Source organism: Lactuca virosa, chromosome 5 (genome assembly GCF_052849685.1).
Source record: "Lactuca virosa cultivar CGN04683 chromosome 5, Lactuca_virosa_CGN04683_v6, whole genome shotgun sequence".
NCBI lineage: Eukaryota > Viridiplantae > Streptophyta > Magnoliopsida > Asterales > Asteraceae > Lactuca > Lactuca virosa.
Genome location: NC_136430.1, coordinates 288,751,762 through 288,823,850, shown reverse-complemented (window position 1 = coordinate 288,823,850; position 72,089 = coordinate 288,751,762). Strand labels below are relative to the sequence as shown.

The 72,089-nt window shown below is 35.4% G+C and overlaps 5 protein-coding genes across 5 annotated transcripts; 1 reads left to right on the top strand and 4 right to left on the bottom strand.

Annotated features, from left to right (window-relative positions):
• Positions 1-31,514: 31,514 nt before the first annotated feature.
• On the bottom strand, positions 31,515-33,428 carry LOC145117147 (uncharacterized). Its single transcript, XM_079053456.1, has 4 exons — positions 32,826-33,428; positions 32,619-32,733; positions 32,434-32,548; positions 31,515-32,333 (listed from the first exon to the last, which is right to left on the bottom strand). Exons 1-4 carry the CDS (start codon positions 32,924-32,926, stop codon positions 31,597-31,599), a joined length of 1,068 nt encoding a protein of 355 aa, XP_078909582.1. The 5' UTR covers positions 32,927-33,428; the 3' UTR covers positions 31,515-31,596.
• Positions 33,429-40,591: 7,163 nt separating this feature from the next.
• Positions 40,592-42,416, top strand: LOC145112880 (uncharacterized). The gene is made up of 3 exons (XM_079048997.1): positions 40,592-41,156; positions 41,255-41,419; positions 42,133-42,416. Exons 1-3 carry the CDS (start codon positions 40,592-40,594, stop codon positions 42,414-42,416), a joined length of 1,014 nt encoding a protein of 337 aa, XP_078905123.1.
• Positions 42,417-42,681: 265 nt separating this feature from the next.
• On the bottom strand, positions 42,682-43,971 carry LOC145112879 (uncharacterized). Its single transcript, XM_079048996.1, has 2 exons — positions 43,428-43,971; positions 42,682-43,361 (listed from the first exon to the last, which is right to left on the bottom strand). The coding sequence occupies exons 1-2, from the start codon at positions 43,969-43,971 to the stop codon at positions 42,682-42,684; spliced, it is 1,224 nt and encodes a 407-aa protein (XP_078905122.1).
• Positions 43,972-46,112: 2,141 nt separating this feature from the next.
• On the bottom strand, positions 46,113-48,784 carry ARP6 (actin-related protein 6). The gene is made up of 7 exons (XM_079053714.1): positions 48,022-48,784; positions 47,733-47,946; positions 47,582-47,645; positions 47,416-47,500; positions 46,936-46,986; positions 46,760-46,822; positions 46,113-46,435 (listed from the first exon to the last, which is right to left on the bottom strand). The coding sequence occupies exons 1-7, from the start codon at positions 48,717-48,719 to the stop codon at positions 46,306-46,308; spliced, it is 1,305 nt and encodes a 434-aa protein (XP_078909840.1). The 5' UTR covers positions 48,720-48,784; the 3' UTR covers positions 46,113-46,305.
• A 1,387-nt stretch (positions 48,785-50,171) lies between these two features.
• Positions 50,172-52,814, bottom strand: LOC145112877 (uncharacterized). Its single transcript, XM_079048994.1, has 5 exons — positions 52,694-52,814; positions 51,894-52,593; positions 51,493-51,823; positions 50,280-50,313; positions 50,172-50,176 (listed from the first exon to the last, which is right to left on the bottom strand). Exons 1-5 carry the CDS (start codon positions 52,812-52,814, stop codon positions 50,172-50,174), a joined length of 1,191 nt encoding a protein of 396 aa, XP_078905120.1.
• Positions 52,815-72,089: the final 19,275 nt, after the last annotated feature.

Sequence of the window (72,089 nt, the reverse complement as noted above, 5' to 3'; positions counted from 1 at the left end):
ATCTATCTAACTTCTTCGATAGGTCAGCTTCATGTTTCTACTAACTCATTCAAATCAAAGGTGATCTTGATTTTCTTTTGAGGAGGACCAGTAACAGAGGAACTTCCAGCGTCAGCGTCATGAGCTCCCCCTAAGAAGGAAACCTTCCTTTTTTGAGGATTAAGCTGGACACCATCATCAGAATCAATGTCACTATTTGTTCCTTGAGGAACCTCTTGAGAAAAATCCACCTCAAAACAAGAACCAGGATAAACAACATTTAATGGAACATTAGAAACAGTAGCTTTTGCATGAAACCAAGATCCAGAAACCCTTCATAGTCATCAGTTTTTGATTGGTCACCGATGTCTAGAATGGGTTGATCAGTTGTAGCATCAGCAACAACAATCAGCTTTAGAGGATCAGCTTCATCTTCACTCCTTTTAGTCATCTCAGGCTGAGATGCAATCACCACCTGCATGTGCATTTGCTGTGGATCCCCTTGATTATTCTCCCCCTTTTTGACAGCATCATATTGGGTAGGAGAGTTAGGAGGAGCAGAAGGAGTTCTTGGAGGAGGATGAAATGGTGGGGGAGGTGGTAGAGGAAGATTTGATGATTTAGGTGGAGGTGGAGGAGGGTTATCACCTGGAGAGTTTGGTGGAGTGTCATCAACAACCATATCATCATCATCATCATCACCTTAGGCCATAAGCATTTTCATTGTAGCCACATCCCTTTCAACTTTAGCCAACCTTTTGTTCATTAACTGAGTTAGTTGTACAATTAGCGAGAGTTGAGAAAGCACAACAGTTTCAAAGTTGGAGTTGGATTCTCCCTGATCACCCTAATGAAGAGCAGCAGTAGTAATGGGTGATGGAAAAGGGGAATAGTATCAACTTGAGGAGGAGGAGATGGTGTTGGAGAAGGTTCATCTTGGATCATTGGCTTTGTAGTATCTCCAACGGGAGGGGTTGATCCACGATGTTCAGTGTCATCAGCAGAGGAAGGGGATGAAGTAGTTTTAAAATGTATGTGCTTGTTCATCCTTGGACGAGAGTTTATTTTTTGAGTGAAGTCATTTCCCATATAAGCTGTTGAGTACTTTTCTCCTTTATCAGTGTTTTCGCCCTCATCAGCCCCTTCTTTATTACCAACTTCTGAATCATCATCATCATTATCTTCTTCATCACCAGCATCATCATTATCATTATCCTCTTTAGAGTTTGAGGATTCAACCACATAGGGATTTTCAATCCACTTTCGTATCCTTGCAGTAATAGGCAACTCATCCTTAGATGGGACAGCATTGATGATTTTCGAGGAAAGAGCAGGAATAGGAATGATAATCCTATGACTTTCAACATAGCCTTCTTCACAAGACAAGATCAACCCAAGCCAGCGTGGGTAGCGAACATGCATTGGTCTCTTGATTCCAGAAATACATTCAATCATTTTATCAATAAAGATTTGAGCAAAATCTAGTTTCTTGTTGTAAAAAATGAAGTACAAGATCCTTTGCTCAAAGAGATTTAGTTGATCCAAGCTTCCAATCTTGTGACCAAGACATTTTCCAATCACACCTGTTAAGTATTTTCATCCTACATTAAAACACTGACGAAGGGTGTTCCTATAGGGATCACGAGTGAGGCCCTTGAGTTTGAAGTTATACCCTAGTTTTTCACGAACAGTCTTGCAAATTTCTTCAGAAGGAGTTTTAGAGTAACTATCATATCAAGGAAGAAGAAGAGCAGTTTGAATGGATTCCACATCAATAGTAACCCTATATTGACCATCTCCAATGGTTCGTGCAACTATATCAACAGAACATGTGCAGTAGAATTCACATACTTGCTTAGGGTAGAAAGTGTCCGGAAAGTCGCAGAATGCATACCGAAGCGGACCGCTTTTGACAAATTCGACAAATTCTTTGATTCCAGAATTCACGAACTGCTTTGGGATTTCGTATGAGATTGCCACATTTTTTGATTGGATGATGATGGTAGCATCAGAAGCATGAGGACCTTTAATGATGTTAGCACTGGGAGCAAACTCGTACAAGGGCTTTGACATGGTGAAAGCTGTGAGGAAGATGATGATTTGGAGACTTTTTTTAGAGAGAAAACCAATTGCTTTTGAATCGCTTGTAAAATTGACCTAGAATGGTGAATTCCCAATTTATACCCAAGAAGTTTCTTCTTTTTTACGTAATCATGAGAAAAGAGATATGTTCAGTAAAAATCGTGTATCTCAAGATAACGAGGAACCTTTTAACGTCATTTAAAAAGTTATCGTTTGGATAAGATAGATACTTTAGACACGTCATTAGCATCAGCATAATCAATCGGTGAGATTATTGATGATAATCTAGTTGGTTTGTGATGTCTCCTGATAGTGTGGGTTTAAACTACCATTCACTGACATAGTATTGCAAAACCTCATCAGCGTGTGATGCCATACGTTGGATCATAAATCTCTTTTATTAGAAGAAAAATGGCAAGAGTGGATAGGTGCGTGTAATATATCACAGACAATGATATACCCATCGGCACAGATTTGCCAAGCTCTCATCAGCATATGGTACAATACGTTGAATCATAAAGCTTTAAAGAAGAATATAAGGGCAAGAATAGATTGATGCGTGTGACAGCCTACGATACATAGACTAACCATCGGCATAGACTTTCGAACTTTTATCAATGTGTGGTTTTACACAGTGAATCATCAAGCTCTATTAAGAATAAAAAAAAGGAGAGAATGGATTGTTTCAGTTACGCTGAGGTGAAATCAGTGTGAATCATTGACAATTTAACTTATCAATAGGAAGTGGTTTAAAATTTTGTATCAAAGAGTAAGTTGCAATCAAGAATCAAGGATTCGCCGTTAATTCAAAATGGTACCATGTCTACCTCAAACTAGGAGGTCAGGGACATGGACAACCCTTTGTCGTTTAAGGACCTGAAAAGTATTTCTTACGCTGATGACTATGCAATCAGGGTACGCCATTGAGTTTTGCTCAATGCTTCAGCAGAACATGAGACTTGATGCATACGGCAAGCATGCTTCCAGGGACAGGGGCAGGTAAAGATAATTAGTTTTAAAGAAATAAACACCCTAGCCTTTTCTTAATATTTTTTATTTGAACCAAGCTATCTCACTTTGAGAGTTTAGACAATGCTAACCAATCAGCGTGAGAGGGTGACTCAATGTTCTCAGCAGATGGTCTCGCTGATGAGAAACTTAGAGAGATTTTGTCACATACAACAGCATGCTTCTAGGGACAATGATGTGTCAAAAGTTGCATACTAGGCTCAAAATTGTCACCATCGGATTTCTTTGCAAAAGAATAAACACCATAAGAATACAAACAAAAGAATTAGTCAAACAAGAAAATAGTTTAAATAGAAAAATATACAACCTTTTTCAGAAAGGTGATAAAGAGTTGATCCATCAAATCTTTGGAATTGAATATTCATTAATACACTTCCATTTTCTGAGATATCTACCACTTGAAATTTCAGCTATAAAAGAGAACAAACAAGATCAAACATATCACATACAAATAATACAAATCATAGAAAACAAAGAGAGAGAATGTCTTTAGTCGTTGAGGTTCTACAGATTGATTCCAAGCTTCATGTTCACCATGAACAAAAGAAGAACATGAACCAATCTTTGTAACCAACGAGTTAGAAGGATCTATTATTTGTAACCTTCGATTTATAAGAGTCACCAAGACAAAACTCGAAGGTTCCATTCATTGATATCCATGAAGGAAGATAAGGTGGGATGTTTGTCTCCTTGAAGGCGCCTTTGGATCTTTGAGGTGATGAAGTTGTAGTGACAGTGTCTATGGAAATTAGTCACACCATGTCAGCTAACTTCACTTCATCCCATTTCAACTAAATTAGACGGTTCAAGACAGAAGAGATATGTGCCAAAAAGAACACTTGGTGACACAGTTATCCCCCATATGTTCTCATCAGCATAAGGCAATATGCCACTTAGCATGTGCATCAGTGTTAGTGAGAGGGCAGTTGGTGCTGAAGAAAAGATGCAGAGTCAGCGTCAACTGGATTCATAAGGAGAGTGACGCATTCAGGGAATGACATGTCGATCCCTTCAAAGAAGATTAGTCAAAAGATATCACTATTAAAGGAGAAGATCATGTAGGAAATGTTAGTTAGAGAAAGAAAATGTATTCACAATGTATACTTCTTTGGTAAAAAAAAAATAAATGCAAACAAACCAAAAAATAAATTAAAAGTGTAGCAGCTTATGTTCAAAATTTTAAAAGTAGCAAAGCATAAAACAAAAAACATAAAGTATCAGTGTCAAAACCAACAAATCAAACCATATAAATATAGTTCTCCCTGAGAGCAGAAAGCATAATTTTGTTTTCGCAATCAAACACTTTTCCCTCATGATGGTTGAAAAGAACTTTCTAGCCAACATCACAAAGTTGACTGATGGAGATGAAGTTGCATTTCAAACCTTCCACATAAAATACGTCCTCCATCTTAATCGTTATGCATTCAAACGTTCCAACACCTGAAATAGCTCTTCCACTATTGTCACCAAAGGTTACCATTGGACCATCGTTCTCTGCGAAATTTGTTAAAAGGGACTTGTAACCGGTCAAGTGTCTAGAGCTTCCACTGTCTAGGTACCAATTTTGACCTAGATTTGGACTTGATCCTTTATCAGCGTACGAACCATCATCATCACAAATGACATCTGGTGAATCATTTACAAGAGCCATGAGACCTTTAACATTCAGCGCCACATCTTTAGATGTCTCCTCTTCTTCCACCCATTCTTCATGGTTCTCTTGTTTTGCAATGAAAGCTTTTGGCAGAGATATGTTTTCCTTGTTCATATGATCCACCAGCTTCTTGTACAATGCTTCATAGTTCTCAAGACTTTGGGCTTCTTTCTTCCCCTTGCAATCCATGGAAAAATGATCAGGGCTCCCACAATTAAAGCAATTACATGAGATTTTCTTCTTTAAAGTTGATCTTTTCGCTAAGATACTTCCCTTGAATTGAGCTCTTCTAACCTTGTTTGCTATGATTTCTTCATAACGCTTGACGATAAGTGCAGTGTTGGAAACAAGCTCATCGGTGAGATATTCATCAATTTGTTCACCCTAGTCTGAATTTCCTGAGTTGCTGATGGTCTTCCTTGTTTTCTTTTGAGACATCAGGGCAACAAATTTTTCTTTGCTCGATTCCTTCATGATTTCCTTACGAAGAGCTTTGGTATCTTCAAAATTTCGTAGATTGCTGAACAACGAATTCAGATCCGTGGAATTGATATTCTCACTATTCTTAAAAACATTAGTGTGAAGTTCCCAAATCTTCCCAAGAGAATCGAGAAACTTCAGAACCAACTGGGATGAGTGCCTAACGATTCCCAGTCTGCGCATATCATTAACCAAACAATTAAACCTATTGAATGTTTGAGTAAGAGTCTCACCTTGTTGAGCAAAGAAATGCTCGTATCTGCAATTAAGATTGTTGATGATCGTAGCATGGACTTCCAACGTGCCTTCATAAGCTACAGTCAGCGTGTCCATCATATCTTGTGCTGATTCAAAATTATGTACGAGATGATACACGTGGTATAGAAGAGAGTTTCCAATAGCAGCATTGGCTTTCACATCAATACTGAGCAGTCTTTTTTCATCGCCATCATACCATGTTATAGGATTTTGCTTCAGAGAGCCAATGGGAGCGTTTTTTACCATGGTTTGGTACATAGGGACATGGGGACCTTTTTCAACAATATTTTTCATCTCATTGTCAATGGTTTCAAGAACCATCATGGCCTTGGTTTTCCACATAGCGAAGTTGTATTCATCGAAGGGATGAATTTTGTTGAGACCAAAGGATTTGGAATTGCTTGAAATCGACATGATAACTTGAGTGTATCACAAACCTACTCTGATACCAATTAAAGGCTTGTATTTGATCGGATACACTTCAAGTATGAACAAGAAAAGCAAAACTAATCTAAGCAAAATAATCAACGGAAAGTAAATAACACAGAAGTTCTCAAATTGTTTCTTTCACCTAGCAAAGAGGTTTTGTCTTCACTAAGAATACGGGTTTGTCACAAAGACAATTTGACACAAAGCCACGATATAACCACCACATTAGGGTTTACCCTAATGTTGTATATATACTAATCTATACATGTATATCCCTTGATTGAAGGGATTGCGTCTAATTTATACTAATGATCAGATCCTTATCACCAAGATTACAAATCTGATATCTACTCTATATTTATCTATAATAACTACCTAATATACAAAAGATTACAATCGGACAACTATACTAAAGCTGACGCTGTTGAACTTGAGATGCTGACGCTAATGACTTGTAGACACTGACGTTGATAGATCAGCATATCATGTGTTTGACTCATCAGATCATAAGGTGTGACCTTACATAAATGAACACTTATTTCCTTCAATGTGCTCCTTAAAGGACCCTCTTCAATCACCCCTATAAGATATAGGGTAAACTACTAAGAATAAGCAAAATAGCTATAGGGTTATAAAACTCCCAAACTCTTAATATGTTCCTTATTAACCTATTTAGAAAATATGGTAGTCAATTTAGGTAAACTGGATAAGTTAAACCTTGAGAAATATGAAATATTGCATCATCACGTAAAGCATTATGTGTTTGGGTATGCATAGTGTTCTTTATTATGTGTCATGATATGCATCATGTTTTACAAGTGAATGTGTCATGTTTTCGGTAGCTTTTTGGGAAACACACTTTATAGTACGTGTTGTGTTCAACTAGTATCTCCCTTGGGTTATATTATAAAAATTAGGCTTACCATTTCACTATATTTAATGCCCTGTTAATATATTCCACCTCCAAATATTTCCAATTTCACACTTCATGGGGTACTCTTTAGGTTTGAATACCCTTCCATTCCATACTCACGATAAGTTCTCACCGTGCTCTCATGGTTTAAAGTTGAAGAATGTCATAGCCTTATTTGTAAGAGTTCTTCAATCCTGGGTAGGGATACTTGTTCATGTGGTCTCTTTACACTTCAAACTCTGAAAGAAATTATCCTTTCAAACTATTTTTTTTCAAGATAACTTGCATAATTGTTCAACACCCTTCCTTCAAGTCATACCAATATGCTTTCACCTTATTCTCAATAATCAAGCTCCCTTTATTATTTACAGTCTACATCAGATTTTTCTTGATTTTTAACGACATTATGATGAATTCCATTATGATTTTGTCTTGAACTTGTAAAGTGGTTTCAAATTAAATCTCAAACTATAGTTATGGACTTTCCTAAGTTTGATATATTCCCATCTTTATTTGAAATCCAGTATCTTTCCTATACCAAAATTTTATCATTTAGGATTAGGGAAATGAAAGATCTATATGTCCAAGAGTCATTATATAATGATATTGGTAGATAATATATTATCCTAAATGGTCACACTAACAACAACTTGATGCAAATATATTATTTATAAGAATTTTATTCTTGATATATATATATATATATATATATATATATATATATATATATATATATATATATATATATATATATTATGTAATTAGTTGTAACTTATTTATTTCATCGAAATATTAATTTTCAATTTTAAGTATCAAAATATATCATAATATATCATAAAGTATGATTTATTATGTCATGTACATCTTTTTGGACCAAAATGTTTTTTTTGTCTTATATGGATTTATATGTTTTATAAGATATAAAAATTAAAAGAGATTTTATAGAAAAACTAGCTTCTTCTTTTTATAAAATATTCGAGGATACCATAAATAAGAAAGAAGACTTGCTTTTGATTAATTTATTCAACACATAATGCTCTCAGAAAGCATGGCTAGTTGATTTGATGAAGCATGGGTCTTGCAAAATGATCTTTTGGTGGGAACAAAACTAGTTTTATTTTGTTCAAAATCAATGTCTTCCATCGCCATGCCTATGTTTTTGAAACAATTTTTCAATAAAAACTCGACAATTGGTATCAGAGCTATTTTTGCAAGCATTGTTTGATTTTATGGTAAGTTGATGAAATCTTCGTTTTGGGGAAAACATGGATGGTTTTTTTTCTTTGCAAGAAAAATTCATACATATTTTTTATGACAACTTTACATGTTTATAATTGTTATTTTTGTTTAAAATTGTATAAGTTTAAAAATAAAGATTTGTAAATTTATCAAACTCCAAACCTTATTTTATAAAAGGAAGTTTTATTAAAAGGTTTATAAATGTTCCAAAGCGCTCAAACGTCGAACTTAATACTAGCTATTAAAATTTGATCGCGTCAATTTTATAAAACCGGGTTTTATAAAAGATAATTGTTAAAATGTGATTTTTTTTTTCATAAAATAAGATTTTTTTTTAAAGTATATCATGGTTTATTGGATGCATTCAATAACCATGACATAATATGTTTTTTAAACTAGAATTATAAAAACATCAAAGACCCCTTACAAACCTCAAATTCATGCAATCCTTTTTTGAAGAACACTCGCACATCTCTTGTATGCACTAGCGGAATAAATGATACCTAACCGCTTAATATTATCTTTTGATGGACAAGGTGTTTTCACGATTTCTATAACCAATTTATAGGCCGATTACACAAGTTTTTCAAATTGGATGATTTGATCGGAAATCTTTTGTGATAAATAATACCTAAGCAAGTGAGTTATGAGGCATAGATGGGATCAAACATGTCTAATTAAATTTGTTATTAGCAATACCATAAATCTAAGAATTATATAGAAAGATATAATTGATAATCGATATCTACCGGTTGAATTCAAATGGATATGATAAATGATACCTAACCATTTATTTATTTTGAAACTTGGATCCTAGACTTTGATAATTACTGTTTCTGAAAACTAAAAATGTATTAATTATTAAAGATTAAATATTGAAAATACTAAATGAATTTTGTTAAAAAATTTGTAGATAGAAATAATCCACTTTCATTACCATGAATAATCATTTTCTTTCAATGACTTGATAAAACAATAACATTCAATAGATACAAATTCAATGAATGGATGCATAGCTTGAGAGACAATCTCGTGAGAGGTGTGAAATTGTATACACTTAAAGGTCATAGTCTTAAACAATTTTCCTTGACCAATAGACCTGGACATGATACCTAGTAAAGGCATCACTGTGATGCTCAAGATGCTTCTAACATCATACTAGGAATAGTTATTTCTGACTTCCAGGAAATCTTGAATAATTTAGATATATATCGGATACTGGAAGAAAAACTTATTCTCTTATCTGAAAAAGAAAAAAAAGTTTGGAAGAGACTAGTACTTCATGTATCTACAAGATAGAACTCGTACTTTTCTTATAACACTCAAGTATTTAGTACTTAAATGTTAATCTAATATTTGTAACTTGTTTGCAGATATTTATAGAAGAGTAACCAGCTGAGCACAGACAATTTGGAACTACACTGTTGAAGTTTAGTTCATTATTTATGCTTGGAACATAAATTACTTGTAATATAAAACAATGTTTGTTTTGAAACAATGTATGTTTTAAATTTAGCATGTCTAAATATATATGTCTCAGTTATTTTATTTTAATGTTTGATTATCTACTTAATCGTTTTTAATAACGATAATATTCATATTCTGAAATGATTAACTTCTATTTATGAGACAGGATCTCTTAATATAATTAAAAAAAGTAAATATCAATATTTTATTAAATAAAATTAAGTTCTATATGCAAGCATTGTTGATTTAAAAATTCATATCTTTCGTATACGAGCTCCATTTCGACGTTCTTTATATCGTTGGTCTCGTATCAAAGAGTACTAGAACTTTCCTTTAGAATCAATTAGTTAATTCCTCTTCTATTTTTAATTTATATTTTTGTGAGGGATGTACCGGAAAGATTTTACAAAAATCATAACTCTCTCATACAAATTTGTAACGTCCGTGTTTTTAGGCTAGGCATTAATATTGGCATAATGGTCTAGGTTAACCTTTATAACTTATTTAGAAGAAATGAAAAGGAATTATGTGAATATTATGTGTTTTATGTGTTTTATGCTTAATTATTAGGGTTTAATAAATTAAGAATAAAAATGAGCGTCAAAAATTAAATTTTAGATAAAGCCGATATCTATTAAGAAACTTGTAGTGGACGTGACAAGGATTACGGATATATAAAGAATGCCGAAATCCGAGTTATAACGAAGAAGTTATGACCTGTCGAAGTTTCGCGATAAACCGGCACGGTGCTGAATGTCGTAAAAAGTGAGTTTTCGATAAACTACTTTTTAGCCTTAGTGATCTAAACAAAACTCGTAGTATTCGTTAAACCGAGAAGTTCGATAAAAAGAACGCCCAAATCTGACTCCGTATGAGGAAGTTATGATTTTTCGAAGTTTCAGCTTAGCAGTAGACAGCTAAAAACTCGAATTTTAGATCGAGTGATTTTTAGCTGACACGACCTAAACGAGAATCGAAGGTCTCGTAAATAGTAGCACAACGGTAAAAAGTCTGACGAAAACGGACGTCGGATGAAGAAGTTATGAATTTTTAACGGATTTCCTGTCCCGGTCTGTTAAAAATAATAATATAAAAAGTAAATTCAAAATTAGCCGACGAAGTCTAAACGGACGTTGTAGAGCGTAATTTTACCTACGCGTGCATATAAAGAACGTCAAAAACGGAGCTCGTATGCGAAAGTTATGGATTTTAGAAGTTTTTGCACAAAAACCGAGAAAATTCGCATAGTCACGAGTTGCCACGTCACCCTCGCTTAGAACGTGCCACGTGTCCGAGATTGGTGAGTCAGGTGAGCCACGTGTCCGAACTGTTGAGTCATCCGAGCACCTGGCCTTATCCGAAGCGGTCCAATCAGGAGAGGACAGTGAGGCCTTCGCACGTGCAGCCACCTACGCACCCTCGCCAGCGGACCCCACCACCAGAACCGACTTCGGACCGAGGCTTCGGTCCAATCACAAGAAGCCAGCAGCCACTTCGCACGTGCAGCCTCGTACAAGCCATCCCCTGCGAGTCCTCGGATCAGCACACCTGGAGGCTTCTCAGCCGTCGGATCAGGAGCTTCGGCCTCTATAAATAGGAGGGTGCGAGACCTCCCGGGTATACTTTGAAAATTTGTCATTTTTAGCCCTTTTTTCAATATTTCTTTCATTTCAACTTCCCTCGAAGCCCCGGTATCAATTATAACCCCCGAATACGCCACGAAGTGCCCGAGAAGCCCGAAAAATTTATCTTTTCGGTTTTGAAGCCCGACCCTTCGTAGAGCCCGGTTTCTCAATAAAACTCCCGGTTTTATTAAAAACGATCGTTTTAGGAAACGAATTGCTGCCCGATTTTCATTAAATCAGGTGAGTGTATAGTTACTTTCACCTTACACATAGATATGAAGTATTTTATATAAAATACGTGCTGTGTGAATATTTATTGTTTGTTTATTTGAGTTGGATGTTGAAGGTGTGATTTATACATGTTTTTAAATAATTTAAACTGTATATATATTTTTATCTACAAAAATGTTGGGTAAAACATGGATAGATGAAATAATGGGTGTGTGATGAAAGGTGAGTTGGATAAATGAAATGATCAGTGATATAGATCATAAGTTGAGGGTGAGTGGTGAAAGGAGATCATAAGTTGAGGGTGAGTGGTGAAATATGAGATAAGCCCTTACCCAAACGGTGACCCCCGTCATTCAGCAGAGTAGGGATGACAACCATGGACTATTCTAGATGGTATGTGGAACACTAGCAGGTCCGCAACCTGTAGGTGTAATGAACTATATGTTCATTTGGGGTACTCTAAAAACCCATTGACATGTATGACAGGGGTGAATACTGTCAATAATACTGTCAATAAATAAGAGCTATGAATTTAGCCCCTGATGTATAAACCTTGGTGATGGTGTGACCTTGTGCCTATTCCTTAGTATGAATCCTTAGGAAGGAGTGATAGTTGAATCTTAGGGTAAACCCTTAAGAAATTAATAAGATAATGGGGTTGGGGTAATTTGGTTGATTGATTGATGTTTAAGTACAATAAATTTATTTATTGTGGGTTGAAAACCCTATATGCTCACCAAGCTTCCAAGCCTGACCCACTCAGCTTTTTATGATTACAGGTAGTGGACCCCGAGCCTAGTCGGATGATGATGATGAGTGATTTATGGATTATAGGCCAGTAGTTATAAATAACTGTTGTAAGGCTTATAATGTCTTGTTTATGCTTTTGATCTGTATCAGAACATGACATCCCGAGGTTTTAATATAAAAAGAAATTTATATATTTCTTAAAGAAAGGTTTTGATAAACTTTTATCATATGTTGTTTTGGGGACCAATTCCGCAATATCTTTTGAAAATATTTCTCTGATTTTATTTTAAAAAGCATAAATTAAATCGGTCTTTTCTGGCCGAGAAATTAGGGGATGTCATAGTTGGTATCAGAGCATTAGTTTAAGCGAACTGGGAAATTTGTAGGATTTCTAGACTTAAACTTAGAATGCTAAGTGATGATTGTGAGATGAGTGTCTACCATAATTTAGACACGAGCACTAGTTTATTTTAGAAAAGATGCCTAAAATGTTTTTATGTGCTAAATGCTATATGTTTGTCATATATGCCATTATTTGTTCGGATCTATGGTCTGTTGCCGACCGGATCTGGAAACCTTATGTGTGTAGGATTCTAAACGTATGACTACGATATTAGAACTAACATATAAACGTTTCGGAGTAATAACGAAGATTTAACGCCTATCGAAAATAAAGATCTAAATTCACCTACGAATGGTGTATAGATCGAAATGGCGAGTACTCAAAGTGGATTCGGAAACGATAATCCACAGCCTGAGCCAATCACGATGGCTGGGGTGCAGGCAATGGTGCGTACGATGTTGGATGAACAGATGGAAGAAACAAAACGTTTACTTCAACAAAGTAAGGATGAACTTACTGTGCCAGTACGTCAGGCATCTGTTCTTGAGGCAACTATCTGGGTTGCTAAGTCTATTGAAGAAATGATCAATGACAGGACCGCCAACAAGATTGAAGTTGGCAAGAAGAGGAAATTTGAGGGGTCTTCAAGGCCCAACAAGAGCAACATAACCTCAAAGTCTGGCAAAAGAAGAGGTAGAGGAAAATGGTGCGGAAAGTGCAAAAATAAACACTCTGGGAATTGTGACGGGAAGGTGAGGTGCTTTAGGTGTGGAGAAATAGGGCATTACGCCAATCACTATACGATTCCCAAGAGGGTGTGTTATGTATGTAAGGAAGAAGGCCATATTTCTAAGGACTGTCCGAAGAAAAATGAAGTAACAAGGCCAAGTGCACCATCAACGCCAAAGGAATTTCAGGATATCCTTGACGAAGCGATTAATAACGCTAGGAAGTAGAAGTAAAGACTTGATACCCGAAGATCAAGTTACGAAGTAATAATGTGAATAGTAACAAGTGGTTTAGCCTATTAGAGGCATAGTATAGGCTAAACTTGAACCTTTGTGTAATCGTTTCAAGGAAATAATATATACCCTGGTTTTGTTATCTGATGAATGGAATGGTTGGTGTAATTCTTGAAGTTGTCCTAATCGTCTGGAATTTCCATCACCAACCAAGTTGAAGTAGAATTGATGATTGAAGATACACATGGAAGAAGTCCTAGTAGACTCTAGGAAAATTATATGATTAATTGGACACATTCGTATGTGTTAAATTGTTTTGTGATTTTAGGACTTGGGGACTGCGAGACCGTACTTGGGACGAGTATGAGTAGGTGTGAATATAGTAGAGATCTATACTATTGGAAGCACAGGACTCACACTTGGATCAGGGAAAGTCACAAGGTTACCAAGGAGCTATCTATTATTTGATTCCGTCTTATTCTAGTCTGTCGTTACCATCGTTTCGGTAATGACTAAGAAGATGATTGTTATTCCGACCTTAGAGGTCATATCGAATCGAGTCCAACTAAGATGAGTTTATTATGTGGTTCAGAGAACCAAGTTCGATGTAGTATTTGACTTAAGCAAGAAGATTGAAGTGAGAAATAATCAAAGCGATCGATAGAAGTATCGCACTCATTGTTAAAGAAGTTGGTAGTTAGATATGATACATGTTGAAATGTGATTGTATCACATTAGAACATGAAGGAAGGTATAATTTGTTCCGAAATTTGTCCCTAGGAGATCTGAGTCTAAGTAGTGCAGTATACAATGAGAGATCATTAGAACATGACCTATCGGTCTGTTACAATAAATGAAGGAAAATACTTATTCTAAGAAGAAGAAGGAGTCCTCAATAAGTATTTATTTTGTAACTCGAAGGTTACGATTGAAAGTCCTATGGAGATCTGAAGCTTTTTAGGATTAGTTGGATATTATCGTTGATTTATCCAAGGCTTTTCTTCGATCGCGACTCCATTGACAGCTTTGACCCATAAAGGAGCTGTCTATACTTGGAATGAGAAGCATAGGAAGCTTTAAGAAGTTAAAGAAGACGTTGTGTGAAGCACCGATTCTTTCGTTACCTGAAGGAGTTGATGACTTCACAGTTTATAGTGATGCCTCTGGAGTTGGGTTAGGTTGTGTTCTGACCCAAAGGGATAAAGTGATAGCGAATGCATCGAGGCAATTGAAGGAGCATGAAAAGAACTACCCCACTCATGGTCTGGAGTTGGCAGCGGTAGTATTCGCCTTAAAGGTGTGGAGAAGGAATTGAACATGAGGCAACGGCGCTGGCTAGAGTTACTCAAGGACTACGACTGTGAGATACTTTACCACCCTGGTAAAGCAAATGTTGTTGCTAATGCTCTCAGTCGGAAGGTAAATCTTGAAAAGAAAAGGCCAAGAGCGTTGAGAATTGAAGTTGTCTCGACAATTGTGAAAGCTCAAGAGGAAGCTTTAGAAAGAAATGACCGAAAGGAGGAACGTTTGGGCAAAACGTTGGTGTTTGATACAAACGGTCAAGGACTGAAGGTATTCAAAGATAGGATTTGGGTACCTAATGCGGGAGGAGTAAGAGGTCTTCTGATGGAAGAAGCTCACAAAACCATGTACTTGATTCATCCCGGTAGTACGAAAATGTATAGGGATCTAAAACCCTATTACTGGTGGCCGACGATGAAGCTCGATGTTGCAAATTATGTGGACGAGTGTGTAACTTGTGCTAGGGTTAAGGCACAACATCAGAAACCGTATGGGAGTTTAGAACCTTTGCCTATACCCATGGGCAAATGGGAAGACATCACTATGGATTTTGTGACTAAACTGCCCAGAACAAGGAACGGTCACGACATGATTTAGGTGGTCGTTGATCGCTTCACTAAGAGTGCGCATTTCATAGCAGCCAACGAGAAATGGTCTATGGATAAACTTGCGAATTCTTACGTGAAGGAAATTGTGAGGCTACACGGTGTTCCGTTAACGATTGTATCCGATCGTGACAGCCGTTTTACCTCAAGGTGTTGGAGGAGTCTGTAAGAGGAATTGGGTACCAAGTTGTGTTTGAATACAACTTACAATCCGCAAAGTGATGGTCAAAGCGAACGAACGATTCAAACGTTGAAGGACATGCTGAGAACCTGTACCCTGGAATTCCAAGGTAACTGGGATGAACATTTGCCTTTAGTAAAATTTTTCTAGGGTAATATTTTCCACTCAAGCCTCAAGATGGCACCTTATCACGCTTTGTATGGGGAAAAGTGTTGAATGCCGTCATGGTGACTGGAAGCTGGGGAAAAGCAGCTTATGGGACTTGAAATAGTCCATCAGACTGCTGGAAAGTTGAAAGTGATTAGGGAAAGGATGTTAGCTGCTCAAAAGAGCTATGCTGACAAGAAAAGACAACCGATATCATTCGAAGTTGGAGATTCGGTTTTACTTAAAGTCTCGTCGTGGAAGGGACTTATAAGGTTTGGTAGAAGGGGAAAGTTGAGTCCAAGGTTTATTGGACCATTTAAAGTTCTTCGGAGGATCGGGAATCAAGCTTACAAGCTAGAATTACCGGAAGAACTGGAGGGTATTCATAACACATTTCATGTTTGTTATTTGAGGAAGTTCACGGGAGGTGTGCCCGATATAATTCCCATTTCTGAATTAAGGTTGGATGAGAGCAAGAGGTTAATTGGAGAACCTGAGGCAATCGTTGACCGTAAGACTAAGAAGTTGTAACGTAATATAGTCGATTTAGTGCTTGTGCGTTGGAAACATATAAATGGGCCAAATCCCACCTGGGAAACGGAGAGTGACATGGTGAGTCGCTACCCGTAGTTGTTTGTCGTTGTGTGATTCCGAGGACGGAATCATCCAAATGGGGAGAGAGATGTAACGCCCGTGTTTCTAGGCTAGGAATTAATATTGACATAATGGTCTAGGTTAACCTTTGTAACTTATTTAGAAGAAATGAAAAGGGATTATGTGAATATTATGTGTTTTATGTGTTTTATGCTTAATTATTAGGGTTTAATAAATTAAGAATAAAAATGAGCGTCAAAAATTCAATTTTAGATAAAGCCAATATCTATTAAGAAACATGTAGTGGACGTGACAAGGATTACGGATATATAAAGAATGCCAAAATCTGAGTTATAACGAAGAAGTTATGACTTGTCGAAGTTTCGCGATAAACCGGCACGGTGCTGAATGTCGTAAAAAGTGAGTTTTCGATAAACTACTTTTTAGCCTTAGTGATCTAAACAAAACTTATAGTATTCGTTAAACCGAGAAGTTCGATAAAAAGAACGCCCAAATCTGACTTCGTATGAGGAAGTTATGATTTTTCGAAGTTTCAGCTTAGCAGTAGACAGCTAAAAACTCGAATTTTAGATCGGGTGATTTTTATCCGACACGACCTAAACGAGAATCGAAGGTCTCGTAAATAGTAGCACAACGGTAAAAAGTCTGACGAAAACGGACGTCGGATGAAGAAGTTATGAATTTTTAACGGATTTCCTGTCCCGGTCTGTTAAAAATAATAATATAAAAATTAAAATCAAAATTAGCCGACGAAGTCTAAATGGAAGTTGTAGAGCGTAATTTTACCTACGCGTGCATATAAAGAACGTCAAAAACGGAGCTCGTATGCGAAAGTTATGGATTTTAGAAGTTTTTGCACAAAAACCGAGAAAATTCGCATAGTCACGATTTGCCACGTCACCCTCGCTTAGAACGTGCCACGTGTCCGAGATTGGTGAGTCAGGCGAGCCACGTGTCCGAGTTGCTGAGTCATCCGAGCACTTGGCCTTATCCGAAGCGGTCCAATCAGGAGAGGACAGCGAGGCCTTCGTACGTGCAGCCACCTGCGCACCCTCGCCTGCGGACCCCACCACCAGAACCGACTTCGGACCGAGGCTTCGGTCCAATCACAAGAAGCCAGCAGCCACTTCGCACGTGCAGCCTCGTGCGAGCCATCCCCTGTGAGTCCTCGGATCAGCACACCTGGAGGCTTCTCAACCGTCGGATCAGGAGCTTCGACCCCTATAAATAGGAGGGTGCAAGACCTCCCTGGTATACTTTGAAAATTTGTCATTTTTAGCCCTTTTTTCAATATTTCTTTCATTTCAACTTCCCTCGAAGCCCCGGTATCAATTATAACCCCCGAATACGCCACGAAGTGCCCGAGAAGCCCGGAAAATCTATCTTTTCGGTTTTGAAGCCCGACCCTTCGTAGAGCCCGGTTTCTCAATAAAACTCCTGGTTTTATTAGAAACGATCGTTTTAGGAAACGAATTGCTGTCCGATTTTCATTAAATCAGGTGAGTGTATAGTTACTTTCACCTTACACATAGATATGAAGTATTTTATATAAAATACGTGTTGTGTGAATATTTATTGTTTGTTTATTTGAGTTGGATGTTGAAGGTGTGATTTATACATGTTTTTAAATAATTTAAACTGTATATGTATTTTTATCTACAAAAATGTTGGGTAAAACATGGGTAGATGAAATAATGGGTGTGTGATGAAAGGTGAGTTGGATAAATGAAATGATCAGTGATATAGATCATAAGTTGAGGGTGAGTGGTGAAAGGAGATCATAAGTTGAGGGTGAGTGGTGAAAGGAGATCATAAGTTGAGGGTAAGTGGTGAAATATGAGATAAGCCCTTACCCAAACGGTGACCCCCGTCATTCAGCAGAGTAGGGATGACAACCATGGACTATTCTAGATGGTCTGTGGAACACTAGCAGGTCCGCAACCTGTAGGTGTAATGAACTATATGTTCATTTGGAGTACTCTAAAAACCCATTGACATGTATGAAATGGGTGAATACTGTCAATAATATTGTCAATAAATAAGAGCTATGAATTTAGCCCCTGTTGTATAAACCTTGGTGATGGTGTGACCTTGTGTCTATTCCTTAGGATGAATCCTTAGGAAGGAGTGATAGTTGAATCTTAGGGTAAACCCTTAAGAAATTAATAAGATAATGGGGTTGGGGTAATTTGGTTGATTGATTGATGTTTAAGTACAATAAATTTATTTATTGTTGGTTGAAAACCCTATATTCTCACCAGGCTTCCAAGCCTGACCCACTCAGCTTTTTATGATTACAGGTAGTGGACCCCGAGCATAGTCGGATGATGATGATGAGTGATTTATGGATTATAGGCCAGTAGTTATAAATAACTGTTGCAAGGCTTATAATGTCTTGTTTATGCTTTTGATCTGTATCAGAACATGACATCCCGAGGTTTTAATATAAAAAGAAAATTATATATTTCTTAAAGAAAGGTTTTGATAAACTTTTATCATATGTTGTTTTGGGGACCAATTCTGCAATATCTTTTGAAACGATTTCTCTGATTTTATTTTAAAAAGCATAAATTAAATCGGTCTTTTCTGGCCGAGAAATTAGGGGATGTCACAAAATTTCATTTTCGGCATTCTTTATATCGCCGGTTTCGTATTGAGGAGTACTTAAATTCTCTTTTTCATTGTTTTGGTTAAAACTCAACCAATTCCCCTCTAACTTTTTATGACGAACAGGTTGAATATAAAACTTAGAAAAATCAAAATTTCTTCATACGAAGTCATATTTTTGTGTTCTTTATATTTCTGGAATCATGTCGACGTGTACTTTTGGAATATGGTATTATTTATACGTATTAACACAGAATTTTGCACGCCTATATTTTTAGTTTTCGGAAAATATGACTGATTTTCCTTAAATATTAAAATGTGTAATATTGTATTTTCATTACAAATAGAAAAGTATTATAAATTAAGCCTATTACATTTGAAGTTTGTAAGGTTTGCAAGTGACGATCGTTGACGAATTTGATGGTTGTCACAATATCTTTTATCTCCTCTTTTATTTCATCATTTCTCTATTCCAACTTTAATCTTTCCGGACCTAGTTGTATGCTTACCTTTTTCAAACTCCTCATTCTTCTTAATTCACCCTTCTGTGGAAATATTTCCAACCCTTGAGGAGGTGTCACTTTGATTTTCATTTACATTGTCTTTTTTAATAGCTTTTGGAGTCCTTTGCAATTCCTATTTTGTGTCCTTCTTGTATTATTTCACCAAGGTCTTAAGTCATCCCATATTTTGATAATACTGCACTTCCTGTTGTAACACCATAGTATTGAAATTCTCTTCTTGTTGAGTGAACATGGCTCCCATAGCGCCCTTGAAATTTTTTTAACACGGTTAGTGCTGCGTGTGCTTCCTTTCCACTAGACTTGATTAAAGTGTTAAGAAAATGTCCATATACCACCTTCATCTCTTTCTTGAGTTTCACCTCTTGTTTATTTAGCATCTCCTGAAACATTTTGATTAGCTTTTTTCTTGCCGCTTCATTTATTTTTTCATCATAAGTTTGAATTTCTCCAATGTGATTGGCATTGCTTGATCCTCATTACCATCCGCAATCATCTTCTTTCCCATCGTTGGACAGCAAGTTTTAGTTATCAGCATCCTTAGAAATCAAAATTGTTAGTTCCAAAATATTAATTAAACGAATAGAATCATGCACATAGATCTTCATTCATAGCCATAGGTTAAATTCATATTTCTTAAATTTCACAAATACCCTCAAGGTACACAATAAAAATTCTAAGCCCGTGATTTTGTCATTGTCCTTTATTTGTAAGGTTCTTACAAAAATTCTTGCCACCTAAAGCATAACCCGGTTAATGTCGGATTTCGCCATCTGAGATATTTACATGCTAGCTCTAAGATAATAATTAAATAACTGGAGGTCTATACACATAAACTCCCATTTTTCTCAAAATTCAACTATGATACCTAAAGACATATCTAGAGCAAACCTAGTTTAAGTCCAAGTACTAATCCGAGTACCTAGTTCACTTAAACTATTGCTCTGATACCAAATTGTAACACCCACGTTAGGGTCTAGTTATAAACATGCTTAAGAAAAAAAAATTATGGAAATTTCCTAAAAATTCAGAGTTGATGTTTGCAGGAAAAACATTTTGGTCCTCAAATAATAAACTTAATCAAGTAAAAATTAGTGAGGTTATTAACAATTAACATATCAAACAGGGTTGAAGTTCCCCACAAGTTGGGGTCATCTAAATTTCCCCGCACATCTAGTCCTTCATTCTTCAAATAAGTTAAGCAATATTTTTTCCCAATGAGTTAAACTAGTTTGGCATATTTAGAGTTTGTGGATATCAAACTAACTTACTCGAACCAGCCTAAAAATAGTTCAAAACACATAGAAAACTTGGCGATTAATAACCCAAATCAAATCAAAGGTCTTATATGGTGGGAATTGAGGCAATCTATACACACTAGTTTGCGCAACGAAATATACAATTTAAACCCTATGTGTACATGCATCCTAAGGATGTAGGTTTTATTATAATAGCAATCTACTTTAAGTTGGTTTGATATCCACATACTCTAAATATGTATAATACCCAAATCAAACCCTTATATATTCTAGAAGGTTCTGGAATATTTCAATTAACTACTAATGAATTAATCAATATTCAACCTATTTAATTAATTCCAAAATAATTTCTAATTAATTTATTAATTCATAATAAATTAACAACTTATTTTTTCCTAATTCCTCATTGCTTAATGGGTTATGAAGGAAACCCAAAAGGACCATAGTATTATTAGAAATATTACCAATTAGTTAATGGCCTTAGACACTCAATCCAACAAAGAATCCCGAATTCGTGGGATTAGAAGTATACCTCTCGAGTTTGTCTAAATCTAAACCAATCTTTTGGGACAAGGCGGATGAAGACCAGAGCAGTCCATTTTGAGACATTGGTTTCATCTATGATATGGAACCCATCTACAACACCAAAGATGAAGGCGTAACCTTTGTAAAAGAAGTTGGTGTTGAAATTCAAATATCATCACCAAAATTTGTGATTACAAAAACCGGTGACTATAATGTCCACAAAGAGTTTACATACTTTTATATTCTTTATAAACATGATATTCCCCTTATGGATTGTAACGTCCCCAAAATGCCAATAAATTTTTTTATTTTAAACCATCAATTCATACAACCAACTGTTCCAAAACCAAACAAAGTAAAATGTATTTTTAAAATCATAGTATATAAAAAATAATCAATGCGGAAAAATCCATCAGGGGATGGTGCAGTCAATTCGGGCCCTTCCCTTTAGAACTGGAAGTACCTGAAAATGTTTAAACCACAAAACCGTAAGCACAAAGCTTAGTGAGTTCCACAAAATACCACATTCCATACATAAGATAAGGAATGATATGGTCCATCCATAGTCTTACTATCACTATCATCCATGAGCTAATCATGGTATTTCCTTGCCAAACCAAGAGCCAAATCTTGGTCTTATGTACAAGTGTCAAGAGCCACCTCCTCGTCTTTCATGTAAGTATCACAAAGACAACTAGCAACATACATATAATTGCCGGGGCCAGACCCTGGTCTTGCATATAATTGCTAAGAGCCACCACATGGTCTTTCATACATATGCTAGGGGCCACCACCTGATCTTCAATGCAAGTATCACTAGGACGAATAGAATCCAACATAATATATTGAGAAGACTTACCTAAATCTAGAAGTCAACTAAACCATAACTCAATTCCACACAACAGATGCTACAACACTCCTATCAAAACATACAAGGTCCAACCTTAGTCTATACACTAAATCCAACAATCTTGACCAAAAGTCAACACAGGTTAACAAGTCAACGGTCAAGGTCGCAGTCAATGGTCAACAACATCAACACCTGACCCTCACGTCATGACCAGTCCATAGTCACGTCGTGAAAATACACCCGTCCTGATTCCAACGCGGTCACGCTCTAACTCAGCTAACTCAGATATAGATTCTTACTTGGCAGCCATCACGACGTGAACCCTCCTTGGTCACGTCGTGAACACAACAGACAAGATAATCGCGAATCACCCATCGTCACATCGTGACCCTCTCCATGTCATGACGTGACAACTATCTGAGGCAAAATCTTAATGTTTTGATTCCTTAATCTATTAAGTCTTCAACTCAAATTTTCCAGAAAGCTTTAAGGGACTCCTAATGTTCATAAAAATTACAACTTTATGGACATGCATGCTCCATGCATTTCCTTTACCCAAACTAGGTCAAAAGGCAATAAAATGACATAAAACTCAAGCAAGATTCATAATCCACAACCAATCCTTAGATCCATAAGATAAAATGCTCTAGGGACTATGGAGGAGCATAAACTTGCCAAATTTATTCCATTAATTCACTCAAATCGAAACCAAGGACCAAAAAGGACTAAAACAATTTAGATCTAAGAGAATAAACCATAAAGGTAGAAACTTGAATCCTTACAAATAGTCCAGAAGGTAATATCAAAGATGAGAAGTTGTTGTTTGCTTGACCTTTGCACTAAATCTCCTTTTTCTTTCTTCAAAGAGCATCAAAACCACAAAAATGACCCAAGAACCACCAAAAGGGATTAGGGTTAGGGTTTCTAAGGTTTGAGGGAGATGGATGTTGAGAAATGAACCCTAAATCCGAGTTTAGGGTGATTAAATATGAAGGAAACCCTAAAAGATCATGGGCTTGGGCTTCAACTCTAGTCACGTCGTGACCACATACATGTCACGTCGTGACCAACCTCTAAATGCATGATCTTCACCTTGGCTTGTCACGTCGTGACCACCCTATGGTCACGTCGTGACACTCAGTTTTTCCTAAAACCCATGTTTTTGACTCCTTGATGCCCTAAACCGATCCAATTCGAAAACGGGTGTTACATGGATACTCAAGATATCATAATTAAAGAAATTAATGAGTATACCAGAAACATTTTTGATCGAAAGGGTTTTCCTGTTTTCTACTTTTATACTCGTTTTGAAGTTTGAAAGTTATTTACCTTTTGGAACATGGATGAAAGGTATTCAAAATGAAGACACGAGAACAAGTCATTTTCATGAGGGAGAGGATGATGCAAGGTATTTGAAAGATAAGTAAAATATTTAATTTTATTAGGTTTATTTTATTATAATGGTCTTTTTTGTTAAGATCTATTTTTATTGGTAATTATCTCCTAAGTGGATAAAATCTTTATGAATTTGTATTGTTTCTTGAATTTGTGAAAATTCTTAAGAACATCAACTGTTATTATTGTTTTTTGTTACCATCGAGTCCAATCATTTTCGATTGACAACTCAATACAATAAATGGGCTAATAAGGTTGGGTAAATGTACAAACTATAATACAACATGTACAACAGTAGTACAACCATTCTAAGGTTGCCCAAAGTGTACACAACAAAGGTGATGTGGCACTGTATTTGCCACAATACATACCTACTCGCCTCCATGGCAATTGGCAATGACCTTCAACATGGTAAGTTGGGCATCTCTCTCTCTCTCTCTCTCTCTCTCTCTCTCTCTCTCTCTCTCTCAAAAATATCACCACTCGTAAGTGGAGTTGAGGTAAAGCTCAGCACCCACAAGACAACTATGATGCCTATATAAAATCAAAAATATACATATTCAAGGGAATTTGACTTATTAAGGTAACTAAGTATTTCGTATGTTCACATATGGGTAATATTTTTTTGTACTCATTTACCCAACTAACATTTTTCAGCCATTCACAAATAACCAAATTACCGGCTATTACCTGTTTTAGCCGGTTGCATTGATTTAACTCAGTTAAAACACATTACGTGGAATCTTACGTGGCCATTACACCCCTTTCTCATTTAATTAAGGTTCTTCATCGTCAGCTTGGGACAAGCTCCAAAAACACACCCCGGATACCTTCTTCTGTGAGAAATCAATCGATACAGCAAATCGACGATTAGGGTTTAGAATTTAAGGTATGATTTGAAGTCAACTATTAACATGGCATCCTCATCTATAGGTATGTATGTAGTTGTAGATTTTCATTACAATGGAATTTTTTGCCAAGCCCATTGGTGTACTCAGACCTCGTAAAAACAAGTGTACGTGATGTGGATTTTGGGGGATTTACGTATAAAGAGTTTCTTTTGTGGCTTACGAAATTAACCAAAGAGAGCCTGTGATAATGTCTACTACTGTATTAGAAATGAAAGCTTGTGTGAGGGTATTAGAAGAATCGACAGTGATGCTGATTATTGAGAGTTTGTGGAAACTTTTTATAGTCTTGAGAGTGAGTTAGATGTGTACATTGACCACCGAAATGAACCAATTCTTGATTGGGTTGATAACAAGTTATTAGCAGATGGTAAAGGGTATGAGTCGAATGATTTGGATGAAGATGATGACAAGGATTCTGAACTTTCAGAGACAATGGAATATGAACATGAATGTGATGAAGAGGTCCATACTTTTGATAAAACTATTGGACCCATTCTTGGACAAACTTTCAGGGTATATAAGTGATGATAATGAAGAGGAAGCAAACAATGGAAAATATAAGGATGTTGTGTTCCCTGTCCATAATGAGAATCAAGAATGGGAGCAAATGGTGCTAGTTTTGGGTATGAAGTTTTCTAACCCATTGGAACTGAAGTTGTGTGTCACCGACTATGCAGTCAAAAATGGATATGATTTATGAAATGAAAATTAATCATCAAAGATTATTGGTAAAATGTTGTAAAGGTAAGACAAATAAGAAAAATAAAGTTTGTCACTTTAGGTTGTGGGCAACCTGGATGACCAGTGAAAAATCATTCCAGATTAAATCTCTAAATGATAGGCGTAATTATGCAAGAGTCTTCAAATTTGGGTCCATTGTTACCTATAAATGGATAGGAAATCATTTCATGAATCAGATACTTCATAAACCAAAGATGAGTATAAGGAAGTTGAAAGCTAAAGTCAGCAAGAAATTTAATTTGATTGCAAGTGTTGGACAATGCAGAAACGCAAGGAAGTATGCATTTTAGGAGATAGAGGGTTCTTTAAAAGAACATTATGCGAAAACATGGAGCTATGGAGAAGAGATAAAAAGGACTAACCCTGGATCAACAGTGAAGATGGAAGTAGATGTCATGCCTGATGGAACAACTTATTTCTCAAAGTCTTATGTATGCTTCAAGGGATTGAAGGATGGATGGATTGAAGGTTATAGGAGGGTAATTGGACTAGATGGTTACTTCCTAAAGGGCATATGCAGATGTCAGATGCTTTTTGCTATAGGTAGAGATGCAAACAACCATATATATCCTATTGCTTGGGTTGTTGTATCAGTGGAAAGTAAAGAAACATGGAAGTGGTTTATTGACCTTCTAATTGAGGACCTTGGAATGGAAGTTGGGCATGGACTAACCTTAATATCAGACCAACACAAAGTAATCAATTTCTATTTTTTCCATCTTTATTTGAGCTTATGTTTTTTCTATTGTTTATGTTTTGTGTTTATTGCTAACAACGATTACTTGAGGCTGTGAAGGAAAGGGTTCCAGCAGCAGAGCATAGGCAATATGCTAGGTACATATGTGCTAACTTCATGAAAAGGTTTAAGGGCCAACTGTTTAGAAAGCTTATCTAGTATGATGTTGCATCTACTACCCCTACAAAATTTGAGCAACATATGAATGAAATCAAGAAATTAGAACCACTAGCTTATGATCATTTGATGGAAAGGGACCCTAAAACTTGGAGTAAAGCATTTTTTCAGACTGATAGAGCTTGTGATGCATATGAAAATGGTATATCTGAGAGTTTTAACTCAGTCATTGAAGCTGCCAGGAAGAGGCCACTAATCACCATGTTTAGGGCTGCAAACGAGTCGAGCTGAGCTCGAGCCAGACCAGGCTCGGCTCGTTTAAATATTTATGAGCTCGAGCTCGAGCTCAACTCGTTTCGAGCCTTATGGTACAAAGCTCGAGCTCGGCTCGTTAAGAATTGTATGGGCTCGGGCTCGGTTTGGGCTCAGCTTGTATACGGTATACTCTAATTTCCTAAAATTGTATTTATTAAATTATTATTTATTTTAATATATAAAAATAAAAATAAATTTTTTTATTATATATTTGTAGGCTCGTTTAGGCTCGCGAGCCTAATCGAGCCAAGTAACAGAGGCTCGAGCTCGAGCTCGTTTAATAAACAAGCCTTATATTAAGCTCGAGCTCGGCTCAGGCTCGTTTAAAATCAATCTCGAGTCGAGCTTTTAACGATTCGATCTCGAGTAGCTCACGAGTAACTTGGCTCGTTTGCACCCCTAACCATGTTAGAAGAAATTTGAATTTATGTGATGGAGAGGCTTTATAGATAGAAGATTTATGGGCAATCTTGGGATTTAACCATATGTCCTTCCCTTAGACTGAGGTTTTCCAAGCTTAAGGATCTTCAAAAGTAAGTGCTTAAATATGTTTTGTCCTTATATATGTTTGTGCTTTAACATGTTTGTCCTTATATATGTTTGTCCTTCCTTATATGTATGTGGACAGGTTTTGGAAAGTTATACCATCTGGTTATCAACAGTATGAAGTCAGACTTAGGTATGATGCATATGTTGTGGACCTTGGCAGCAGAACATGTGCCTGCAGAACTTGGCAGTTAATAGGTTACCCTTGTGTGCATGGGTATACTTGCATTTCAATCCTCAATAGGGATGTAGAGGAGTATGTGTCACCATGGTTTACCACAGCAATGTTCTTAAACTGTTATAGATATACCATTAACCCACTCAATGGTAGTGACATGTGGCCTCATGTAGACTACATCAAGCCATTTCCCCCCAAAAGGAGAAGGCTACCAGGAAGACCATCAACAAAAAGAAAAAGCGATCAGATTGAGAGGGAAAACCAAGGAAAAAAGCATTCAGTCACAAAAAGAGGTAGTGTGATGAAATGCAGCATATGTAGGGAAAGTGGGCATAATAGAACCACATGTTCTCAAAAACCAATTGAGGAATCATCAAATCCAAGTTGAAAGAAAAAGAAACCCAAGAAAGCTGGTATGTTTGATATATATATATATATATATATATATATATATATATATATATATACATACATATATATATATATATATATGTATATATATACATATATATATATATATATATATATATATATATATATATGTCTATATATATATATATATATATATATATATATATATATATATCTTGTATAACTTAACATATTTGGCATAACTTAACTTTTCAAGTATTGCATAACAGGTAAAGTAAAGGTTGCATTGGCACAGGAAGTTGATATAAAAAGTGACAATGAAGTTGAAATGGAACCTGATAGTGAAGTGGAGTATTTTGATGTTGAATTTGAATATGATGTTATTTAGGAACAAGCTCAAGCTCAACCTGGAGATGATGTTGAATTTGAAGATCAAGTAGATGATGTTATTCAGGAACAAGCTCAAGATCAACCTGAAGATGAAGCTGAAGTGCAACCTGAAGTTCAAGCTGAAGTGCAAGTTCTACTTGAAATATTAACCAAATTGCAGTTCAAGATCAAGTGGAAGAGATTATGCATGAAGTACCATCTTTTCAGGTTGTAGTGGGACAGAGGGCAAGTAAACCTTCAGAAAGAATTACAAAACTTGAGATAAGAAAGAAGTGGAAGGGGAAACGGGGAAGCAGTGGTGACAATCCGTATGAGTTGGAATAGCTTTTGGCTTCTTGGATTGTTGTTAATGTTTTGGCATCTTTGACTGGCATCTTTTAACTTTGGAATCTTTTGGCACATCTTTTGAATTCTAGTTGGAATATCTTAAATGCATGTTTAAGTATGTAGTGTTTAACTTTTTGCACATTTTTTGTCTATAACGAATGTTTAACTGTGTTATGTATAACTTTTGACACATCGTTTGAAATCAATGTTCCCTGGAATGTTTATAATTTATTACCATCTTTTACACATCTTTCTAATACCATTTGTAATGTTTATAATTTATTATGATCTATTATAATACCAAGTGTAATCACAATTCCATTACAATGTTTGTACAATTCCATTCCAATTATTCAATACATTCAAATCATCCAATGTAACCTTTTTCATTCAACACATCAGAAAGGATACATAATTTAGCCATTTATAATGTTTATAATTCATTACCATATTTTATAATTCCAAGTGTAATCACAATTCCATTACAATGTTTGTACAATTCCATTACAGTGTTTGTACAATTCCATTCCAATCATCTAATGTAACCTTTTTCATTCAAAACATCAGAAAGGATACATAATTTAGTCATACTACATCATAAACTACATAATTTAAAACAACATTTTGACATACAAGAGAAACAACACAATCAATGCAAGTCTATGAGTAAACAGTTTCCAATTGACTTTGTTCAGTTCTTGTTTATTGTTGTTCTTCTCTTGTTCGATCTTCATCCTGCATATGCTGATTTCATTCTCCAATGTACAAATTTTCAAGGTAAGATTGCAGCTTTCTTCTGGTTTCATCATGTGATGCCTTCTTCCATCTTTCCTCCCTTCATCCTCATTCAACCATTGCCAAAACTTACAGCTTAGACTTTTTCCATTCTTCAAGAAATTTATAAAAACATGTTAAATTGAAGGATGAAGAAGAAAAAGTAAAAAAATTCAAAAAAAATTGATTTACCAGTGAGTTTTGACAAACTTTGAATTTCCTTCCAGGATTGTCGGGGGTTCTTGATGTCTTCACACGAGATGGCAATCACAATCACATGGATGATTCGGTTGCAATTCGTCTTGTCGCTTGAAAGAAAAAGATGAGGAATTAGATGACATCGATCGATCTAGGGTTTTATTTAATAAGTAGTCGTATCTCACCCTTCTTATAATGTAAACCATGACAAATACATACAATGCCACGTAGGTGATGAGTATTACAATGTAGAAGCCACGTAGATGCCACATCAGCCAAAACCTACGTTAGCCGGTAATGTTGGTTATTTGTGAACGGCTGAAACAATTTAATTGGATAAATGAGTACAAAAAAAAAACAATATTACCCATATGTGAACATACGAAATACTTAATTACCTTAATAAGTCAAATTCCTCGTATTCAAAGTCTCTATTGATATTTAAATTGGATTCAAAATAACAATTCTAAGCAAATCTAATATACCTATCTCGAATTCGTATCAAAATAATATCAATCAAACGTAACTTGGACTCTATTAATTTGTTTTTTTTAAATCTATAATCTATTGGGTACTAAGATATTTTAGGCGTTGGTGTTGGTCATTAACGATGTGACATGATAATGAAATAGATTAGTCAAAATATCATAAAATAACGTCTATTGCCATATCACATCATTACGTCGTTTTAGCCGAAGGAATCTGCCAAACTAATTGAGACTTTGAATTTTCTTGACACGGCAAATATTTTATACTCGGTCCTAAAATATACATTATTCTTCTCCATGTAATTTAATTTTATAAGTTGTCTATCCAAATTTTCTTTTATCCATTAGTAGCTATACATTAAATCCATACTCAACTTCTCTTTTCCTAAATTATTAATAAATCATATGTTGAGTTGGGTTTTTTATAGAAAATTGAACAAAAAAAAAAAAAATAATGTCTAAACCGGTTCAATCAATTCCTACCTAAACCAGCCCGGCCCACAAAAACAAACCATGGCCGAACCCTGACAGATGTAGTTCAATAGGTTAAAAACAGAATGCTAGCCCTACAAAATTTACTTTATAGTTTTTATTACAACTTTGTGATGCTCTGACTGCGACTGATATCAATGGACAGTAATGAGCTAGAAAAAGATGGGACATTTATTCGCTCTTGATCTCTAGTTTGTGTAAAATACATGAATGCTCTTATTACCTTGTTTCATCTGGTCATGTCACATGTAACATATGCAGTTAAATTTTGTTCAGAATGGTTAATTCCTATACATGTGGAGTGAAATCAACGATATGACATATCATTACAAGCCAAAGGTTTTGGAGCCTTATGCAAATGTCACTGCGATATGAACATGTTTGGATTTTAATGCGGTAGGTACAACAAGACAATGCACGGGTGGACCCGAAAGGGATATGCCCCATGAGATTGACAACCATCAAATGAATGACAACCCTCACCACCCATAAAACCAACAACACCAACCACCAACCCAACCAAAAGAAAAGGACATTGACCATATGCAATCCTACTTTGACCCAATTGCTTATGAATCTGTTAACCTAATCCAACTGCTTGTTTCTTTAAATTTTATTCATTTGGAATTAATGAAGTGTCTAAGAGTAAATGATCATTTTAGCCTTATGTTAAAGAAGATCTAGCAAAAAAAACAGTTGGGGTTTGCATAAATAAGTGGAAATGTAATAGATACAAAGGCGGTGTAGGGATATTGAAACTTATGAAGACGATTAGTACACAGTCTTTTCTGTTTTAACTGAACCATTTGAATGTGAGTAAATGACCATTTTACCCTTCTGTTTAGAAGATTAAGCAATAAAACCATATGGAATTTGCATAAATAAGAGCAAGTTTAGGACATTAAAAGGGAAGATAATAAATATTGAAACTTGTAAAGACGATCCATTCACAAAGTATGTTTTGTTTTTGGACCGAACGAACAATCTGAATATGAGTAAATGACCATTTTACCCTTTTGTTAGGAAGATTAAACAAAAAATCCAGCTGGGATTTGCATACATAAGTGCAAATTTACAACATATATAAAAAGGAACAATATGTGAATATGGATTTTGAATACACAGAATTTGTTGCTGTTTTTGACGTCTTAATAAATTTGTTGCTGTTTTTGACGTCTGAATGTGAGTAAATGACCATTTTACCCTTTCTGTTTAAAAGAAAAAACAAGAAACCCACCTGGGATTTGCATAAAAAAGTGCAAATTTACGACATAAATAAAAAGGCACAATATGTGAATGTGGATTTTGAAATTTATTAAGACGGAATTTGTTGCTGTTTTTGAGGGAATAGAAACGTTTTAACTTTTAATGTGAGTAAATGGCCATTTTACCCTTCCGTTTAGAAGATAAAGCAAGAAACCGAGCTGGGATTTGTATAAATATGTGCAAAACTTACGACATAAAAAGGCAGAATACGAATCTTGAAACTAATAACGCATAATCAAGACTCCTTTCTCTTTTCATTTCAAAGAATTTCATAAGAAAACATAACAAATTTCATATCTACAAACCTCTTCTTTTCATTTGCTCATTAAAATCCGGATGTAATTGCAAAAAACTCCCCGATTCCCCTACCATCTTTCGCTTCCTAACATCTGTCCCCAAATTCTCAACTCCTTCACCTTCTGAATTCAAAGGAAAGAAAGAAAACTCCTTTCCTTTGAGTCTACCCAAGTCAACATCATCATCTACACAAGTCAACCCTTTTTCTTTTTCACTACTTGAAACAGGACCCAATCTTAGAGACAAGTCACATTCCACCAATTCGGGTCCAGATTCTTTCTTTGACCCTGACCCGTTACCATCATCATTGTCTCTATCGAATGAAAACAATCTTTCAGAATGAGAAGGCTCACAGGCTGCCCGGGCTGCCCGGAAAACCGGTGTACCAAGGATTATGCTGCCCGGATTTTGGGGGGTAGTGTGAAATCCCATGTGGGGTGGTCGAGGTTGAAGATGAAAACCATGGTATAAAGGGTAAATTGAAGAGGTTTTATTCTCAAAGGGTACCATGTTTCTTGGAAAATTTTCAAATGAGGGAGGACAAAAGGAAGAACCAGGAGGGGTAAAATTGGAATTCGGTCTTATATCCTTATTAGCTTCTGAATCTGGTCTTTGAACATTTGGTACGTTAAGATTTCGACCAGAATCTTGGTTTCTTGAGCTTAGATAGCTTCTGGTGTTGCTGTTTCTTTGGCTTCTTGATGATCTTACTTGAACACAACCCAAATTAAGGGCAGCTGAACACAGAAATACCAAATTCGAATCAAATAAACTCAAATTCGACTTCCAAAATGAAAGAAAAACGAGATTTGTTACGAAGAATGTGAAATGGGGTACCTTCAACGCAAGCAGGTAAAAATTCGCCGTTTTCCATGGTGTCGTCTTTCCTAATTATCGTGTCAATGGCATCATTCAATCGATCCCACAACGTTTCCGGGTTTACGTATTCGGCCTAATTACGAAATTGGAGTTTAAAGATTGAAAAATATATATGTTTACAGGAAGAGAAAGAAGATGGGTACCTCGGAATTGGCTTTGGAGTACATGATTTCTTCAGATTTCAAGACAACCAAAGGGAGCTTCTCTTGCCATTCTCTGTTCTTTTTGGTACCAGGACTATGGTTTTCATGTACAACTCTGATCAAACACATGGTGTGCATTATTTCAAAACCCAATAAGTACAAGAATCGAAGGTTTTGAAGAGATTGAGTGAGTCGAAGAAAGTTTACCTAAAAATCTGTTGAATGATGGAGCCTCTAATGGGTTGGTGTCGCTCACTGTGCCAAGATCTTCTCACACATTCAAATGGTCTAGGTCCAGGCCTTGGCATCTTCTTCAACAATCGGCGGAACAATAAAACAGAATTTGGGGGAAAATAGAGGAGGTGAAGCGAAAGATGAGTAAAATCTGTACATGGGTGTTAGAAATTAAACTGGGTATGACCTCGAATTAACTATATAGAAGACAAAAAGCCCATTAATTGCCATCTATGAGATAAAGATAGAGAGAGAAAGAAAGAGAGAGTGAAAGATGCTTCCCCTTTTGGACAATTAATGGGTGGTCAATAATTGAATCGAGAAACTAAAGACATCAGAAATGTGATGAAAACCCCACCCTCAGAAACCCAGAGAAAGATTTTGAAAATGGTGGGGGTTGATGAATGCTGAATGCTGATGCAGAAGCAACCAAGATTCAATAGTATATGATGGGTTTATGAAGTGGGGAAGAATGGTCAGGCATCTGGAAGGCAAGATCGAAGTCAGCTTTTTTTATATGGTTTGTCAATTCATCATGTTAATGGAAGAAGGAATCTCTCTCTCTCTTTATTTTTTAATAATTTTCTTGATTTTTGTTGCAATCAAACACAAACACTACAGTGATGTGTCTTGAATTATTATCTTAAGATGTAAAACCAATGAAAGTGGTTCTTCAGCTGAATATGGTACAATCATTGGTCCTACCTTTTTATTGTGCAATAATTTTTAGATGTTTTAAGGTTACAACCACTTCAATAAATATTTATATATTTTATTTTACTATATGTTATAGATATTTGTTTTAAAAAAAATTAGTTTTATCATTTAAAAATAAATATTATAAACATAATTTGTTGTCCGGTTGTCTTATACTTCCATGTAAATTGTTATTATATATTTTCCATGATATGACTTTTAAAACAAAAAGGTTCAAATTCATAGCTTTATTTTTGTCGAATTTAGTAAATATTTATATTAAATTTATTTTTTGGGTTAGGTAAAATACTTTTGGTATGAAAGGAGCCTATTTTCTTGTCTATTTGACTATTTATCTTAATTGTGGAAAAACATTTATTGTTTATCCCAATAAAGGTTCACGTCATCCATGAACGTCTCCCTCCAAATTGTCGATTGATATATGTAGATTACAATGTCCGATGAAGGTGGTATTAAGGATTTGACATTAAGGTCTTTTGTTGGGATAACATGATTTTTCTTAATTGGAAAGTATGATTTATTACCGATTTTGGACACATATAGATATAAAAATATCATAGTATTTTTGTAAGAGAAATTAAATATTTTTCTATTTTTTGTTCCTACATATCCTCCTACCCAATGAAATGATGACATGTGTAACATTTAATGTTCATTTAATGATATTTTAGGATACTAATATGACACATGTCATCATTTAAATGGATAGAAGGATTTGTAGGATTTGTAGGATCAAAAGTAGGAGAATGTTTAATTTCTCTTTTTGTAATATTCAATTGGGTAATCTTTTCTCAAAAGAGAGATTTGCAACGATATATCACACAATCAATAAATGTCTACTGTCTAACATGAATAACATTTAATAACTTCATTTACTTTTTACAAAATTCTGGTTCAACTACAACCAAAGAAAGATATTGAGTAAAGTTATATCCTCCTAAATTACATGATTTTTTTTTTGCCTATTTTCCTATTAAAAACTAATCAAATTTCTTCGAACACAAAGGACACCTCCCTAAACCATAAACACTGCTACATAATGCGTTTTTGAACGAAAGCTAGAGAATGACGTTACTGCTTGAACAAACCTCGGCCCATTTCCACATTTTCCATGGGGTTTTCAATCTTTTCCTGTTTTAGCATAATAAGAAACATAAGAAAATCAGGTTTTCAAAGCTTAAATTTGTTCACATAATTCAATATTCAACTATGGTTACCTTCAATAATAGCCTGTTTTACTAGTTGATTGGCCATGTAGACATCCCGTTTTGATGGCATGACAAATTAAAAAATATTTGTTTTTGTTATTAATATATATTTATTTTTTAACAATTAATTTCTTCATATGGCTTCCCAGTTTCTTGAACTACTTCAGTCCCACATAACATATCATTAACAAACCCTAAATTTCATCTTCCATTACACACGAAGAGTAGACTTCTATGATTGTGTCCATAAAAAAATTCCTTGGATTCTAAAAGGTTTTTTGATTGTTCATCTTAAATCGTTTGAATCTGGGTTTATATATGTTCATCTGACAAGATTTGAATCGATTTTTGGTTCTGTTCATCTAAAAAAGTTTTGTTTAAATCGATCTTAAAATCTGAATATGGGTTTATGGATTCATCTTAAAAGGCTTCAAATTTATCGTCTTAGCCTGTGTTTGGCGTGCCACATCTAGCTTATTTTTCGAGCTTTTTTATGTTATTGTATTTTACAAGCCAAAAATTAACTTATAAGCTATCTTTTTAAAAAGCTACTTATACTAGCTTTTTAGGATAAGTAGCTTTTTAAAAATTTTCCAAAAATATCATTTAATTAATTATAGAAATACATTCTATTAAATGCATTTTTATATATCTTTCGGCTCGTTTTATCAAACATCATTTTTCTATCTATTAGTTTTTACCTATCAACTAGCTTTTTATTTAACAGCTAGATTTTCAACTATCAGCCAGATTTTGCCAAACATAGCCTTAATTGATTAAAATTGCATTTTTTATTTTATAAGGTCAACCAAAAAACTCCTGCACAAGGGTTTTTGGGTTTTTATTCGGGAAAATACCGCTAATAGACAAAAAAAGGGGGCCAATTTCAAAATTTAGTCATAAAAAATGACTTTTCCACTTATAGACACACATTCCGCGGAGGGCCCTCTGCGGACCTCCGCGGATCGATATTACCTCCGCGGAGAGGGGTATTTTTGTCATTTGCCCGTCTTCTTTTTGATAAAATCGGACCCTCCTCTTTGGTCCCCCCACTGGTCCCCCGATTCCTCTTTGACAAAGACGGTTCTCCGCATCGACTTACCACCGAAAATTCCGGCGACACCGAAGATTCCGGCGACCACGATAGCAAACGACGTCATTTTCCGACGTCCAAACCGGCGACCAGGACTTCGATTACGACGTCATTCCGGCAGTAATGGAGGACAATCTCCCCAATATTTTGAGCGACGGTTTAGGATCCCGGGTATTTCTCACATTCCTTTCTTTGGATTAATGTTGTATATGTATGAAATTTGTTGAAAACCAATTATATTAAACTGAATAAATAGGCAAAATTAAAAAATTTAGATAGCAAAAAATGGAGTTCGACAGGTGGGTTCCGGAATGGTGATGATCCATTCCGCGGAGGTGTATGTCTCTCCGCGGAGGGTTATATCAGTCCGCAGAGCACCCTCCGCGGAGTGAAGTATGCTGTTTAAAAAAGCGGATTTGGTCTATCTGCGAAGGTGTTGGTCTATCCGCAGAGCCTTCTCCGCGGAATGACCTAAAGCCTCCGCGGAATGACCTTAAACATAATTTCCTAATTTTTTTTCATGTCCTTTTATATTAAATTAAATTAAATTAAATCTTATGTTTTGCAGCATTTAGATCTCAATCAAAAAGCGGATTTAACTTTAAAAGGTGTGGTGGGTACTATCATTAAAGATTATTTTCCGCGGCTAACACAATCACAACGACAATTATTCGAAGCTTCGCCGTTTGGAATATTCTTAAGAATGCATATCCCACATGGTGATCCGTTACTTGTGCATTTGATGATGTTGCACGAAGTAAGGTCTCAAGAAGTATTTGAAATGGGGAGGTTTTTTTTTGATATACAAGGGACGCATTTGGATTTTGGTGAAACGGAATATATTCTCATTTGTGGTTTAAAAGTTGGTCCTTATGTGGATTTACTCCACGATGAAAAAGGCCGGTCAAATTCAAGTCTTCGTGCTCGGTTGTTCCCAGACATTTCTGATGCGCGTATGCGGTTGAAAGATTTGGAAGACTTCATTATGTCTCCAAAATATTTGGCAGTTCAAGATGAAGATGTTGTGATGCTTATCCAGCTTGTTTTTGTGTTGAAGGGACTCCACGGACGGGACGTTAAAATGTGCATTCCCGCTGCAATATACAAGCTTGCTGATAATAGAGATGATTGGAACAGGTATTACATTTAAATATTGTGTAAAAATAGAATACAATAATAATAACTATAATATACAATATGAAAATTGCAGGTTTGCATGGGGTACGTATTTTTGGAGGTATACTTCGCGGATGATGCGTGGAATGTTTAAGAAAATAGTAGAATTTAGACAATTCAAGGAGGCCAATCCCGAATCCAAGAAAATACACAGGTATACCGTTCCTGGTTTTATGCTGCCGTTTAAGGTTATTTTCTAATAAATTTAATTACTTATCATTGTTTTGTTTTTATACGATAATAACATTGAACTTCGGTTTGTAGTATAAAATATAATAGCATGATACTTAAATTTTCTTTCTATAGATCTGGATTTTGGAGACGTTCCCCGAGGCAACCAAATTTTATGTACGCATCCCGACAGAATTGTCGCGGATGAGGTCGTGGAGAAGTAAAACACCGTTATCTTGGGATAACTGTCATCGAATAATCAACGTGCTTGTGGTATGCTTTTTATATTAAGGATTATTTATACTTACAAATTCCAACGTATTTTCATTTTAAACTAACAATTTGATTTTAATTTTTGTAGCCTAACAACGTACCTATTCCAGTCGTGGCAAATGGGACGGAGTTGATGTTGCCGTTTTATGTTCGCTATGTCAATCGGACTCTTAACCATGAAGAGTCTCCTCCACCGCAACATAGTCCGGTCCGAAATAGTCCACCTGTTGTTGCCTCGCCTCCTCGAAGAACTATGTACAAGTCGGATACATGTTCGATTGAATCTGCCACAAATGCTTCTTCCTCGCAACATCCTGAAATAGACACAACTTATACGTCAAGCGACACATCAACGAGGGTCGTAAAGAAGAAGAAGATTAGCACAAAGGCATTAGTGAAGCGTCTACTAGGCGTTGTGGTTGAGTTATCATCTAAAGTAGATCGTGTATTACATGAAAAAGATGAGCCAAACAAACGGTTTGTAGAGGAGGAGGAGGAGGAGGAGGAGGAGGAGATGATAAATGAAGAGGATGAAGAACCATATTACCATGATACACAGTTCGACTATGGTGGTTTGGAGGAGAAAGTTGCGCCTACACCTACGCATGGTGAGCCGTCACAAGACGTGGGTGAACATGACACAAAAATAGTGACTCTTATTGGTAGGCCGCAACGAAAGAGGGCTGTTGCATGGTATCAGCGGACTCCGTTCACAGTGGTAAAAAACTCATATTTTAAATTTGGTATATTTCTAAAATATTACATTATTGACATGTTGATTTTTTAGATGCAATCGACAGCAAAATTGAAGAAAATCAGCAAGACAAGGAAGAAAAAAATAGAGGAGAGTCCTAAAAAAACAAATGAGGACATTGTCAATGCAGAGAGTAGTGACGTTTCAAACCATCTCTTGTTGGACAGTATTTATAGTAATAGTCCGATGAGTTTTTGGAAAGAATGGAGTGTGCTCTCTTCCAAACTCATCACTAAACATAGGCTGCATATTCTCCCACTAGATATGGATTTTTGGTCGAGGTTACTTTCTGTTACTGACAAAGGGTGGTTACTTTCTTCGGTAACATTCTTTTAGTTAAAATTTTAACTATTTTTTTAGACTAGAATTTATATAAATAATTCTAACATTTTTATCTTAAAATGTACAGCATATTGCGATATGGAGTTCCTTGTTGATGGAAAGGCGGCCGGCGAACGCTAGGTGGACGATATTTCCACAAGAAATCAATTTGGAACCCGGAAAATCATTATTTTTAAGGAATGTAGCAAATGGTTTTGGAGGTTGTCCTAAATGGAAGGATGTGGATATGGTTAGTTAACTTTAATGATTATTATTTTATAAATATAATATTACTGAAATTACGAGTATTTAATTTATATTATTTTTTGCAGGTTCTATTCGTAATAAATGTTATTAGTGCCCACTGGTTTATGGCGGTGCTACATTTAGATACCTGGAAAGTAGAAATTTATGATTCAGCACGAATTGTGGGTTACTTCTCAAAGTACTTAACTGGTGGCGAATTCACAAGTTTTGGAGATAGTATTATCTCAGAGTTAGATGTCATTGAGTACTGGAACCATTTCCCCGTTGGACACAAAGACAAAGCAAAGCTGGAGTTTGTTGATATTGTAAACGTGCCACAACAAGAATATAGTCTTGACAGAGGGGATTGTGGAGTATTTGTATGCATGTTTATGGAAATGATTGTTTCGGGGGTACCAGTGAAGATTTCTACGGCACGTAGAGATGCGGGATTTCTCTACAGAAATAAGATGGCAAATGTTATTTGGGATACTATATAGGCCTAACTATATAAGTTGATATTAGGAACTTTGTATATATATAATAATATTAAATACTTGTTTCTAGTATGTAATTCAGCAACAAATGTTACGAAACCATACAATCAAACACAATAAACATTACAAATAACATAAAAACATTACAAAAGAGTCGTCTACATGAAAAAGGTTTCTTACGACTAACAAACATTACATAAAACATTGGAAATAAAACAGCCGTCTACATGAAAAAAGGTTTATCTTTTACCAGATTCCAAACGTCCGTATACTCGAAATCAGTTCCATCAAACTCGCACAAGTAATATCCATTCACGTCTTGAAGAAGTTCTTCATCATCTGCTTGAGAGCGTCGCATTTTCTCATGATTGTAGCATCGATTGAACCATGTGACTTTAAACTTTAAATCCATCCATTTACTAACAATATCAGGTTTTAGTCGTTCTTGTCCTTGTCCGACCTGATAGTTGAACAAAGCTATTAGGCGGGACCATTCATCACCTACAAGGCAATGAGGGGGAGCCACTACTGGTAGACCCTCGTAAATGGTAATCCAGCATTGTGTTAGGACCAACAACTATGTTGTCGTCCATGGAGATGTACCCTTTGTTGGAGAGGCTGCATTAGATGGATTTGCTGCATTCAAAGAACTTGGTACATTGGACGCCATTTTGTAAATTGATCTCTATTATCAATTAAAGATTTGAATTTCGTATAGATACTACATTTAATATATATATAAAGTTTCTCTATGCGGACTGACAAGTCAGTAACGCGGACTGACAGTTCAGTAACGCGGACTGACAAGGTTTACCGTGTATAAAAAGTTTCTCTACGCGGACTGACAAGTCAGTAACGCGGACTGACAAGGTTTACCGTGTATAAAAAGTTTCTCTACGCGGACTGACAAGGTTTACCATGTATAAATAAATATGTAACGTGGTGTCGAAAGAACCAATCCTACCGAGTTGTCAAAATGAGTTCAGGCAATCACGTATTAAGAAAAACTTTCTCAACCCTACCGAGTTTTTTCCATAATCTGCAAAGAACCAATCCAAACACCTTAACGTACATTACGAAAGATCAGTACAATCGTTTCAAAATTTGTTTTGTGGCATTGGGATGTGTGGTATGTAATCCGTTATAATAAATCATTTAATTACCTTAGGTTGTTATATACCTAATATTCTTATCTTCACTTGCAGATTCGTACGTTTGTCACGTCTATGATACCAATCATATTCGTTGATCATGTACCTCTAATTGGGACGTACATAACATCCATGTACATTGCGGTTGCTTTAGATGGAAATCATCAACCCCTTCTCATAGCGTTTGCTTTGGGAACCATAAACTGTGACGATTCATGGTTATGGTTCATGAGGAGGCTTAAAGAATGTTTAGGTGACAATACAGAAGTTGGTTTCATAAGCCATATGTCTGATTCCATAGACTTTGCAGTTCAAAGAGTCTACCCTGTTTCATATCATGGCTATTGTTGTAAAAATATAGCCGAGAAAATACGTGCTTCCACCGCGTGGAATACAGTGGTAGAGCAGTTGTTCTGGAAGACTTGTAAAGCGTATAATATGTCTGATTTTTATGCATGTTTGAACAACTTACAAAATCAGGTTAATGGGAATCATCTTCATTGGCTTCACAATATTCCCATTGCAAAATGGGTACGGGCTTTTTTTCCTAGAGTACGTTTCAATATTAAATTCATTGACATTCCCGACGTTGTCAATTGGTTTAGAAGAAACACGCATGAGTTTCCAATAACAACAATCATTGAAATGGTCCATGACTCGATGCAAGCAGTGTATCTTCAACGTGCTGCTTTTGGAGGTAATTATAAGTTAGGACATAACTTAAATGGTCAATTGATATGTTATTATACGTTATGCCATCATAATTTTTGTTTATTCATTCTGTACATTTCACAGGAGATTTTTATGGTATTTTAACGCCTTATGCACTTAAGGTGATTCATAAAAGATTTATGCACTCGGATGGTTGTAGGATTAGGCATATTGTTAGCGACAAATATGAAGTGAGTAAGTATTCAACAACCGAATCTGTGCAATTAGATCGTGGTATTTGTAGTTGCGGTAAATGGCAAAAATGTGGTATACCTTGTGACCATGCTATAGCTTCACTACAAAGGCTTGAAATTGCGGAAATCCATAGAATGGTAAATTTAAAGTTAAGCACCGCGGTGTATCGAAATGGTTATCAAACTGAGACGGTCAATCCTATTCCAACCCGCAGGCATTGGGAAATACCAGTTGAAAGTGTTGTGGTCTTACCTCCACGACAATTCAGTTGAACTATATTAATTTGTATTCAGTTGTATGTTAATCGTAGTTGTAATGGTCTGTTGGCTTTGTTTAGTTTTTAATAATAAATATTTACCTTTTAATAAAAAATGTTTACCTTGAAATAAATAAAGTATGGATGACAACGACTAGACAAACAACTCTGCGGACTGACAAACATTATTGCGAACTGACAAACACCTCTCTGCGGATGACAACGACTAGACAAACAGCTCTGCGGACTTACAAACACCTCTCTGCGGAGTTGAAGGGACTATATGTAGTCATGGATGGTCGTTGGATTTTTGGTATAGAGTTATAAATATTTTATAAATTTACAAATGAGTTCATCTTCAAGTTTGTATATTTGCTCGTGCAACGAAGATGATTGTTTCTATTGTGATCTGATCGACCCTTTTCTTTCCCCATCACGAAATTTAAGAGACGGGTATATGTCTGAGGATACTTTGCAACAACTACAATGGGCTGAAGAACAAAAAAAAAAGATAAAGCGTCATCTCGAGCTCTCACTGAACGTCATGACCTCATTGCGGCGGAGTGCAAAGAGGTTGAGGAAAGGATGGCGAATACTAAACAAGAAATCAAAGATCATGAGGATTGGATAAAAACAGCTAAGAAGAATATCAAACTGTCTGAAAAATGGCTAGCTGGCAAGGATGCGGAAATGATAGAACTTGGGAGGCAAAAGGACCATATGGAAGATAAAATACGAATTAGGGACGACTACATAACAATGGAGAAAGAAAAGTATCATTTGCAATTCCCTTAAGTTAATTACTGTTGTTGTACGTGTGCAATTCCCTTAAGTTAATTACTGTTGTTGTACGTTTGCTATATATGTTTCTGGTTTGTTGAATGTATTATCTTCGTTTTTTAGTTAGTATTCTAAAACAAAACATAAATTGATATCCTCTAAAACAAAACATAAATTGATAATCATAATATTATCAATCATCTTTAAAATAAACAAACCATTTCAAAGTACACAAATTAATATCCTCTAAAATAAAACATAATTAATAATAAATACACCATCAATCATTCAAATCAAACGTTGAACAATAGTCTTCTCTCTGCGTCCCACTCGTCCAGCGCGTCTCTTGTGTCCCGTGCGTCTCTATCGTCTCTTGCGTCATTTGTGTCCCTTTCCCTTTCCCTTTTGTGTTACTACATGATGGCGCACTATTTGTTCTAGCCTTTTTTGGTTTCATTGGGACCAATGCCGGACAAGTCGCTGCATTATGTGTTGTACTATCACATCTACTACACCTTCTTACTATAGGTTCCTCACCTTGTGACAGGATACAATTTATGTTTCTTGGTCTACCAGCTTGACGTGTATCCATTATCGGGGGTTTAACAACCATCATCTCAGAAGGAATCTCCCAATCACACGGTTCTGGAAGGGGGTAAACCGGCTCCTCATACGTACTCCGGTACGTTTCCATTTTGTAAGCATCTATAGCCAAATGTCCGAAGTTAGTTTTTTTCAAGTGTTTTAAGACCATTATGACATGACCACAAGGCAACCCAGTTTCTTCCCAATATTTGCATGTACAAGTCTCTTGCCTCAGATCAACTATGACACCATGTTTGAAATCATGCACTTGATATATTGCATCTGAAACACCAGAAACGGACCATCCTGTCGTACGCTCTTCATTTTTACTAACTACTTTTTCAGCCCACTCGGTTAGCACAGTTGAACGTTTCCCTGTAAAGAATATATATATAATTAAATTATTATTAGAGATAATTAAAGTCTAAATTAATTTCATACCTCCATCGATGCGACGCTTGTTACACCATTCCTGAGAAAGACGACGGAAGAACTCAAGAAGGGGTATTATAGGCATCTTCCTTGCATCTACAGATAAAGCGTTCATGGACTCTGCACTGTTGGAGGTCATGTAATCGTACCGTTTCGACAGGGAATATGCTCTAGTCCATTTAGCACGCGGAATTTCACTTAGATACGCCGCTACTTGCGGCCTAGTAGAACTAAATCTAGACCACAATTCTTCAAAAACATTTCTTTTGTAAGCTTTCACAAGCCTCCAAAACAACACTTTTGTTTTGTCATTTTTCTCAAACTTGTGTACTATGTTTCCTACTAGATGAAAAGCACACACGCCATGATGAGCTTGAGGGAAGACATTTTCAATACTAACCCGAATTGCATCGGCCCGATCAGTTACAAAAGTCAATTCTTGACAATCACCAACACATTCATACAACTTTTCAAGAAACCATGTCCAAGTAAGACCAATATCGTTTTTGCATATTTCGTGCGCAAGGGGCACTATCTGGTTGTTCCCATCCATAGCTATTGCATGCAATATGGTTCACTTAAAATCACCCTTCAAATGCGCACCATCCGTAATTATAACTTTACGACAAAAACGTTTGAACGCTCGTATCTGCAATATATTAAAATGGAACACATAAACACTCTACAATTTTTTACAAATAATTATATATTAAATAACAAGTTTTTGTATTTGTCGTGCTCCCAATTGCATAAAAACAACACTCGAAACAATCTTCAGAATCTGTTTGTATATACGCCACTGTACCGGGATTATGCATCTTCAAATTGTGAAAATAGATAGGAAGTTTGGAAAAACATTCTTCAGAGGATCCCAACAACAATTCCATAGCATATTGTTTTGCACGCCAAGCTTGTTTGTAATTTACATTAATTTCCAGCAAAGCATTCAAATCCCTTGATATTTCATTAGGCCTCCAAACCTTGGAATGAGTTTTTCCCATAATCTCATGCAATATAGTACTCATGACTTTTTTATTAGCATGCTTATGATTAGGGTGTATCTGTAATGACGAACATGTGTGCACGTTGTTGAAACTCCTGATTTCAAATTCATCAGTGGGAACAATGCGTTTTGCATATAAACGCCAACTACAGTTCTCAATTTCACAATATACCTCATAACGATTTTTGTTAGAATGTTTGGTCTTAAACTAAAACTTTTCTCTGGTACCTTTAAGACTCAAAGCAAATATTAGTTGTTGTTTGTTATCATACGTTTGACGAACAAACATATCATCATTTGGACATAAACTATGAAATGGTCCGGGTTCAACAATAGGATCAGGACAATCAGGTATGTGAGGCATACCGTAAAATATGTCTGAAGCTTTTTTCCCGTGTGTGAACTCATCTTCTGACTAGCCTTCATTTGACTCTTCACCATCTGACAAAGTTTTGTCACCCAGTCTTCCAAACTCATATAAATTTTCTTCTTCCACTGTATTCACTGCAATAGTTTCTTGTTCTGGACACTTTTCAACATTATCAGATACAATGTTTTCAACATTATCAGATACAATGTTTTCAACATTGTATGGTACAATCTTCTCAACCGCTTCTGTCGGTTCGACCCATCCCTCAAACACCTCCAAATACAAATGCACAATCTCCTTCGTTTTAGAAATTACATTTCTGAGTTGATGAACATCTGTTTCGTCTATAATATTCATAACATACCCATGAACCGGGTGTTGAAATGACAATGATATATTACTATGGAACAAATTAGCCTTACTTTTGACCAAATCAAACAATATTCGACGATCAAAGTTTGGCAGAAGCAGTATACCTAAGTTGTTAAACTTAGGTCTAACGTAGGTGTTAACCCCATTACTTATCTGCCAAAAACCTCCGGTACATAGAATAACAAAACTCATCTTTCTTTTGGAAAATAAATTAGTAACACTAGACAAATTTGATCGCAAATGGAGATAAGAAAATGAAAAAACAACATTTGTATCAAAAAATCCGTCAAAAAACGTTCCAACCATTCATTCCGCGGAATCATTAATCTCTTCGCGGAGCTCCTCGCCACTGGCTCTGCGGAGGGATTAAAACTCCAACCAACCATCCCCTCCGCGGAGGGGTTAATGTCTCCGCAGAGGACCCCGCGGAGCAATTTTGTAAACAATAAAAAATTGTCACTTTATTAGATTCCGCGGTGGAAACAACGCTCCGCGGAGGTCCGCAGAGGGTCCTCCGCGGAATGCGTGTCTATAGCCGGAAAAATCATTTTTTATGACTAAATTTTGAAATTGACCCCAATTTTTTTTTGTCTATTAGCGGTATTTTCCCTTTTTATTCATTTACAACGTTTCTAACATTTTCCATTGTGGTACCCACCTGCTTTTTTCACATCAATCAGCTAGCTAGCTGTTTGTTCAAGTGTGGAGCCACATCAACCCCCAATTGAGTGTGGAAAAAACAAATAACCAAATAACATTTTGGTTTTGGAATCTTTTTTTTAATAAACAAAATTTTAAGCCCGCTTTGTTTTTTCTTATATGATAACAAATTTTTAATAGATTATATATGCTAAAAACCATAACAATTATCTTTTAGTAAATTTTTTTTTTTTGTTAAATTTTAATATAGAATCAAATTAAAACACAAATGTAACAGGTGGTTATGGGATTTAAGCTCATATAATTTTCATTTCTTGTTTCTTTATTTGATTTTTATTCGCCAACATCATGTTACATCACCTATCACGTCTTCATTTTCTCTCATACCAAATTAACATCCAAATAAAAATATTAAATAACATTAAAAACAAACGATCAAATAAATATTATAAAGTCCAATTTACCTTTTAATTAATTATAAACTAATGAAAGAATCGCCTACGACAACGTGAGGACCCAAGCTCCTCATATTCAGCCTTTGTGACACACATTGCATCAAAATCAGGACTAGAAGCCAATAGTGATCCCCCTCGCCACACCCCCAATATGGGACTACAAAAATAAATAAATAAATAAATTCATTAAAGGGAAAAATAAAAATCATTAAAAATAGGGCGAAATATATAAAATCCACTATATTTTGGCAACTTTTGTCGTTTAACCACTAAACTTTGACAAAATTCCAGTGCAACCGCTTTAACCTGCTATACAGATCATAGCAGGTCAAACTGGTTGACGATTGACATAAAAAAATTTGTTACGACGAAAATAAAATATATATATTGGTTAAACCACAAAAACGGCCAAAATAAAGTGGCTTTTATGTATTTTTTCATTAAAAATACTGAAAAAACTTGAAAAAAATAATATTTTTACTCTTCTTGAGTTGTTATTTTCACTTGGTACACATCCGGAACAAGAGGTCGCAGCTCACTTTCTCTGTAAAATATAAACCATATTATATATATAAATTATAATTATAATAAGGCTTTGATAAACTTGAGAAATAGATTTATAAATAAAGGAAGAGGGGGGGTGAAAGTGAAACTTACAATCTTTTGGCAAAATTTGGAAATAATGTGCTTCCGCCCGTTAAAATTATACTGTAAAACAAGTTTTTGGTTTTTTAGAGCGATGAAGTGAAAAAAGAGATAAATGCAAGAAATAGCAATGTGCTTTTATTTATTTGTTTATTATAACATTCTATTTTCATTTCTTTGTATTATAGCATTGTAGTTTCAATTCTTTTTCTTATTAAAGCATTGTACTTTGAAAAATCCACATGATTATAATTTATAGCATTCTACTTTCAATGTTTTTCATATTAGGACATTATACTTTGAAAAATCAATCCAACTAGTGCAGTGATAATTGCTTTGTATTATGATCATATTGTTCTAATTTAGTAGATTTTTCAAAATATAATGTTATAATAGGAAAAAATGAAAATGCTATAATAAACAAATCAATAAAAGTGCATTGTTATTTCTTGCATTTAACCCAAACAAAAATATTAACATGTAACACTCTACCTTTCATACAGCACGGGATGAAGATGAGGATGACATGCATTGACAGCCCTTACAATACATTCTGCCAATCCAGCCTGATTCATTCCTGTATCATATTCACAATTAAACAAAAAAATAATAATAAAATAAATTAAATAATCCAATTAATCTTCTGTATTAAACATACCCAAATCAGCTGGACGAAAGATCATTTCAGGGACAAGAAATCGCTCATTGCTCAAGCTGAATTCCTGTGTTTTCAATTACATAAAGGGTTTATCAAGTGGTTTAATTGAATAAAGGACTAATCTTGAAACAAAATGTAGAGATTTTTTTACATTTTTGGTAAGATCAACTTTGTTTCTTTCTGTTGGTTTGCTTTTAACTTCTGTTTGATCGTCTTCTTCAGTTCCTTCATGTGGGAGTTCACCATTTTCAGATAATGTAAGATATTTTTGTGCTTCAACAGGGTCTTTCACGAATCCCTTGATGTGTGTGATTCCATCAGGAAGCACATATGTACACCTAAAGTAATTGTCATTTCCACGTCTCCTGTAACAAAAAAACCCAAATCAACCAAAATCGAATCAAGATGGATAAACCCTAATTCAATTTTGCAGAACTTACCTAGCGATCTGCAAATCACGAGCGATATCTGTTGAAACAAAGCATAGTTTTTCTTTGACGTCATCCATTAAGAAAGTTTCATCCATCACATTGATAGACCTATAGCTCACTAGTTCTTTCAAGTAATTCGTCAATGCCTTCCCGCCCAAATCCATTCTCTTCACGCCGTAATTCACAGTGAAGTTCTGGAAAACCGGCGCTACGTGAGTGAAACTGAACCCTACGTCCACCACAAGGCTACATTGCGCCTTCGACACGACGTCGTAAGGGCGTCTACTGGCCTCGTATAAGTGAACTAGAGACGGTGAATCGGAGACGAACAGTGATTTGAAATTGAACTCCTCGAAGACGATTTCGTCGGTGGCGCGTTGGATTGAAGGGAGGTTGAATAAGGGTTCGGTGAGGAGGAGTGACGAGGAGGAAGGTGTGACGTGGAGGAGAGAAGAGAAGATGTGTGACCAGATGGTCGATTGGAGGTCTTGGTTGATGAGGTAACCACGGTCGAAGGGACGGCGGAGAACAGCGGAGGTTAGGTCTTCCGTTGGAGACAGAAGTTGGTCCGCTAGGAGGAATTTCTTGGAGGAAAGCGGACGAGCAGTGCAGTTTGGGACTACGGTTGTTGGATCACGCTCACCGCCGATGCCTGCCTTAATTAGACCGCCGCCGTTGTCGAGAACCACCACGACGTTCGAGGACATTTTCTTTTGCTCCGCCTGTATCGAGTGAAACTGTAAAACGGCAGCACCGTCTTTGAAGCAGCGCACGTGCGTTTCACGTGAAAACGGGTCGAATAATTTGAGCTTAAATAACTTGACCTTGGTTCCCTAAATCCCTAATTAGGGGTGCAAACGAACCGAGCCGAGTCCGAGCCTGGGCAGGCTTGGCTCGGGCTCGTTTAAGCTTAACGAGGCTCGAGTTTGAGCTCGGCTCGATTCGAGCTTCTTGTACTGAGCTTGGTTCGAGCTCGTAAATAATTATACAAGCTTGACTCGGGTTCGGGCTCGACTCGTTTTTTGTCTGACGTGCTTAAATAAGCTTAAGCTTGGCTCGAACTCGTTAAGAAGCTCGTTTACTAATACCCTAAATCCCTAATCCATAAATATGTTTTTATTTTAATATAGAAAAATAATAATAAATTATATTATATAAATGCTCGTTTAGGCTCGCGGGCCTAATCGAGCTTAGTGACATAGGCTCGAGCTCGAGCTCATTTATTAAACGAGCTTAATAATAAGCTCGAGCTCGACTCGGGCTCGTTTAAAATCGGTTTCGAGTCGAGCTTTTAACGATCCGATCCCGAGTAACTCACAAGTAGTTTGACACGTTTGCACCCCTACTTAGTTGAATATTTACATAAGTGAAATCCAGAATTTTGCCCATTTAAAAAAAAAATACTCACTTAAAAACTTATTTATCCAATAGATATTTTAAACATATTTACGATATAAAGTTATTTAATATTTTATTTTGAGTAAATTACACGAATGGTCCCTATGATTTAGAGTAATTTGTGCGTTTGGTCTCTAACTTATTTTTTTAACTCGGAAAGTCACTATTGTTGGTTTTTGTTACGCGATTGGTCTCTACTGTTTGTTTTTGTTACGCGTTTGGTCCCTGTATTAACTAAAAAGATTATTATTTAAATAAGAAAAAATTATGATGTAGGTAAGGTAAGGTGAAGGGTGAGGTTGGGTTGGGGTGTGTTTATTTAAATAAATTAAAAAAAACAAGGGCAAAATAGTGTTTTTGGGTAAGACGGAGACCAAACGTGTAACCAAAACAAACTGTATGGACCTTCCGAATTAAAAAAATAAATTATGGACCAAACACGCAAATTACCATAAACCGTAGAGACCATTCCTGTAATTTACTCTTTTATTTTATTTTTTAAAATATGTGATGCTCATTTCCTTATTTTTTTAAAACATGTCATTTGCATAGATCAAAAAGTAACTAATTCTAAAACCTTCACACTAACTTATTCTTTATGTATTTAATATAATTTTTTTTGTTTTTTTATTTGTTTGCGTTGCTTTAGCTTTTAATATTTATTAATTGTTTTTTTTATAAACTATCATTATAACTAACATATCTTTTTATAAAAACCAAAAAAAAAAAAACTTTTTAAATCTAAACCAACAAACATCATCTTAAACTAAAAAAATTCAATAAGATAAATGATTTTTTTCAATAAATAAAATATTTTAAATACAAACCCAACAATCGTTTGGTACAAAGGACAAAAAAAAATAAAAAACATTCCAAATAACTTTGATTCGATAACACAACTATCTGCAAAAAATAAATAAATAAAATAATAAGATATAAAGTTATACGAATAACTTTGATTTGATAATCACTATTAGGGTTGTAAACGAACCGAACGAGAACGAACAAGGGTGTGTTCATGTTCGTTCGTTTAAGTTAGCCAAACAAATAAACGAACACGAACGAATAAACGAACAAATTTTCGTGTTCATGTTCGTTCGTTTGAAAATTTACGTTGTTCATATTCGTTTGTTTATGTTCCTGAACAAGCTAAATGAACATAAACGATTGTAGATAAATAAACATAATTAACATACATAAACATAAACGAACATAGATAAATAAACATAACTAACATATATGAACATAAACAAACATATAATATAGTAATGTAATCAAACATAATTAAACATATATGAACATAAAAGGAACTTAAATGAACGAACATAAACTAATATAAGCGAACAACATAAACAAACATTCACGAACATAATTGAACGAACGAGATCATTGTTCATGTTCGTTCGTTTAACTAAACGAACGAGAATTTACGTTCATGTTCGTTCATATATTAAATAAATGAACTTCCCGCCGAACAGTTCATGAACAGTTCGCCGAACGTTCAGTTCGTTTACAGCCCTAACCACTATCTTAATTTAGCTTGGCTTAGAAAGACAATTTTTTTCGATTGTGACTACTTTGCTTACAAATTCCACAAATGTTCGTTTTTCTTCCTTCTTTAATGTTCATTCCATTTCGAAGTGTTGTTGAGCGCGGACGACATTTTTTATTCCGTAAGAACTCTAAATTTGGAAGCAGTTCTTTAAACAATGATTGTGGCCAATACGCTTCATGAGGAAGTGTGGAAAATTCAGAAGCCCAAGTATCACAATACTTTACAATTGAGTAACATTTATCAACATATTACCAATTATTCAAAGAAAGTGTGACACATGCACTCAAGACATGAGAACAGTGATATTTAAACACTTCCCACTTACCATATGTGCAAGTTTTTTTCTTCAAATTAACTTGCACATTTCTTCCTCTTTGAGTTATCAACTCAAATATACCTTTCTCTCGATTAAAAGATCTCAAGGAATATGCCCTTGTTTTTCACATCAAAGCTACTTGTTTGACAAGAACATGAGGGGTATATGGATCTCCGTTAGCTCATGAACTATTTCCTAAAGGACGTCTCACCTCAAAGTAAAGCACCAATCTATAGAAATTAAGTTGGACACAAGCCGTGATTGGTAAAAAACGGGCACCTTTAAGGGCACTATTAAAAATCTTAGACAAATTTATTGTGAGCAACCCATATCTCCTCCCAACATCATGTGCAAGTGTCCATCTATCAAGTGGATGACTCTCTAGCCATTGCCTAGCTTGTGGATTTAGCTTCCCAATTTTTTCCATGGTTGAGTTGAATTTTCGAACTTGATTTTGACTCCCGGAACGATAAGCTAGACCTTTCAATTCTGAATTACGAAACTTCTCATAAAAGTTGTTGATAAAATGACGTAAACAATACCTATAAAATAAACAACAATAATATGAGTTATAAAGTTAAAAAAAAACATAATGTGTGTTATAAACAAGACCTATGAAAACCATGTGGCTCTAAACATAGCGATCCATGTTGATTGACTGCGTTTAGGATTCCAAGATGACGATCAGAAATTAAACAAATGGCTTCACGCACTTTTACCACATGAATCTTAATATAAGAAAGAAACCAATTCGAACTATCATATGATTCATTTCCTACAATAGAAAATGCTAGTGGCAAAATCTGATTATTACCATAAACTCCCATTACAATCACCATTGTTCCCTTGTACTTACCATACAAATGTGTGCCATCAACACTAATCACCGGTCGACAATGTACAAACCCTTTAATAGAAGAGGCAAAATCCCAAAAAACATGTCTAAATTCCATGGGTTCTTCATTGGTTGATCTCGAAACTAACCACTCGACTATAGTAAATGCGCATAAAAATTTGGGTAAAGCAGAATAAGATTCTTCCAATTTGTCAAACACTTGTTCAATTGCCTTCTGTTTTCCGGTCCAAACCTTTTTGTATGAAGGAATATAACCTAATTTATCGACTATTTCAGCTCTCAAAGCAGGAATACTAATTGAAGGTTGCTCTTTAATAAGATGTTTGGTTTCCTGGGCTATCAAGCTTCCATATAGGTTTGGATGGTCTTGAGAAATATTATCGTGTAAACAAGTATATGGACTGGTGTACTTTGCAATTTCAAAATATCCACGTCGTTTTTGTTTGATTGCACGAACTTGCCATTTTGTAACCAGATTGTAAATGTAACTTGCATCTTATGGTCCATATAGTTGGACGTGTCTCAACAACCTCAAACTGTTTATGTGTCCTAATACTATAAAGCTCGATAGCTCTAATAATTTTTTCTTTATCCTTGAAAGAATCTTTTCCCAACTCTTGTGTAAAATCATTCTTTCTCGCTAATTGTGACACAATCCACTGATTATCAGTAGTCATATTTGTTTCTTCCGTACTAGTAAAAGTTGAAGGAACTTCAAAAGATTCTTCATCATCTTCTTCTCTAATTTCATCTTCTTCTCCAATTTCATCTTATTCTAACACATCATTTGCAGCAACTTCATTATCAATTGCTATTTCATTGCTTGCAACAACTTGAGATATTGAGTGGAAATCCTCATTCTGAAAAATGTCTAATATGACATTAGCATCCATCTACAATCAAATACATAAAATCAGAAAAACAAAAAAGAAACCAGAAATCAATAGATAAATCAACACATCTTGCATATACAACCAAATAGAAACCAGATCTCAAACTCATTAAGTGTGATTGAAGCAAATACAAAACAGAAATCAAAGCAAATACAAATTAGAAATCAAAACTCAACAATCAAACATCATCCTATCAAACAAACAAACATGTGACTGAACATATTGAAATCAAAAATTGATTTCACAAATGTAGAAATCAAAATTCAAACTTCAAATGAAGCTAAACTAAAAATCGATGCAATTACAACTTAACAAACATGTGATTGAAGCAATTACAACCTAAAAATCGAAGTTATAATTCGAAAACGTACCTGAATCGATATCGCCGATGAAGTCGTTGATGGAGTTGTCGTCGTCGTCGTTGGGGTCGCCGGTATAGGTGTGTCGGAGATGATGGTCTTGCGGGAAGTTGTGCCGTCGTTTTTTACCCAGGGAAGAAGACGATTGTAAGAAATCGATTTCAATAAGAAAGTAAATTAGGGCACGGTGTTTTTTTATTAAATTGCTAAATAGCCATATATGGTAAATAAGTTTAAAAGTACCATTTGGTAAATAAGTTTTGAAAAACACCTATATGGTCAAAAACTTCGTGAAAACGGGTAGCATAGTATAGGAGATTGGGAGGGTTTCTACTGTTTATATAGCGATTAGCAGCATACTTCAAGAATTGGAAAAAGATTTTCCTTTGTTCTTTTTACTTTTAAAGTGGATAATGTTCGAGGTTAAGGTTAAATATCTTTGTGACTTGTGATATTTGGATTAGAAATTACCATCTTTTTACAACATTGACGAGGTTCTATACGTCTATAGGAATGATAATAAGCATTAGGGAAATGACATATTAGGGTAATGAACTATTGATTTTGTTCATATTTAGTCACATTTTTTTGTACATCATATATCATCCTACTTGTTGAATCTGTTCACATTTTACTCTTGTGACCTACTATCATAGGTAAAAGGGTAATATGTGAACAATTCAACAAGTTGGATGGTATATAGTATACCAAAAGAAAAGGACTAAATATGAAAAAAAAAACTCCTCCACCACCTCCAACAACCTCCTTCACCACCAGAACCGACACTGACGACTCTACTACAACCACTACCTCCGCCACCACCACCACCACCTGTTGGGTTATGAGCATTCTAACACTCCTAAGTGTACATGCAACCCTAAATACCTTGGATCTATGTTTTTTCTATTATACATATAATTATGAACATCCAAGGTATTATCCTAATCTAGCATACAAAATAATAAATATAACAAGATAGAATACATACCTCTTTGATGTAGAATGTCTTCATGAAGCTTGAGTGCCTAGTGCCCCAAGTGTGACACCTCAAATGGTTCACACAACACCAAATACACTTGGAATAACTTGAGAGAAACTTGAACACTCCTTGAAATCGTCTAGCCCTCACACTCACACATTAGTACACGATTTCTTGAGCCATGGGATTCTTTTATATGGTGGCTATTAGGGTTACACCATGTAACTCATAACTTTACCCATTCCTTATGCTCCATGGATTTTAACCTCCATGGAGTATCCATGGGTCACCCCATGGACTTAGTCCAACATAAGAAATCTTGGATCACAAGCCCACATATATAAGAATGAATGATTTACACAATCAACCCATATATTTAATTAGTCTCCTTTTGATCACTTAATTAATTCCAAATTAATTCTTGATCAATACTAATTAAATAACCTTATTAATATATTAGAACTTGTAATATATTAACCAACCTTAAGTGTTATTTCTCTCATTATAGTCTATCCAAATGCATGATGCCATGCAACCCAAATGGACCATGCCGGTTCGGGTCAAGTCTTACCAATTATAGTTATGGACTTAGACATTAATCCAACAGTCTCCCACTTGGATAAGTCTAAAACTATTATTGCGTATGACTTCAGGAACCGATCAGCAATCGTAGCTCTCAAAAGCTTCTGTCGAACTCTGACCTTGTCGATGAACTCTGACCTTTGTCAATGACTTGTCCATTAGATAAGGGATCATATATTCCTCCATTCTAGATATCATATGGACTAAGACATGGATTATCAATCATTCTCTCTGTCCATTTGTTGTTTCCCGATTTCCGATTCATGATGACTGACTGATTGAACAAATCAAATCAGTCCTGGCTTGGCCAAGCACTCACATGTATCATCTTTAAATCATCGAGGGGCCCACAGATATCGCTTTTATCCCGAAGGTAAAAGGAATGGATAAACTTCGACTCATATGGCTTGTTCTACTACTTGTTGAATCATACATAAAGGCACGTTTTATAACATCGAGTTACCAATGCGTTTTCGTGCAATCAATGTATAACCAACTCATAGTAACAACTCATATCTCTAGGTTTGAAGAATATAAGATATTATCGTCTCATGATCACTAGTGATAAAATCCATGAAGTGATTCAAATGAGGGCGGGTTGAATCCAATACTCAGAACTTATGAGCACTCATGAGTGTTGTAGCACCACTTTGTCCACCAACTTGGACCTCTACAAACCAACCCATGACAGTCTTGATTCATATCTACTTCCAACATATGACCGACTGTGGATGGTTTGAATAACTTAATCATTCAGGAAGAACGACTTAGTTATTCTGGAAGTCAAAACATGCAAAGTGAAACACAAGAATAAATGAATCAAATATGGTATCAAACCCTATGAATATAAATAAACACTTTTATTTATCACCATACTGATTACTCATTATTCATTGTTTCGGTTTTATCAACTTTATACTTGAATTTAAAACAATAGTTGTCCCATGCTCCAAGCATGTACACTATGTTTTCTAAACACTAGTCATGCCATACACCAAGTATGCATACTATGTTTGTCTATGATCTTTACTTTGTAAAATAGATCAATTGAACATCACTCCAATGATCCTCTTTTCACAGTCCCAAATCCTTACTGCAAATGCAAGAATTCCAAATTCATGCCATTTACTGAAATCTGTTAGATTCTAAACTTATATGCATTGATCCTCTTAATGATTATGCACAAAGTCAGAAAGACTTGACAACAATCATTACAGAGCATTCCAAAGGAGATCAGCTCCTTGGAAACATCCTTCTTTCATTAAGTTTCCTAATCTTACACAGATTGAATAATTTCTAACTTTGAAACATTTCCATATTCCATTTTGACTATCACTTCTGAACAAGAGTTGCCTCCTTACAGATTATGTCAATATGGTCCTTCCAGAATTAACATTATACTTCCAACTGTCCTTGAGCAACCAATCTTTGGTAAACCTTAGATTGTCCTCGACAATTGCTTAATCGTTTTAGTCATATCCAATTCTAGACCTTTTCCCTTCATAATGCCCCAGGCATTTGGAAAATTTTAGAAAGGATGAATATAGCACATGTAATCGATCCTATATCCGAAGCATATGGGACACGATTCATGATGTCTCACATAAAGACTAAACCAGTCTTTTGCTATAATATTTCCATTTCAATTTGCCAAGTTCTCAAAATTCAGATTATGAAAAGGGATGCCGTAATCATAATCGAATTTTAGAATGCAAATAATGGACCCATATATAGAATTTCCTTATGTTGAGCCATTCCAACATGAAATTCATATATATATCCTTGATTAAATACGATTAAAATCTCAATCTAAGCTTTTAGAATTGAAATGAAGTATAATTTCCTCTCCCTTAATTATAGCAAAACAACTTTTTCAACCCCTGCAACCTCACGAATTGAAACTTTTGTTTTCTATAATTGACATTGCTAACTTGCAACATTTGTCATAATTATCATGCTCCCACTAACATGATGATTATTAGCATAACACTTATGCTCCCACTAGCTTTGACATGTACTCAGAAATCAGCTGACTTTCTTACCAAAGTTCAGATTTCTGATACTAGATTGTTTTGATAAAACTTTATCAAAATCATACACCTCTCTTAGATAGCTCACATGTGTGTCTGAACAATTTTAGAACTATGAAAAGGGATGCCGTAATCATAGTCTCAATTTTTTAGACCTTTGCCACTTTTCACAAGTCCATGTTAGTGTGCCGGTAAACCACACACGCTCCACTAACGACTTTGAGAATGCAAATATCACAATTGCTATCTAGCTAAAATCTACTTAGTGAAAGTGTTTCCTCACCATAATTTTCATGAATCGGAGAGAAACCTTATGACACTTAGATTTAATAGTGTATGTGTTCTTATCCATGTGAATTTGTCAAAACCATAATCACAAGACAAGGTTAGTGACAAATCCAAACTCATATTGATTAAACTTGTACAATCTTAAATTCTTGCCATTTGGCAGCTCAGGTGCCTGCCATTGCTTCCAAGTAGTTGTGCAACCAATTGAGAACTCTCAGAACTCCTATGCAAAGCCAACTTGAATAGGCACAAAAATTTCAACACGATAGGTTATAAACCTCAAGTCGTGTGCTAGTGAAGAACTTTAGGTTTTATTCTTGATTAAGTCTTGAAACTTTCAAGAGCTTTAAGACTCCCACTGTCCTCTTGACATATAAGACTCCCTTGTCAAATATTCAAGAGATAGTGCGGATTCTTTATCAAGACTAACACTTTACACAATTGGCCTAAGTTGGTCTCTGTTTTATCCAAAACATCACAACTTACCAATTTCAAATGTACAAGAGTAGATAACCTTTTACTCTTACATTTGACTAGTGTTAACAAACCCTCTTTAAGATATGTCACTCAAGTTACAATCTTGGAGTATGACTCTAAGAATTGTTTTGGAACGAAGTATGACTCATCTTTTTGATTTAACCATTTCAACAATTCATGACTCCTCTTCTTAGTCATAAGAATGCACTAAGATGACTTTAGAGGACCAATTGTGATATGGTATCTTAATCATTAAGATGATCATAAACATGATACTAAAGTACTCTCCCATCTTTTCAGATTTGAGAAACTTTTATCTTTCTGCCATACTTTGATTCTTCTTATTCGTTCTGTCTCACATTGAAACTTCTCCAATGCTACAGACTTATATTTAAACTTATAAGTATAACCATATTTACTGAACTTAAGTAAATCATGACGAATAGTCTTCTTGATCTTTTATGGTGGACTTGACCAGTGCACAAGAATGTGTACTCGATCCCTTAGTCCTTTCCTTATTCACATAAGGAATTAGTCTTAATTTTCCAAGCTGAAAGTTCTCATTCATCATACTATACAACTTGCATGATTCCAAGTTTCGGTCCAATTGAACCTTGGGTGATGAGAATCTTTCCTTATTTGGTAATATTAGACACTACCACAACCGAAAGAATCAAATCCATTTTTCCAATATTGCTATCAATGGAATCTTATAAGCAACAACTTTTCACAAATGCCATTGTAAGGATACTTAAAATAAATAAAATCAAAACCTTTTTCTTTTATTTTAAAACTTTGCGGAAAAACTTATCCTTACAATCCATATGAAAACCTTGTTGTTATCTATTCCTAAGCAATATAAATATCATAACTCTTAAGTAATAGCCCAAAATTCTGATCACGGAACCATGCGATTGAAATCCATCTTCGCGATCAGAATCAGCATGTACTTAATAGAGTTAGACAATGGACTTTACCTGAAGTAGAGCCAAACTTATTGACTTTAACATCCTTAGGTAAATTTGGCAGCTTCGTAACCAATGCCCCTTCCTTTGGCAATAGTTACCTATGGACCCTTGATAATGGGACTATCTCAGACTTCGCCTCTCTCTTTACCATTGGGTCAACCGAGTTGACTATGGCCGATCCCTTTCCATTGGGAAGAGAGAGCTTTACTGGATATCCAATGTCATCATTGTCAATGTCCATAGCGTTTTAGGAAGTTGATCTTAGCAAATAGATAAGATCATTAAGGGTCTTGTCTTAGTCTGTTTCATAGGATTCCCAAAAGAACTCACTATGTGACTTAGAAAGTAGTTGAGCCACCAACTTTCTCAAGACTTTGACACCCAACTCTCCCGGCTTGTCAATATGTGACTACATCTCCAAGATGTGATCACACATAGACCTTGCCTTGCCAATAGGGCTTGAGTGACCTTAAACTTTTTAGGAACTTGTGGGTTAGGGAGAATAATTGGAGGAGGTGAAAGAAGTATGATATCCATGGGACATCATCTTCATTTAGGAAAGCTTGTTTCAAGAGATTTGGGAAGATCATAAATGTCTAGACCAGACATCTTTTTGGGAGATATTCAAGATAGTTGATTTAAAGTCCTTAATATGACACCCAATATGAAATATTAAGGCTAGGACCCAACAAACTATTTTATAACTTAGAAGAGGGATGCCGTAATCCAAGCTATAAAATATTTGAAGGTAGGTGAATGACGATTCACCAATTTCCACCATGAAAAACGAAATAATTTATTAGGTTTTAATTGGATTTGAAAGTCCTAGATCTTTGAGATTCATTGAACTGTTCAAAGGCATGTTTCAATCTCGAGTATGCCCTTCAGGTTTTGTGACTGGGATGCCGAGGATCACAAAACAAGGTGTGAATAACCATGCAAATATACTTGGTACCCTTAATATTTACCCCTTAATCAGTGTGTCGGTTAACCACACACGCTCCACCGATACTATGATAAATAATAAGTTACCCTTTGCCTACCTTGTTAAGTCCAGGTTAGTGTGCCGGTTAACCACACACGCTCCACTAACGACTTAAGCAAAGTGCAAAGTGTAATTTCATGGGTTAGCACCAAATTCACATTTTCCTAAGTAACTAAGATTGGGTATTAATAAGAGTTTAGTTACTTAGTATTTATCATTAATACTTTTAATGAAAGGAGAATTATAGTCCTTGTCCTACCCGTTCGGCTAACGACCCTCCACCAGTCAAGGAAGCGGTGGGTGAGAGTGGACACCCATTAAACTGCCATTTTATAGGCAGTAACCTTATACCCCCCTTATAGACCGGCTTCGTGAATGAGGCCTACTAACGGTAAGACTGACTTTACTCTTATACATATATATAAATATTATTAACTTATAATATTATAAAGTATAAGGGTTGAATTTTAACTTTTAAAATTCTAAGGGCTAACTTGGAATTAAAGTATTCATAAGTGAAAACTTTTCAAATTCCAAAACTTGAGGGCAAGTTTTGAAACTATTCAAAACTAATTAATTCCATAACTTATGAGTTTAAAGTAGTTTTAATTAAAAAAAAACTCTTCAAGTTCCATAACTTGAGGACAAGTTTTGGAAGACTTTAAACTAATTAATAAAAAAAAATAACTTTTTTTATTGTAACTTATGGAACTAATTAAGGTTACACTTTTTTTTTAATTTAATGAAGAGACTCTTGAACCTCCATAACTTGAGGACAAGTTATGGAGTCATAAAACCATTTAATTAGAACTAGACTCTTCATTTTGTAACCTTTGCCAACTTTTATGAGTTTTATGATTCTTAAATGTGACTTTTCATATAACTTGAGGACAAGTTACAAAAACACACTTTGGAATCAACTCTTAGATTAAAATGGATTGAAAACAACTATTTCACACAACTTTTCTATTAATCTAAGAACCTCATAAGAACAAGATAATTCAAATCATCAATCTTCAAGAAATTAGCATGAACATACAAACTAATACAAATCTTGAAATTATGACAATTATCTTAGAAATTGGATTAGCATGAACATTACCACATCAAAAACAAGTTTATAAGTCCAAAAACATCTTAGGGTAATGTTCCTAGTCCAATTCTAGCCAAAACAATCGAATATATGCATCCAACTCGATTTTTCAGCTACTTTTGCAAGTATAACAAGAAAACAAGCCTAGGCTCTGATACCACTGTTGGGTTATGAGCATTCTAACACTCCTAAGTGTACATGCAACCCTAAATACCTTGGATCTATGTTTTCTCTATTATACATACAATTATGAACATCCAAGGTATTATCCTAATCTAGCATACAAAATAATAAATATAACAAGATAGAATACATACCTCTTTGATGTAGAATGTCTTCATGAAGCTTGAGTGCCTAGTGCCCCAAGTGTGACACCTCAAATGGTTCACACAACACCAAATACACTTGGAATAACTTGAGAGAAACTTGAACACTCCTTGAAATCGTCTAGCCCTCACACTCACACATTAGTACACGATTTCTTGAGCCATGGGATTCTTTTATATGGTGGCTATTAGGGTTACACCATGTAACTCATAACTTTACCCATTCCTTATGCTCCATGGATTTTAACCTCCATGGAGTATCCATGGGTCACCCCGTGGACTTAGTCCAACATAAGGAATCTTGGATCACAAGCCCACATATATAAGAATGAATGATTTACACAATCAACCCATATATTTAATTAGTCTCATTTTGATCAATACTAATTAAATAACCTTATTAATATATTAGAACTTATAATATATTAACCAACCTTAAGTGTTATTTCTCTCATTATAGTCTATCCAAATGCATGATGCCATGCAACCCAAATGGACCATGCCGGGTCGGGTCAAGTCTTACCAATTATAATTATGGACTTAGACATTAATCCAACACCACCACCACCTCCTCCACTTCCACTGTCGCCTCCACCACCTCCTCCACTGCCACCACCTCCACCTCCTCCACTACCACATCCGCCATCGTCACTGCCGCCACCACCATCACCTTTACCACCGCCACCACCACCATCACCTTTACCACCGCCACCACCACCAACACCTCCGCCTTTGCCACTGTCACCATCTCTTCCACCTCCACTACTGCCTCTGCCACCAACACCTCCTCCATCTCCATCACCGTCTCCAGCATAATCGCCAGCTCTGATGGAGGTGATGACTGAGGTGCTGGTGGTGATGGAGGTGTTGGTTGTGATGGAGGTGGTGGTGGTGGTGGTGGCGGTGGCGGTGGTGTTGGTGGTTAAAGGTGGTGGTGGAGTCGAAGGTAGGGGTGGTGGTGGAGGTTGGAGGTGGCGGTGGTGAAGGTGGTGGCGGCATAGACATCGATAATGGAGGCAGTGGTGGTGGTGGAGGTGGAGGCAATTGTGTATGTGAACGTAGAGGTGGTGACGGAGGCGGTGACGGTAGCAATAGCAGAGGCGATAGTGGAGGTGGTGGTGGTGTCATTGGCGGCGGTGGAGGTGGTAGAGGTGATTTTGGTGGTAGATGAGGTGGTAGGGGAGGTTCTTTTTTGTTCATATTTAGTCCTTTTCTTTTTGTACATTATATACCATTCAACTTGTTGAATTGTTCACATATTACCCTTTTACCTACTGTAACAGGTTACAAGGGTAAAATGTGAACAGGTTCAACAAGTTGGATGGTATATGGTGTACAGAAAAGGAAAGCGACTGAATATGAACAAAATCAATACTTCATGACCCTCATAAGTCATTTTCCTTAAGCAGTACATGAAACCAACTGTAGGAAAGGAGAGTCCATAGTATCATATTTTTGACAAGAATGTAGATATGTCATGGAAGTCGTATTCCACAATTTTGACAAGGAAGGGTGCAAACAATGAGTTGTAACATAAATGAAATGGAAGTAGTATCATATTGTTGAAAAGAATGTAGATATGACCCTCATAAGTCTTTAGGCCTTGAGCCCTATTTAAGGGCACTAACTTTTAGGGTTTCCTCATTTGACAGACCCCATTCTCCAAAGAGACCCTAACTCAAAACCCTAGCCTTAATTGTTGCTTCTTAAAGCCTTATTGTCCTTTGGTGTGTTGCATGGAGAAGAATGTGGTGGTTTTGGTGCAAGTAAAGCAAGATCCAACCAAGTTCCTGTTGGAAATAGTGTCCAAAGTCATTAACTATTTTGATAATATTTGTAATAATAGCAGGGTCCTTTTGGGTTGGCCTCATAACCCAAATAACAATAAGGAAATTGAGATAAATAAGTTATTAATTTAAAGGATTGATAAATTAATTAGAAATTATTTTGGTAATTAATTAAATGGTTTTAATTAATTAAAGAGCTTGGATATTAATTAATCCAAGAGATTAATTGGAATATTCCAGAAGCTCCTAGAGATAGTGATATGGATAATGTTGATAGGCTTCCTGATAGGGACAAGACAAGTATAAATCAGATAAGGATTAACCTTAAGAGCATGAATCCTTTTAGGATTCTATTTGCTGCCTATAATAGACTGCTAGGGGTAAACCCTAGAATTTTGATTCCCTTCATAAAATTTATCCAACCTCTCCTCATGTCTCCCCATGGAAAGAATTCTCAACCCCTCTCATAGGGTTAGTCAATTTGGTATAAACCCTGGTGTGGGGTTTCATTCTTTTGATTTTGGTGTTGTATGGGTCCAACTTTATCAGAAGGGTGCTACGTTGGATCCTTCATCCATAGAAATGAAATGGCAGTTACAAGATCACAATCAAGCAAAAAAGAGGTTAGTAGTTCTTTCATTTGTTGATTTTTAAAGTATGTTGCTATAACTAGTAAAACCTAAATTCTAGGATTCATGTGCACTTAGGTAAATATATAGATTGTTTTTGCTACCTTTTTGATGGTGTACTTAATGCTAATAATCCCCTAACAATGGTATCTAAGTCTAATTGGTTTTAGTTAATAGCATAAACTTTTTAAATATCGAAAAACAAAAGAAACATATTAGTCACTGTCGCAGCGCGGCAACTTGCTAGTTGCGGTGCAATTGGAGAGATGAACAGATTTTAGATTTTGATAAAAATTTCGAATTTTTGGGATAAGCCTCTTGTATAAAATATTATTTTAACTGTTAAAATCTAAATATTCGAATTTTGTGATTAATTTGAAATATTATTTAATTAGAATTTAAATTTGAATATTTAATTAATTAAATTTGAATATTAATTAAACTTGAATATTTATCGTGAACTTTATTTAATAAGAGAATTAAATTAAAAAGACAAGAAAATAAATTTAAAAGGTTTTAATTTAGTAGACGGTATAATTTGGCATATGTATAATGTAACATCCGCAGAGTCGGGCTAGTCAATTAAAATAATAAGCGTTAAAAATGATTTTCTTTATATAGAAGATTATCTAGGATAAATAATCTTAACCAAAGTAATAATTAGGGTTAACAATTGTAACCTATTCGACGTAATAAAGAATAATTACTTGAATATTATATGTTTAATGATTATTATAATATAATAAAATAGGAAAAATCAGTCGAATCGACCGTAAATCGTAAAAATAAGTGCGCCAAAACATATATATATTATTATATATTTAGGAAGTATACGTCGTCCCGATCCCGAAAATATAAATTTCGTCGAAATCCGAATCAGTATGAATTAGATATGATTTTTATAAGATATAAAAGTCAGCCGCGCACAACGAATGTATGACGTAAAAAGCTACAAAAAGAATGGTTGACTTTTAATACAAGTATTGATTGAAGTATTAAATATATGTTTATGTGCGAATTATTTGATGTTGCCTGAGATATGTGTTAAAGACCATACCTGATAATATATTATGATTTAGGATAAAGAGTAAACCTAAATTAATTATAAGGAATATTGGGTAGTATCTTCTTATGAGTACGAGTGAGATATACACGGAGAATAGAACTTTAAAATATGTCATTGATCCGGGAGCATGGATTAGACATAGTCATTGTCCCTAGTCCGAGAGTATGGATTGGACATAGTCAATTGTCACTAATCCGGAAGTATGGATTAAGACATAGTCAGTTATCCTTAATCCGGGAGTATGGATAGGACATAGTTATTTGTCATTAATCCGGGAGTATGGATTTAGACATAAACATTTGTCCCTAGTCCGAGAGTATGGAATGGGCACAATCATTGATCCGAGAGCATGGATTAGATCCGAGAGTATGGATTAAGTAAGAGGTAAAATTTAAGATCCGAGAGTATGGATAGTGTCGTTGGGAGGATCGACGGGGTGGGGTAAGAGTTTCTTATATATATGGTGAAATTGTATATTTTGTGAGTTATAAATTATATATATATATATATATATATATATATATATATATATATATATATATATATATATATGATATAACATTGTGGGATTGAAATCCCTATGTAGTCACCAGGTTTCCCAACCTGACCCACTCAAGTTTATTTGTATCACAGGTGTCGATACGAAGCTACTTTACACTGAGAGATTTAAAAGAGATGTAGATCACTAGTGTAAAAGAATGTAAGGTCTGTTTATACTTTTATTTATGTATTGACGATGACATCCCAATGTTTTAAAAATGAATAAAAACATTTATTCGGAAATGCTTGATAACGTATTTATCATGTTTTTCTGGGAACAAATTCCGCAAAACTTTTCTTTAAAAGGTTACTCTGATTTTCAAACAAAGCATAAACAAATCGGTCTTTTCCAGGCCGTAAAAATGGGGATGTCACATATAACAATTATACCACAGGTGTCATCACATGTTAATTAAAACATTATCGTTGAATCAAAATTAGGCGTAGCCACTAAAATATTTTAATTTATGTTTAAGGAGGTATCTATTATTCCTAATGAGGTCGGTTTTTAAAATTCTTCAGGCTTACCTCCCTCACCGCCTATTGTATTTTGAGAGTGGAGTTACCAAAAGGTTCGATCGAATTTTGTTTCAAGATTAAAAGTATTAATCAAGTAATAAAACAAAATTCTTGTTATATATATATATATATATATATATATATATATATATATATATATATATATATATATAGTCGCTCGGCCGTAGTCAGGTGGTCTGCTAGGGTTAAGGGACTAATCGGTCTGGGTGGAGATTAATCGGCGCCTAAGCGGGGACCCTTAACTGTAAAAAATAAATTAAAAACTTAAATATTACCTATATCCAAACAAAGTACTAACAAAATAAGTAAATATCCATAAACATTTACATATTCAAGTCATCAAACATCATACAAGTCCAAAATAAGTAAATACTCATAAACGCTTACATATTCAAGTCAGCAAACATTATACAAGTCCAAAATAAGTTTTATAAGATCAAATTTTTGATTGTTCATAGGCTTCTACTCTTTGTTTCTACATTCTTCCGTGATGTGTACTCCATCCGATTCATAATCAAATTCTTCAAATACTTCCTCCTCACTCCCTGACGCAAAATCTTCATCTAAAAGTTCTCTTGTTCTTGAACTGTTTCCAAGTTCATCGGTTCCTGGATCATCACCAACTATGCCAACTCCATCTCCATCACAATCATCGCAATCAAAAATCTATCCTTGAGCCATGTCACCACCACTAGCTAATAGCACTTGCGTATTCCTTTGTTTTCACTTTTTGTTTTTTTCCATCAAATTAGCATTTAATTGGACATAAACAAGATTGTTCAATTTACTTGCAACCTATTTCTTTTCTTTGTGTGAATCTACAAAGTTAAAAACATTAAATGGTTAAAAATATACAATATTATGAAATATAATTATAATTTAAATAAATTGCTGACATTTAAAGTTTGAATTACTAATTCCTTCAAAGGTGCTCCAATTCCTTTCATGTCCCAGTGAACTACTAGTTAAAGAAAGAATCCTTATTGCAATCTTTGTCAAATGAGGAGTTGCTCCACCAAACGTTCCCCACCAATTTGCTATGATTTTCAAACATAAATCACATTATCATATTCATAAATTGATAAATGAAATTTTATAAAATAATTAAATAAAAGTAAAACGTTACAGATGGATCATAGTCAACATCATTCACTTCACATGCTTTGGCTGCAAGTTCCCGACCAAATCTATCCATTTTTTTCTTGTACTTTGGCAACTCAATAGTCACGAATTGCTTTTGAATCTCTACATCTCCATCAAGTAATGTATCAAAAACCTCAAGAACCACGTCCATTACTTCGTGATCATGTCAGAGATGCAGATCCTTATAATGATCATAAGGATTTAGAAGATAAGTCGTCAAATGCAATTTTGAATCTAGTCTACCTTTCATCTTCTTTGATATGATATTTATGATAGGCTCATAAGCTTTTTTGTTACCGCCCAAAGCATCGATGATTTCTTTTTTTGCTTTTGTAATCTCACCATAAACAAAACCCACCGAGGGCTTCCAATATGCATCAACCATACGAAGGACTTTCACCAAAAGAGAAAACACCTTTAAGCAATGTGTCACATCCGCCCAAAAATGTGGAAACTGTCACCAATGTATGACTGGATTTCCCTTAACTGTATTTGAAAATTTACATTCCTCCCATTCATTGCTAAATAACATGTCTTAGTTGATCTTTTTTTTTTCAGACAAACTTTGAAATGTAGATAGGCGGAAGCAAATCTCATGAAACCGGTCGGACAATATCACTTTTGTTGGAAAATTTTCTCATCATAGCCAATGTTTTCTGGTGGGCATAAATGAAGATGGTTAGTTTCTTTACTTGGTCTAAGACTTTATTGAACCTTGGAAGCCCACAAATACCTTCAAAAGATAATCGCGATTAAAAACACAAATAGAAGTATAAAACACAATAAATAAAATTATAAATACCTTCAAGCATAAGGTTAATGGTATGTGTCGCACATGATGTCCATAAAATCTTTGGCCTTTTCTCTACTTTACGGCTCCCATGTTATTCGTGGCATTATCGGTTACTATTTGAACAACATGTTCGGGACCAACTTCTTGAATGCAAGCTTCCACATACTCATATATGTTGACTTGTATGTGCGTCATCCGAATATTCTTTGGAAGATAAAAAAACGGTACCCATCTTTGAATTGACACATAAATTCATAATGCTCCTCCTCTTTCTATCAAACCAAGTATCAATCATAATCGAGCATCCATCTTGTTTCCATTCTTCTTCATTTTTTCACCATTTTTTTTCTTTCAACTTCTTTTTTTAAAATTGTGTTACTCAACTCATATCTAGTAGGAGTTGGAACCCCGGTTCCATATTGACCAATTACCTCCACCATCATTTTAAAGTTATCATTTTCAAAGGCACGAAAAGGAATCACATACTCATATGCTCACCTACCAATGAAACTTTTCACAGTTGATATTCTTTCTTTCCGAATAGCATTGGTAATATCAACTTTGTTTGCATTTTCTCGACTTCAAAAATTCTTTGGGGTTTATTGTGCTTGCGAAGTTATCCATCGGGGCTATAACATGTGGTGGCCTCATGCTCCTGAAAGTATTCTCTATTTCATCCATGTCTATAAAACCTTCATTAGTACCAAATCTCACCTCCGATCTTAACGCTGTATTATGTGCTTGTTTTCCCTTCTTTTTTAACTTTCCTTCATTGATAGCATCTCGACGTTGTATTATGTGCTTGTTCATGTAACCCTAATGCTTTGGATCTAGGTTTTCACTAGTTGAACATGCAAACTTGAATACAAAAGAGAAACCCTAATATGCATCTATGAGACTATGAAAATCGAAATTAACCTAATACTAGGGTTTAGATATATATACCTCAGTTGTTATGTAGTAATAACAATTAATCCTTGTAGATCTTGAACTCTTGAAAGCAAGTGCCTCAAATGTGACACCTCTAATGGCTTACAAACACTCTATGCAAAGGATGAGAGGAGAAAGGAGGGAGTAACCTAAGAATTTCGGCTCTTCTAGGGTTAGAAGAAAGTGGCCAAAAATCCAAGGGGTTAGGCTCCTTTTATACTTGAGGTTGCTTAGTCCCAAAGCTAGGGTTTGCAGGTGGAAACCCTAATTTCCTGCTTAAGGCCTAAGTAGCCCATGGACTCCTCATCTAGAAGCCTTGGACAAAAACTTATAGGCTCTCCCTATAATTTCCGTCTACTCTTATCTAAGGAGTCCAAACTATCAAAATTAATAACAAAACAGACCTTGTACTTTTAATTAATTCCTTTAATCCCAAAATTAATTCCAAATTAATTCATGATTAAATATTAATTAAAAAACATGATTTCTAATTAATATAATATTTTCATGACATATTATTAAATCATTTATATCAATTTATTATTCCAAATAATAAATTCAACTTATCTTCGAAAGTCATCCTGTCAAGTTGCAAGAGTGAAGGCAACCCTAGCATCCCTCAGCTATATAAAGACCCCATGGCTTAGGATTTTCGGCCAATGCTTGCATCCAGAGAACACTAGCCGAAATTCTAAGTGCATCCCTCCTCTCTCCTCTCATCCTTTTGCTAGTGGTGTTTGTGAACCATTAGAGGTGCAATATTTGAGGCACTAAGCTTTCAATAGTCAAGGCTCTACAAGGAGTTCTTGTTATTACTACATAACAAGTAAGATAATCATCAAAACCCTTTTGTTATATAATTTTTGAAATTATATGCTAGATCTAGGGTTTATTGCTTTGGTATTCAATTTGCATGTTCAACTAGTGAAAAACTTAGATCCAAAGCAATTAGGGTTGCATGATCACATAGGATGTAGTTATGCTCAAAACCCATCAGTAATGACTCGTCAATAGGATCAACATGAATTTCTTCCTTGGGTTGAGCGCTAATGTTAGAGGTTCCATCATCGCTTGACTCTTGAATTTCTTCAAGATCAATTGTACTCCCATTGTCCTCTTTGCATATGAGCTCCCTCTCGTGGAAAACTCCCCTTCGTGCTACAAAAACCATGTTTTCACTAGGTCTGTAGAACAAGTATCCAAAATACTTTTGTGGGTAGCCTATGAAAATACATCGCTCACTATGAGGTTCAAGCTTGTCGTGAGTCTCTCGTCTAACGAAAGCTTCACAACCCCAAACCTTGATATGTGCCAACGAAGAAACCTTCCGTGTCCACATCTCGTGAGGTGTTTTGACAACCTTCTTCGTTGGGACTAGATTAAAAATATGGGTGGCAGTCTCTAAGGCATACCCTTAGAATGATATCGGAAGCGAAGCTCGACTCATCACGGAACAAATCATGTCCAACAAGGTTCGATTATGCCTCTCATCCACACCATTTAGTTGTGCTGTCCTATGAGGTGTCAATTGTGAAACAATTCCACATTCCTTGAGGTAGTCATGGAACTCGATACTAAGATACTCACCACCCCTATCGGATCTGAGCATCTTGATCTTCCTGCCCAATAGATTTTCGACTTCATGTTTAAACTCTTTGAACTTTTCAAAGGTTTTTGACTTATGCTTGATTAAGTAGATATATCCATATCTGCTATAATCATCGGTAAAAGTCACATAAAATCGATTTGCATCCCTTGTGGTGGATCTGAAGGGCCCACACACATCCGTGTGTATGAGATCCAACAATCCTTCACCTCGTTCACAAGAACCAGTGAAAGGTGACTTAGTCATTTTTCCAAGCAAACAAGACTCGCATGTATCATATGTCCTTAAGTCAAACGATTCAAACACTCCATCCTTTTGGAGTTGGGAAATGCATTTCTTGTTGACATGTCCAAGACGACAATGCCACCAGCATGCTTTGTCTAAACCATTAGACGCATCAATTTGTAACACACTATTTCCGAAATTGTCTACTACCATCACAGTTTCATATACCCCGTCACAAGGTAATGCTTCAAAATAAAATACACTATTATAATAAGCATTAATAGAACCATTCTCATTATTAAAAGAATATCTAAAACCTTGTCTGTACAAACCATGAAAAGAAATAATATTCCTTGTCATTTATGAAGAGTAGCAACAATTAGTTAAATCTAAACTTAACCCACTACTTAACACTAAAGAGTAAATCCTAATCTTGGTAACAAGTGGCGATCTCCTATTGCCCATAATCAGGTTCATCTCCCCATGCTCCACATCCTCACTTCTTCTTAGGGGTCGTTTGATAGTTGCTAACTGGGTTAGAGTTGACTGGGTTGGAAGCTGAATGAGTTAGAAGTTCTGACTGAGTTAACTTCTGATTGAAACTTCCTGTTTGATTTTGCATATGATTGAATATGCAAAATGACTATATTACCCTCAAACAATATTTTTTTATAATAATTCATTGGGTCATTTTTTGACAAACACATGAAAACATAAAATTTGATTCAATAATTCCTTTATGTTTTAGGGGTTGATTCTGATCAATTTATGTTGACTTTTTTTGTACTAGTTGCCTCAACTTATTGATTCTCTATTGGGGTTTTAGTAGATTAAAAAATTGTGATGTATACAAACAAACAATGCACAATATAATGCAAGTTTTACTGATTTTATCCTATATTTGTTAAGGCTTAGAAAAGCATGAAACTTCCGATTTACTTCCATAGAGCTATTAGCGGACACTTTTTTTTGTCATGCTCTTTTTCATTACATTTCTCATGTCAGCAACTTCATCCCACTTTCTTCCTTTAGCATAAAATTCGATATCAAAGCATAAATCTATGAGTTATCATCAGGATTCGACTCTAAGATCCTTTTAGAACCATTTCTCCAATTGAAAACTTACCATGGTCATGACATCTTGACAAAAGGGAAACCCAGAAAGGGAGCCCTGGTTCAATTTTTCATTGAGCCAATTAGATTATAAGCTTCATTCCTATGCCCATGAGTCCCATAGCTAGCAATCATTGTGTTCCACATGATTGTATCCTTAAGGGGAATTTCATCGAACACGTTGAGTGCGTAACAAAGGGACCCACATTTTGAGTAGGTATCAATCAAATTTGTGCCTAAAAATTGATTCAAAGCTAGCGTTCTTATCACATATCCATGTAGTGATTTAGAATGTTTCAGATATCCAATTCGCGAAGAAGCTAAAAATATACCAACAATGGAAGTCGTATCTGGTTTGAATTCGACATTTTGCATCTGTACTAATAAATCAAATGTGTTACTAGTTGCAAGCTCTAAATTTCCAGTTCTTGTATTTGAAAACTATAGTCTTGTAGTGGATTGAGTTGAAAACTCGAGCTGCAAGCTCCAAATTTCCAGTTTTTGCATGCTTGTCTACAATACTGGTTTGAATTACTACATCTATAGGAAGAAGATGTCTTTTGATTTATCGCACCTGAGAAAGGAGGAAGAAAAGACGAC

What these genes read in the sequence shown, in the direction of transcription:
- LOC145117147 (XM_079053456.1), bottom strand. Translation starts at nt 32,926, where the DNA reads ATGCCAAGGCCTGGACCTAGACCATTTGAATGTGTGAGAAGATCTTGG. An exon ending in ATCATTCAACAGATTTTTAG is followed by an intron (nt 32,734 to 32,825) that starts GTAAACTTTCTT and finishes GTGTTTGATCAG; the next exon opens with AGTTGTACATGAAAACCATA. An exon ending in ACTCCAAAGCCAATTCCGAG is followed by an intron (nt 32,549 to 32,618) that starts GTACCCATCTTC and finishes TTTCGTAATTAG; the next exon opens with GCCGAATACGTAAACCCGGA.
- LOC145112880 (XM_079048997.1), top strand. Translation starts at nt 40,592, where the DNA reads ATGTACATTGCGGTTGCTTTAGATGGAAATCATCAACCCCTTCTCATA. An exon ending in TCAACGTGCTGCTTTTGGAG is followed by an intron (nt 41,157 to 41,254) that starts GTAATTATAAGT and finishes TACATTTCACAG; the next exon opens with GAGATTTTTATGGTATTTTA. An exon ending in TCGTGGTATTTGTAGTTGCG is followed by an intron (nt 41,420 to 42,132) that starts GTAAATGGCAAA and finishes CAAAAAAAAAAG; the next exon opens with ATAAAGCGTCATCTCGAGCT.
- LOC145112879 (XM_079048996.1), bottom strand. Translation starts at nt 43,971, where the DNA reads ATGGATGGGAACAACCAGATAGTGCCCCTTGCGCACGAAATATGCAAA. An exon ending in CAAGCGTCGCATCGATGGAG is followed by an intron (nt 43,362 to 43,427) that starts GTATGAAATTAA and finishes TATTCTTTACAG; the next exon opens with GGAAACGTTCAACTGTGCTA.
- ARP6 (XM_079053714.1), bottom strand. Translation starts at nt 48,719, where the DNA reads ATGTCCTCGAACGTCGTGGTGGTTCTCGACAACGGCGGCGGTCTAATT. An exon ending in CTTTCGTCCAGCTGATTTGG is followed by an intron (nt 47,501 to 47,581) that starts GTATGTTTAATA and finishes AATATGATACAG; the next exon opens with GAATGAATCAGGCTGGATTG. An exon ending in CATCCCGTGCTGTATGAAAG is followed by an intron (nt 46,987 to 47,415) that starts GTAGAGTGTTAC and finishes CTTGTTTTACAG; the next exon opens with TATAATTTTAACGGGCGGAA.
- LOC145112877 (XM_079048994.1), bottom strand. Translation starts at nt 52,814, where the DNA reads ATGACTACTGATAATCAGTGGATTGTGTCACAATTAGCGAGAAAGAAT. An exon ending in GAGCCACATGGTTTTCATAG is followed by an intron (nt 51,824 to 51,893) that starts GTCTTGTTTATA and finishes TTTATTTTATAG; the next exon opens with GTATTGTTTACGTCATTTTA. An exon ending in GATTGGTGCTTTACTTTGAG is followed by an intron (nt 50,314 to 51,492) that starts GTGAGACGTCCT and finishes TATTTTTTGCAG; the next exon opens with ATAGTTGTGTTATCGAATCA.